Source organism: Gordionus sp. m RMFG-2023, chromosome 2 (genome assembly GCF_954871325.1).
Source record: "Gordionus sp. m RMFG-2023 chromosome 2, tfGorSpeb1-WG-v2, whole genome shotgun sequence".
In the NCBI taxonomy this organism is placed as follows: Eukaryota; Metazoa; Nematomorpha; class Gordioida; order Chordodea; family Parachordodidae; genus Gordionus; species Gordionus sp. m RMFG-2023.
This window is the reverse complement of record NC_088776.1, coordinates 19,733,319-19,796,051: the sequence shown is the minus strand read 5'-3', so window position 1 is coordinate 19,796,051 and position 62,733 is coordinate 19,733,319. Positions and strand designations below refer to the sequence as shown.

Below are 62,733 nucleotides of genomic sequence, written 5' to 3'. Positions count from 1 at the left end.
AAAAAAAAATTATCATAAAATTTTGAACTAACGTGAACGCGTTCCTCTTTTTTGAAAGTGAACACGAACGTGAAGGCGTTCGATTTTTGCCAGTGAACGATGTTTACAGTACTAATTACTGGTTTAGAGTGACTACTTACTAGTTACTATTGTTGTTACATTTTAAAAAAATGTAAGTAGTTAGAGTTTTATTTGACAAAAATGTAACTAGCTACTTTAACAAAAAGAACATCAAGTATTTTTACAACTATATAAAGGCAGCAAACTAAATAAAAGACTCCTCACCTATGACCTGATATTGGTAAGAGAGGAAAGAGTTAGGGTAGTTTTGTTCACCATAAAAAATTTTACTGATTATTTTTAGGTCCCCTCTTTAAAGATCTTTGGCTAGATTACATTGATTAGAAACATAATTTTGGTATAAAAAAACTTTGTTTTATAAAAAATTACAATTATAGTCAATATTTCTGACTTTTTTTTTAAAGAAAATATTGTTTAAAATTACTTATTTTACTCATATTGAGGGAAGAGCGATGGAGAGATTAGGTGGGGGGGGGGGTATGATATTTATAAATGATACATTTTAATGGGGAATTCTTGCCCCTTCTCCTTAGGCCAATAACTGAGGATTGAACATACCATATAACAACTTCCCAGTGTTAATATTTATTAATATAAATAATATTATGTATTTAAACACTAATGGTGAATCCTATTTTATTAAAAATCGGTTCTATTCGAGACAAAATATGCCATCAAATTTGAAACTCATATGGGCGCAATATTTTTTTAGTCCTTTTTTTTAAAGAGAACTTTAACATTTTTATTAGATAATTTTAAATCAGCAAAAACGAAAATATAAATTTACCTGATTTTTTCCAATCAGTTACCCATTAGGGATAAATGGATAATATGCTAGAGGGAAGAAAATATACCTCGAATTTTAGGTAAAAAAATTATTTCTTTTCTTTTAGCCAACAATTTTAAAAAGAAATTTTACAAATAGTTATCGATGAAAATCAATTAAATTATTTTTGAAAAACAAATATTAATAAAAAAAATAATTTAATCACATTAAAAAGATAATTACTTTTTTTTGCGTGTAATAATTCTGCACAATTTTTTTCTTCTTAAATCATTTTTATCAACACTGCAAAATTAAAATCTAAAAACTTATTTATACATCTGGATTATTAAAAAAAAATTTAAAAATAATAATATTTTTTTGCAATATTTATTAAATATTCAATTATAAAGGGATTAGTGTATATCGTTTAGACGCAAATTTCTTTACGCGAGGACTGAAGAGCAAAGGAAAAATACTGAGCAATTGCAAATCATTGTTCTATCATTTATTTATTTTATATGTCTTAAAATATTTATTTTTATAATAACCAATTCAACTTAAAACATCTTTAACTTCAAATTCAAACTAACTTTAACTTCAAATTCAAACTAACTTTAAAATTTTATATTTTTTGTTAACTTTTAAGCGAAAAAAATTGAGTTAAGAAATATAGATAATAAAATTTTAAATATGCAAAATTTATATTTTTGTTCCAAATTTAGGAATAGGATATAGATTAGAATCTTAGTTTTGGTTTTTTTATTAGGAGAAATTTGAATCAAAACTTATTTATATGATTTATAAACGAGATTTATATTTATAAAATATTATTTCAGGCCGATGGATGTGGGCATTCATAAAATTAGGATTCGATTTAACTTTATTTATTAAAAAATAATCTAAAAATCTATTTTTTTAAAACTTTGCTTAACGCAAAAATAGAAAATATAATCATTTAATTATTAGATGTTATTATTTTATCCTTCTTATCTAACACATTCCTATTCGAAAATATTTCATAATTAAAAATACTAAAAATGAAGAATCTTTACCAATCTTCTCCTCCATTATATTTTTGGTCCTCTACCGTTTCCTGGTTTCTCTCTTTCATGGTCATAAGCACGAAGGAGATATTTTGGGGCTAGTTTTTTTAGCCTGGAAAAATTTACTTCCTTTTCTCCCCTCTACCACATAAAAATACGAAATTTAGCAAATATTACATAATTAGTCATTCTTAAACCTGTTTGCTGGCCAGTCATTTGATCACGCCGAACATAGTGTAATAAATTAGCCAAAAATAATATCTGGAGCTAATAAAAATTATATTTAATAATAAAGGAATTGGCAATCTCAATATTTTTACACTATGAATAGGATCTCGCAGAGGAACTACTAATTTTTCTTTGATAATTTAAAGAAACAGTTTAATTTCTAACTTCACAAAAAGGACCTACATTGAACTTGACATTAGTGATCTGCATCGGGCCTAATTCTTCAAGCCCGGCCCGGCCCGAAATTTTTTTAAAAGTTTTGCCCGGCCCGAACCCGAAATTTTTTTAAAAAAATTTTGTCGGCCCGGCCCCAATTTATTTAAATATAGAAATTACTTTTTATAATTACTCAAAATAAACGATATAGGTTATATGGCGTCTACTTTCTATAAATAAAACCACAAATTTTTATTTTACATAAAAAATTCAACATAAAATTAATAAATTTAGATATATTTTAAAAAATTTCCAATATTTTTGCAGATCTCTACTTGACAATATACTTTTCAGAAGTGAAATAGAAATGCATTTAATAGTAAATGATAATAGCTCGGAAATTATTTCACTTAAGTAAAATTGTTTAAGATACATTCTTACGATTATTTGTTTACGATTTGAAAGTAATTTTAATTATTTACTCTTTATTTCAAAAATTATCTAAGTGTTAAGACCTAAGATTTCAAAAATCAAATATTTTAACTAATAGAACAGAATTGTATATCGCTATAATATATTATTAAACTTATATAGTGTAAAGATACTATTAGTTAATATAGAGATTGAAAACCTAGAGAAAATATCAAATATAAGTTAAAATAAACATTCTACAACAAGCACAAATTATGTTTCCACTTTAAATGACAGAACAATAATGCCATATTCTCAAAAAGAGCCATTTATAGGATATGGATGTTCTATTTTTGGAGAGAAGCGAGGTTCATACTTCCTTAATCTTTCTACATCCGCCAAAATAAATTTTGTGTTCCGCTAATATGGGCATATAGTAAAAAAGTTTTCTTCTTTATCGCTGGGTTTGACGTTGAATTCAAGGAGATTATCCTTATGGTAAAATAAAATTATTTTTATACATGATGATAACTATAAAATTACAAAATTGCTCTTGAATCTTATTTTGTGTGTAGACTTACACTGCCTCTGTTGACGTCGGCTAAAAAACGGCACGCCGCTGGTGGCCGATTAGATTTTAAAACTCGCACCGCTGACCGATAGTTGGCCTAAAACTACAATTGGACCTAAAAATTTTAAAATATGTTGAACAGGGCTCAGAATATTTTTCAAAAAATCTGGCTAGACTTAAAAAATATAAAAAGATTCTAAAAGATCAAAGGAAATAATGTTTTTTCTTGTTTTATCATAATGTAATGATAATTAGAATTTATCCGTAAACAAATAAACTAATGATTTTTACTTAATTTATAGCGATCTTTGCGATTAATTCTTCGAACGAAGACACTCAATTTATATTTTATAACTAAAAATTTCGAACTTAGCTTGGACTTAAGAATTGATAAATCAATAATTGAATGTGCAGGACTCTATCTTAGAGGGTCAGGCCTTTAATTTTTTTTTAGCATAACAGTTTTATAAGGGTATTGAGATTAAATGAAAGCTAATAAAAAATTGAGCGATATTAATTATCACTTTAAACCCTGGGTGTCATAAAGGAGGGGGGGGGGTATTAAATGATAGCTATAAAATATCGAAAATCTTTATAAAGATTTAAAAATTAGAAATGAATAGCACTGGCTCATGCCGGCGCCGTTGGTAATTTTAGTCACACCGTAACAGCCGCCGATTGAGATCATCGGCCCGAGCCAGCTCGCCGTGGCGGCAGCGCGATGTGTATAATTTTTAGAATGCTGTTTAATTATATTTATATATTGGATTATTATTATTTAAATTTGGATATTATCATTAATAAAATTAAAATATGAATTGTATTCTATGCTATATATATTAGAATAGTGTATATCATTTACATTCATTCATACATCATATTTCATTTGCACACAATACATTTTTATGGACTTGCACGTTTTAAACCACCCTATAAATAATAATGAAATACAGTGGCGAAGCCAGGATTTATCCATGGGGGGGGGGGGGGTTTAAATTTTTTTGGGGGCTTCGCCCCCAAACCCTATTTTTAAATTTTGCTAATATTATGTGCTTCACTATTAGTATTGTTAAACGGCTCTTTTTGAGCCGATTTTAAAAACAACTAACTCAATATTTCATCTTGAATAATATTAAGCAAGCCTGAAGATTTTGTTTGTAGAAGGAACAAAGGTTTGAACATCTATTAGAAAAATCTCAAGGCTTAGGCAATATTTTTCTGGCTAAAATATTGAGTTAGCCGTTTTTAAAAATCGGTTCAAAACGAGCTGTTTAACAACACTACACTATATTCGCCAGCATAAATAAAAGAATATTAGTAACAAAATTTTGGCCAAATTTATGATTAATAAGCGGCTGGAAACATTATTCCAAAAATTTTAATGTTTAATAAATTGTAAATTAATCCATCCAGTGTTGAAAGAAGAAAAAATTTGCCCCCCAAACCTTCTATTTTTTATGATCACTCAATATATCTTATTGAATGTTAAAAATAATTATTTTAATTAAATTTTAGAGAATTTCATTATAGATTTTATTTATTGTTAAAATACTTATTTATTTTAATGATAAAATACAATAAAATAAATTTCAAAATGTAGAAATTTTATACAGATTATTATATTTAAAATTTATTGTACATAACTATATTTAAAAAAATATAATTCAATAAAATATAAGTAATTCTTGTACCCTATTTAAAAAAATTATAATTTAACAATTTTAAATAATACAAATGAATCAAAATATTAAAAATTCATATTGCAAATGCAATACTTTTATTAAAAATAGGCAGAGAATCTAAAGTGCAATTACATATGGAAAGGGCCTGCAAAGCATTTTTTGATCTCAAAGAGTATTCAATTTTATTAAGATTTTTATACCAAAATACGACATCACAAAGTAACTTTCCGATATCTCACAAGAATTGAGATGGTAAATATTTTAGTTCATATAATTTTTAATATATATTTTTAAACCATGTTATCATTTAAAATTAAAAATTCTTATTTGTTTTTTTTAAATATATTTCATTTTGATATCGTATATAAATTTATATATAAATTGAAACCGTTTTTTAAATAAAATTATTCGCAATAAGAAAAAAATTTAAAAAAAAATTTTCTAAATAATTTTCAAGAAAAAATTTCAAAATTTTTTTTTCGGAGGTTACGGGGGGGGGGGGTTCAGCCCTAAAACTCCCCCTTGTCTACGCCACTGATGAAATAGAAATAATAAATCAAATTATGTCTGGAGGTACTTTGGAATCTTATTTTGAAAGCACAATAATGCCTGGTTATATTTATTGTAAACCTTGCTTAAAATTGGGAAACAAAGATGAGGAAGATTTGGATAAACATAATTTATTTTCACAGTAATTTATTTTAATTTTAAACTTATATTTATATAATTTATATTTTAGTTATGAAATAAAATGCTTTAGTAAAAATATAAGTACAAGTAACCTTTCTCTGCACTTAGTTAATGTTCATAAAATATCAGAAATAATTAATAATAAAAAATCCATTCAAAGTCTAAAAATGTTTTAAAAGCAACACCAAAATGTAGCAACAATATATAAGATAAAAAATGGCTCTTAGGATAGTATTTTTGTTTATTATTATTCATTAAAAATTTTTGACTGGTTTGCTAAATTAATTTTATTAAGCTTTATTTTGAGAGTTCAAAACAACTTTATTTTTAGTTTATTTATTGTCAGCTCTATTTTGAGAACTTTTTAATGTATAAACTTAATATATAATTTAAATTATGTAAAACTTTATTTTGAAAGTTCAAAACTAAATCAAATTTTTTATTTGTTTTCATTCCAGCTCTAATTATTTTGATGTTTATTAAACTTTTTAATGTATAAAATAAATATGAAATCTAACAGGGTGAACTTATGTTTTGATGTGCTGCTTAGATTTAATGCCATTTGATTCTATAAACAATAAAGGAATGACAGATTTTCTACAGGTTTAAAATTTAAATAAAATGATTATTAAAAAATAAATTGTCTAAAAAAATAAAAATATAAGATAATTAATTCCTCGTCTCTGAATTGCCTAATACAACGATGTTTATCTATCTATAATATAAAGGTGCATTTTTTCAATTTGATTGGTACCAAAATTATGCTCTATCACTTGGATTGATCATTTCAAGCATATATCATATTTAGTCTTGATCATTTAGATGAAAATTTTGATTTAAAATATTTTACCCTGGCAACTAGAAATGTGACACAAAAGCATACTGGGGAAACCATATTATCTGAGATTGATAGTATTGAAGAGGAGTTCCATTTATAAGTCAAAATAATACAAATAATAACTGATGCTGGGGCCAATCTCAAAAGAAGCGTCAGATTGATTATGAGCATCATTATGCTTCGTGGACTTCATAATTTGGATATAGTTGATAGCATAAAAAAAGTAGCCAGAATTGATATTCTCATTAAAAAAAAATTAGAAAATATTTTCGGCCCTCAGATATCGAGTAGCTGATTTGGAATGTAAAATTGAGGCAGAGCATCGTAAATTTCTGCACTTCTACAGGTCATATCTTGGATATTGATGATTCTGATCCATACTTTGATGACCATTTTCATATGCCTGATTAGGCCGATAATAGAAACGGCATTGTACCAACCAATTTAATTAATACAAAAACTTTAAAATTAATTTGCCCTACCCGCTGGCACAGAATATTAATTATGCTAGAAAGTGTTAGCAGTGTAAACAAAATTCCTATAAATAATGTTCTAAATAAAATAGAAACAATCTTTAAAACTCTTTAATAATGACTGGAATATGATAGCTTTACGCAGTATTAAATCCATTACGAGAGTTGGTGGAATTTCTTTCCTCCCAAACCGAACGCCGATAAAAAAATTAAAAAATACCGCCAAAATATGAATAATTAAATATTTATTTAAAATTTATTATCAGATTATTTTAATAATTACATAAAAAAAATCGTTATATAAAAATCAATCCTTGTTTTTTTTAAGCGGCATGGTAGATCGAGATTTACATCCAGATTGAGACACAGAAAGATAGTTCTATTTCCAGCCTTTTCCTCAACCAAATTCTTGCTAGCTAGGCGTGTTCAAAGTGTTGCCAATGGTGTTGTCAAATTAACTAGTTACCGGTTACAGTTCAATGCAACTATTTATAAAATAGAATCAAAATATATTAGGAATTTTACAAAATTAGGGTCATTATTCATCTGCACCAGCTATTAAAAATCGGAAAGGTGGGGGTCAGATATCCATAAAATTTAATAATGTTCAAAATCGATATTTCCAATGATTAGATCTGTACAATCATTCTAAATTTAAAGATTACTTAAACCTAATTCAAATTGCAAAACTATTCACACCTTGTTATGGAACTACGATAACTTTACAGTTATCCGCCATACCTTAATTTGAAATGACAATAATGGCGCCTAAAATAAAGATATATACTCTCAAACCATAAATTTTATTTTTTGCATTTTGCTAACTAGCTCTAATGAACCCAATGATTAACAAATATTTATAAGCTTAATTCCTTCCTATTGCATGATTTATAAGCTTAATACATAATATTCCTATAATAAATTTTATAAACCAATTACTCCTGTTTAATTAATTTAAGAATATTAAGAAAATTAAAAGCTAAACCATTAAATATATCTTTCAACCTATTTTTATAATCTTTATTTAATTAGTCTGGTTTGAAAAAATAAATATTTCAAATTAAAAATTTATTATGATTCACTAAATAGTTTTCGGTACATATACATTTGACATTTGGGTTTCACGTTAATGACTTCACTATAAAATTCGATATTATTGATTTGCAATAAAAGTTTCGATGCCACGTATTCCCTCTAAAAAGTTTGCTGTTGGGTTTATAAAAATTCGCTATAATTAATTCGTAATATAATCTTCGGAATGTGGATTGCGATAAAAGTTTCGTTATAAAATCCTAATAAACATTAACAGTAAAACTTTTCGCGAACTTCTCTTTATTCAAAATTTCATTACTTTGACATGTTTTTGTCAAAAATATATCAGAAATCATAAGAGAACACTAATAAAAATAAGTCTTTAAAGGGAACCTGGTCAAATGGCGGGCAAAAGCTAGCCGAAGACCCTATAAATGGAATGGGGAAGCCCCAAATGAGAATAAGTTCATTGATAAAATATGAAGATGAGACCGCAGCATCGCCAAACCCCTGGGACATAGATAACAATGAACATATATATGACATATTCTAGAATGCTCTATTTTGGGGGTGAAGATTAAATATAGTTTTTAGAATTATAATATTTCTTCTATATTAAATTTCAAACTATAATATATTTTTATAATCATGTTATTATATTTTTTTTTGTCTTTATGAGATAACGATTTTTTTTTACGAAAATATTCTTAAGCCAAATTTAAGATTTCATATATAAATAAAAAACTTTACATAATAGATGACATGATAATCTTATATGTTTTCTTAAATCCTTATTGAGTGTCATAAAAAAAAATAAAATTCGTAAATGTTGACCAAAAGCAAGTGATTTAATTGGAAAAATAAATCAGGGAGAGAAATTTTTTCCCCTTAAATGGGCCATTTAACAGTGAAGTCGGGCAGAATGTATAATACTTTAGAGGTTTTAACTTTAACTCTTCAAAACAATTTATATAACCTGAATAGCGAATATTTCTATATATTCATGTACACTTCAACATCATGAAAAGAAAAATGTGTTAACAAAAACAATCTTGCAGTTCATTGCAAAGCATTGAATAATTAAAATAATGCGCAATTAAATAGTCATTAAAAAATTTATATATCATTATAGTTAATAGTAAAATTTATTATAATTACATAAATTAATAATTATCAGACATCTACTCAGTTGGCCAGAATTATTGAAAAATTTTTTGGCCCTAGTTTTATATTTTCAGGCCCGGCCTGGCCCGTATTATTTTTTATAAAATTCTAAGTGTTGAAATTTTTATTTGGCGAAATTTATCTTATTTTGTAATATAGTATGTTTGAACCGACTAAAAATAAAAATGATTATTAGTCTTCTAAATTAATAACATTTTATTTATCTAGTATACTAGAGTATATAAGAACAATTAAAATTATTTAACTAAAAATAAAAATTATCATAGTGAATAACTTACAAATAATTTTACTTTTCTTTTATTAACTAGTTAAGTATTTTCTAACGAGATATTGGTTTTGTAATGGAATATAAGTGAATGAATTTGATATATAATTCTATAATACAATTTTTAAATATATTATATTTAAAATATCCGGCCCGGGTTTATAAATAAACCGGACCGGGTATAATAGAAGAAAAATTTTTCCCCGTCAAGGTTTATTAAAAAAATTTATTATTTTACACCCTTTAGCCCGGGTGCTGGTCTCTGATAATTATACAATATATTTTTTTACCAAAATATTTCTGGGTACTGAATTAAGGTTAGGCTTCTAAAGACATTTGAGATTTGTTTCAAATTTAAAATGAATGTGAAAAAAATATTTTTTTTTATTGAAATGTATATACTAAAAATTCATCCATTTTGTTATTATCTTCATGATTATTAAAATATCATTTCAAGTATTTTCAAATAATTTTATTCTTAGCGATGATATAACAAGAACCACATTTTTTGGGTATTGGTTCTAGGCCTAGTTCTTAATTTTTAGGTTCTACCTGGTATTTCGATTATTTGAGAACCCTATCACTGATAAGAGAATTTTTATTTCTTACTTTTTTTTGTACATATAAATCAGACACACAGATGTGGAATTTTCATATTCCGCCTAAATTTGAAATCCCATCTCCGGCCCAGCCAGCCAGGTTTTTAATTTTTATTTAGAATCGAATTTTTAAAATTTTGTTAATCATAAATAATTTCGAAAATAAATTGAAAATTTGACGAATGAATGTTAAATTATATTTACACATCATTTTTTTCAATTGAAATAATTTAAATTTATTTTTAAAAATTTGGTCCAACACGGGTGTACATTATTTTTAATTTCGTGCAATCTGATATAAATAATGGTATTGTCTGTAAAATATTTTTAAAGGAAATTGATCATAAGCGGTCAAAATGATAGATTAGGAACTAAACACGAGAATCAAGAATTTGAGCATCATTATGTTACATACAAGTTATTTTTTGTGAATCAAAAATTTTAACTTTTTATAAATGATCAATCAATAAAATAAAATCAGAACCAATAAAAAAATGTAAAATATATCTCTCAAATGTTAATTTTTTGTTAATAAAATCATAATTAACTATTTTTTCCTCATTAGTTATTATGATCTTAATCATAAAAATTTAACCATTATTAAGAAGGCCAAACATTTGTTTTCAAATTCATTCATAATTTCATATCCATTTTTTTTTAATAATCATACATTACAGATTTTATTAGAATGATAGTATGTAATTTTATTAATTAAGGTAATTATTTTTTTATTATAATTATTCATCTTAATATCATATACAAAATGAATGTTTACAATGAAATATTTATTAATTAAGATATGTAGAAATGATATAGGAGAGGTAGTCTGATATAAAATTGATGTTGGAATCCATTCATTAATGAAAGTTTTATCAATCAGAGAATATATAAAGTTGTTATAAATAAGATTCAACTAGGCATAAATACGATGCGATGATGTTTAATTATCAAAAGGTTATTAAAAATCAATATAAATTAAATAAATTTTTACAGATAATTATTCTTTTTATTACAGTAATTTAATTAGCTATTATTTTTCCGAATTTAAAAAAAAATAATTTCATAGATATCAGCAAAACGATGTGTTTATTACAGTCATATCCACCAATCTAACAACTTTGAAAATGTTACTCAATCATTCTTTAAGAAATTAGGCTCGCACATTTGTAAATGCACATAAGAACCCCATAAAAAATGTTTTGAGGGAGAGGTTTGCTATAATTCTACTAATTACATAAGTTTCAACGTTGGCCTCCTTGCGAAAAAAACCATAATAGATTTTTTTTTATATATAACTATTATATTTTATAATCTCTTATCTCTTTTCATTAATTATTTTAACTAAATATATTATAATACTAATAATTCTGGGAAAAATATTAAGATTGTTTTTGACAATTGTTACATATCATATTTACAATTTTTATTTAATAATTATAAAGATAATTTACGCATTGTAATAATTATACCATAATATAAATTAGATAATAATAAAATTTATAAATTAATTACAATCATCATTTTTGTATAGTGAATATATTTGATTTAAAGTTAAATTAAAGCCTTCCTTGCCTTTATAATCAAATCTATCTTTTATGTGATTGGCCAAATTTATAATTTTTTCTTCGATTGTTCCTTTTATTATGAATTTGTGAACGTAGGTTATCCTTTTTTTAAAAAAAAAATGTTCAATGTTGATAAATCAATATAGAAGTGTACAAGTTTTTGTAATATTTACAAAAATGTTTATTTATAAATGGAATGACAACTCAGGCCAAAATTAAGAAAATGTCTTACCCTTTCATTCACTATGCCAAAATATTCCGTTTTGGGGCAACCTTTTGTATGATAATATAATTAATCTAACCCAACTTAAAGCTTTTTAAAATATTAAAATTTTTTGATATAAAATGAAAAATTGGTTATTATCCATCTTTAAAAAAATACGTCATAACAAATAAATATGATCCATTTTTTCTGTGCGTGTAAGGGTAAATGGAAATCAAAAATGGGGGAACATCAAGTAAATCCTAATTTTAGATTAGGCAGGGTGAGGTTAGAGTCAAGTAAAATTATATATAACATCAATTATATAATAATCATTTTCGGTATGAGCTCTAGTCACGAACATTTATGAAACATATTTAAAATTTTTATTTGAGAGTAAACTTATTTTGCCCGATCCTATGGACCCTATTAACAGCTTGAGCCTCGATAGATTGATTTAAAACGGGTTCCATCAAAAACACATGAGTTGCTTCCGTTATATTTAAACCTTTGGCCCCATGATTAAAGGGAATTAATAGAATATTCGTGTCGTTGCTCTCTTTAAATCTGGCTAAGTTAGTCTTAGTGGTAAAATATGATATAGACATGCATATTAATATATCAAATTTTAAAGGCGTTGAGTGTAAAAATATTATTCAAAAATCTTGCACTACCCCCATCCCATCTTTAAAGCATTTTCTTCAAAAATAAGTATAATTGACAAATTATAATTTTGTTATAATTTGATATTTAATTTTAAGGCTTCAGTGACAAGGATTATAGGTAATTTTTAATAATTTTTTTTTGAAATTAAAACCTCAAAATCTTTCTTGGTAAAAAGGTGTGTGTGTTTCAATTCATTGTTATCCAAGGCATGTTCTAGTATGATCAAAATTTCTTTCCAAGACGAAAATATGAGACTTTTGACTGCGGACTCGACCCTTTGAATTTGTTTGAGCTTGGCTACAATGCTGGTAATTTTAGTTGAATAACTTCCCTTATATTTTATATAATTAAATTAGCAATTAAAAGCTCATCTTTTAAATTCATCTGGCTCAGATTGCAAACAACTATATATTTTATTTGCTTAATATTATTAAAAATTTATGTAAAATTAACGTATTATAGGTAGAACTAATGTAGCTGCATCTTTACTTTTTTGAGAGCGAATATGATATAATATATAAACTATTTCATTAATAAAATGCAACAAAAAATGATAAAGTGCACATTATAATTTTTGTTTTATAAATCAGAATATTTTTAAAAAGTAACTCGCTAAATATAATGAATTTTTTTGACATCACTGCACAACTCATAATATGATATCTAAAAACAAACTTTAATTTCTTCATTGCTTCCGGATTTATCGGTGTTGGCTTTCGAATCGTTCACCCAAGCTATTTCGTTAACCAGTGTGCATTCCCTACAAATTGGGCACTTTAATTTCTTGGCGCTGACTAAATTGTGTTTTTGTTTCGTGAAAGAATTGACGCATTCAATGCACAGGCTATGGCCACATATTAAGACGTTCCATTCGAAATCAAGCGATTTTAAGCATACTGGGCAAATCATTTGATGATCTGATTCGAGATTGTTGGAGGTTTTTGATGTGGATGTAGTTTTTTCTTCAGTATTCACTAATAATTCATTGTTGAGGGGAATATGTTGCATAGACTGTTTGGAAATATTGCGCTATGATAGAAGTATCAAAATTATTTATATTCAAACATGAGCCTTATTTCAAACTAATTTTTTCTCTTAAATTAGCAAATTATTAAGTTTATATAATTATCAAGAATATAATCCTTGCACAAATTTAATAAAATTGACAGATAAAGAACTCAAATTAGACAAGTGGAGATTATTTAATATAATGAACTTCTATGCTATCGAAAATTATTGGAGATTTGATTCGAATTACTTTTAAGAAATTGACAATTAATAATATCAAATTATTATTATTCCAAAATTTTTGAAAATCGAAAATTTTCGTAAATAATCGAATTATTCGTTTAATTTTAGAATTATTAGCAAATATCCTATAAAATGTTTAAAAAATTCGTTTTTAAAAAAAAAATCGAATTATTTAATACAAAATTGAATACTAAATTATTCGATTAAAAATTTATGAATTGAATTGGAATATTTCATTATTCGATTCGATTTTTTTGGAGACCTATAATGAACTATATAAGTTCTTCATAATGACCGGAGACTATTATATTAAGCAATTATCTTAATTGGCAAACAACTAATTGCTATTTTATTAATAAAAATGTGATGAGGTCAGTTAATGTATTTTATTTATTGTTATTAATAAAATACATGACCAATTTAACGCGTTTGTCGTTACTAAAATTTATTGATTATTAAATATTTAAAAAATCTTCAAATTATGATGACTAATTTATGATAATTTTTTTAAAATAAACTATTGAAACCCTTATCAATTATAAAATATTCTAATAAGATTTAGTTGTTTTTATTTAACGATAATGTTAATTTATAGCATCAGAATATTAATGTAAAAATTAGTATTAATCAAAATAATCCCATTTTCAATTGCCAGTTAATCCTATTAATAATTTTATAAAAGATATTTTGTTGCATATTTATATATCGATAAAAAACAATTAAATTTGAATTATCACAAAAAACCTTCTGCAAATTTTCGAGATAATAAAGATGACCTAATTTCTTCTTTAAAGCATTTTCTCCGCTCCCCAATGAAGCTTGTAATTCCTCCATCAATACATCGAGTTCGTATGGACTTACAACATTTAAAGGCTTCTTGCTATCTTTAAACAATGTTTTATCATTCAGTAATGTTTCATCTAATTGAAAACGAGTAATAGCTATTTCAAGTTCATCTAGAGCTGCTATTCTATGTCTTAGTGCTATCAAAAGTTCGTGCAGAATCTTCAAAAATATAATTAAGTATGATGAAAATAGTAATGATATCAATGGAGATTTAATTTTTTCTTTCTTATATTTTTAGTTAGAAAACCTTATAATTTCTACCATTTTAATGTTGCTCATCTCTCAAAAAATAAAGAACACTTTATCGTCACCCTTCAAAAGGTAATAAAAAAAACTGATAATAATAATTGGGCACTCAATAAACCTTATATTCTCTCTTCACTAGTTCGAACCATTTTAAATGAGAAGAAGAAATTTTATCGCGGCCCCCTTCTTCATTGCCGCCGAGCTTCGCGTGATATGGGGCCATTATTTTTAGAGCTCTTTCAAGGTGGCTCTCTTTCCATACTCCCTTGCTAAGCTTTTTTTGCCGGTCATCTTCATTTTCTGAACTGCTGGTATTATCAATTTCTGTCGTGCCAGAAAAGGATGATGTGGATAAAAATAATTGGGATTCGTATTGTGAAAAATTTTCTTCTAAAAGGCAATACTCGCAACTATTTTTTATTTTTTTAAATAAAGAATATAATAGAGAATATCGTATGTAATTGGAAAATTTTTTTGGAAGATTTGGAAGTATAAGTGGTAATACTGTATTGTATGGATAAATCATCAACAAAAAATAATACTATATCATACTGACCAGCAGAGTTGTTAAAAGATTTTTAAATGGATCTAGATACAGGTACAAATACATTATAGTCTAAAAATTATCTAGATACAGCTTCTAAAAAGTTATCTAGATACAGATACAATTTAAAATGTATCTAGGTACAGATACATTTTTTATTATACTCTTAGATAAGGTTTGAATAAACCTAAATTAGGATTCTATTGTGAAATGATCTAAAAAATTTATTGACTCGATATCACATTTATCAAAATATAACTAAAATAATGATTTTTAGATATTAATATAATATATGAATAATATAAATAATTATTATATATCATTAATAAAATAATATAATATATGATTATAAATAATTATTAGATTTCAGTAATAAAATATTTTCAAAATTTTGGTCATTAAGACATCCTCGTTTATCTGTAAAGACATTTTTAGTTATACTAAAAAGTCTTTCAACAGGGGCGCTGGAAGGGATTGTGGTGTTATATTTAATGAATAACATTTTTATATCAGGATATTGTTTAAAAATACTAAAATCTCGGCATTCATTTTTGAAAAAACTATTTAAAATTTGTTGATTATCAGAATTTAAATCATTAACAATCATATCTACTGCTGTGGGATACTGAAAAAAATAGGATATTAAATTATTAGTTTTTTTTTCACAGGTTAATTTGCACTCATTTGAAGACTTTGATAATTCCTCAACTAATCTTTGTATTAATTGTTTTTTTTATTAAAATTTTCATCCATTTGCAACCATGTCTAATCTAGTTTAAAAAAAGGATGAAGCATAGTTGCCAAAATATTTTCATCTTCAAAAATTGTCCCAATAAACCTAGAATTATTAAATATTGATTAATTTATTATTAGTTTACCTATCTTCAATCCCTTTAAGTAAGGCATTTAAGAGTGGTAAACAAAATTTCAGGTTCATTTGTTTAAAATTTTTCAATTTAATAATGAGCTGGGAAATAGTTGCACAGTAACAAGCTGTGAACATATATTTATCTCCCTGCAGGATATCAAGTGAACTTGCTACCGGCTTCATTAGCTAATTTAAAATAATGCTGTATATACAAATTTTATTTATAACTAAACAATATTCATGAATAAAATCACATTCATTAAATAAAAATCTAGGTAATTTTATTCCATCGCAAATCTTGTCCAATTTTTTAAATTTAGTCTTAATAATTTCTGACATTAATTGTAAAGCATTATAAGTGGAGTTCCATCTATTTATATTGGGACATATAAAATATCGGCCAATATTGTTTTTTATAATCTCAGCTGAATTTTGAGATTTATTTTGTCTATTCCATATATTTTGGCATTTAGACAATGTTGTGCTATATATCTAAGGAATAAAATATTAAATATTATAATTAAAATTATAGTTTTACCCTCTGATATTGTTTACACTGTAAGGCTCTACAGTGGCAACAAGATTCAATGTGTGACTGACACAACATTGATGATTAGGTAAAATATATGATTCTGATATTTCAAAATCCTGAGCAGTAGTATAAAGACCTGATATTGATATTGGTGCAACTGTTTCTTCATCTTCCAGATCATCAATGGATTCACTAATATTTTCAATTGGCTTATAAAATATACCTAAATTATTTGATAAAGTTTTTGGCATTATCAGTAATGGTCTTTGAGATTTTATTTTGTATGCAATAATCCTTTGCTATATCTTATAAATTTTTTGCTATTTTATCATATGAATGACTACCAGTCATTCTTTTACAAGCCAACGCTACATTTTTTCTTTCCAAACTTTTTGGATCTATATAGTGTGCAGTGACTCCTATGTATGAACTAAAAATTAACATTAATTAAAACTGCTCAAATAATTTGTTTGTAATTAAATTATTATACAAATTTAAATGTTTACCTGCGATAGGCACTCCAACAATCTGCTGTTGTGCATATTAACGATGGTTCTATTAGACTTTTAATAATTTCTTTCTTTTCATTCTCCCATTTTTGGGAAATTCTAGCAACCACTGTCTGTCTGCAAATTATATTTTTTTGTGGTGCTAATGTTTTGATCATTTTTATAAATGATGGATTTTCAACAACTGAAAATGGCTGAATGCTATTAATAATAAAATCGGTTATTAAATCATCTAAAATGGCTTGGGTTAAAATCTTAGGTCTCTTGGAAAAGAAATCAATGGACGATGAGCCTAGTCCAATATTTTCCTTAATACATTTTTTCTCCTTCCCCTTTTTTATTTGGATTAGGAGTGTTTGATGTTTTCTCTTAAAATTTAAAATTGTAAACATATATTTAGTATTTATACCCTTAAATGCTTTACAATGTTACAAGTTGAGCTAATGCTAACAGAAATTTGTATATTTTTTGGTAAACATGGCAAACATTTTACTAACATAGATTTGTTTTCTTTATTATGAGATATTATTTTAAAATATGGTCTATAAATTGGCCATGGAATGTCATCATATTCGTCGTTCAATGTTAATCTGAAAAATTAATATAATAGAATAAAATACCAATTCCATTGCAATTAAAAATGGCAAATTCCTTGAGATGGATTGTAATATCAGAATTTTCTTGTTATTGATAACTCGGACATAATATTTAATTAATATTTATATATTCTTTTTTATATACAAGTTTTAATATTTTACATATATATATAATTTTTTAATATATATTAATATTAAGTTATATGCTCATATGAAATAAAATAATTTTTACATTCAAGTATATTTATTTATAATATAAAAAAGCGTTAAATAAAAGTATATCAAAATGTATCTTAAAAGTATCTAAAAATAGATACAGATACCTCTAAAATATTATCTAGATACAGATATTTAATCAAAAATCTATCTAGATACAGATACCATATTTTTATATCTAGATACTTTAACAACTCTGCTGACCAGGCAAATTTTTTTTTATTTAATCATCTTTATTTCAGATTCTATGAACCTTAAATCTCAATATTGATAGCAATCATAAAGACTTACACTAAAGAATTTAAACTTAAAATCAGCTACCACCCACCTTTACAGTAATTAACTTATACTGCAGTTCTTGGCATAGGCTCTTTTTCTGCTCCGCTCTTTTTCTTAAAGCCTATGGAAATCTGTAACATTTTTCGAAATGTTGCGCGTACAAGTACGTGCGGCTTGCCCAAAAACGTGTAGAGGACTCTTCATATTTTTTAACTTTACACCCCAATTAACTTATGTTACAATTAGATGAAAATGAGGAAAACCTAGCGTAGCTCTGTTGCTTATTCAACGTCAGAGGGCATATGCGCTATATATCATGGATCACGGAAATAATATAATATATTTTTTTGAGGGGATATTGAGGTTAAATCATTTAGCAGCCCATATTATAAATCATTCCACAAAATAAATTTAAATATAAAACAATAAAAGCCATGAAATAAAAAATATGTAATCAATTAAATAATTTTGCCATAACAGATTGGTATAATTTAGAGATCTGCAAATCACGGCCTGGCCCCCCAAACGGATTTCGGACCAGCTCTATTTTAAAATATAATTTTGGTTCAGGCTAGGTCGGGCCAAATTTAATTTCAGGCCGTTAGCTTAAATTTTTATAAATTCTTGCAAGAAACAAGGCGCGAATATTTTTTATTTGTGAATATTTTTATATAATCAAAAAAAAATTAAATCTTTCTCTTAGATAAATTCGGGCCGGTGTAGGATTGTAAAATCAATACCCATTGTAGCTTCAATACGGTATTGATATTATCACAGTAGAATCAATACCGTATTGATTTTTAAGAGATGTTTTCATCGCTTCAAATTGGCGGCCATTAAAATTGTAAAATATTTATTCATTATATATTTTTTCTTTGTTTCAAATATATTGGCGGCCATTAAAATTGTAAAATATTTATTATTATATATTTTTTCATAGCTTCAAAAATATTGGCGGCCATTTTCAATATGTAAAAAAATTATTTAAATAAATATAAAAATGATTTTCTATTCTTTTATATAATTTTTTCAGGGAATTTATTTATTTTACAATTCTTGATATCCAATATAATTTTTATTTGTAATAATTTTCTTCTTATGGTTAAAATTATATTGTTTATTCAACTTCATCCTGCAAAATTTTTTAAATAAATACAAATGTATATAAGTTTTCTTCTTTTATCATAGTATTATTGAGATCTCAAGCCTTAAAATTTAGACAAAAGCTTAAGCTAATAACAGACAAAAAGGTTTCTATTACATCAAAGGATCCCAATCAATATCTATCTCTGATTATGTTTTAATCATTTCCTGTTAACTTCTTAAAATCGTCATTTTATTTTTTAGATATCTATAAAATTTTGTATGGTTAATCTATAAAATTTTGTGATGTGCTCTAGAAACATAGCAAGACACCAATAGCAATATTAACACGTCCAGATCTTTATACATAAGTGTTGATTTAAAGTTTTATAAATGATATTATGAATTCAAATAAATTGAATGTACCTTTTTGATTGAATGAGAATCAATAAAATTTTGAGATGTGCTAATATTTAAATGTCGATTCAAGATTTGTAAATTATATTTTAGATTTTATTCGTAAAAGTTGAGGTTCGGTCATAAATTATCAATATGGTATTGATTTTAGATGGTATTGATTTTACAATACTACACCGGGTCGCCGTCGCCAAATAATTCTTATTTTGGGTTTGGCTTTTCGAGACAAATAAAAAATTTCTTTGTCCGGGATGGCGGGCTAGACAATTTTTTAAAAAAATTTAAGGCGGGGCTTGAAAAATTAGGCCCGATGCCAATCACTAGTATAAATAGGATATTTTATTTTAAAAAAGCCCTCAATGAAAAATTGTAATACAAATAAAATGATATAACAAAAAATACATTAATTTTTTTTACATTTTAAATTTTTTGCGTTTTTTAATACCACCACTCAGCTCAAAAGAACTCATTTTCGATTTAGTTCCAGTTGTTTCGATCGAATCGATATCTTCCGCAGGCAATCGGAGATGGCATTCCGTTGCAGTATTAATATCACATTTGTTTGGATATCTATCTTTGAGTGATAATAATCTAGTCAATAAATGCTGGCGAGTAGAGCATAGTTTCTGGAGAGCGTGTAACATTATGTACCGATAAGTTTTCAATGAAAGTTGATTTTCGCTACAAGTTTTCAAAAACAAATATAAACATTATGTAAGAAAATGGTTTAAGTAGATGATTTAAGAAAGCTATGCCCAAAACTATAATTTTGATAATTTTGAACTTTCACAATCTAAAAATTTAAACAAAAATCTAATGTTAAATTTTTGAAATTTTCTAGAAAATTTGTTTTGTAAATGTTTTTTATTTTTCGATTTAAATTTTATGCACTCTAACTCAATAATCAGATAAATGAAATGTGAATTTATGGTGTAAGATTGTGTCCAAACTTTGTTTCAAAAATTTAAAACTCAAAGAAAGACTAACTTTAAGGTTATGAAAAATTATATTAAAAAAGATTTTTTGAATTAAATCATTTTTTTAATGTTAATTATTTTTTAAAAAATAACTTTTTTAAAGGAATAAGGATGCACATGTAATATTTCGAAAATCTTGATTAAAATTTATGAAATAAATAACTACTCTTCATAAATAAGATCCAAGCAGTAGGAACGATTCTGAAACAACTTTTCAGTCTTAAATTTGTAGGCTATCTCTTCGTTAAAACTTGAATTGTTTTCATCCACCATAAATTCAAGAAACCAATGAAAAAATTTATCATATCCAGAATTTGTAGTATCAAAAGCTTTGCGATAATCGAACTTAAAATATTGATTCGCGTTTAAACTAAGATGGATGTTATCGAGTCTTGAACTCTTTGCTTTTATCTCGGTTTCAAACTTTTGAAGGTATTCTTCTCTTAATCTATGGTACTGGTTGGTTAAATTTAACAGAAAATAATATACATTAAAATCCAAAAGGGAGAGGGGTCGTTATCGTAGAAAACCTATTTTGAGGAGTGGGACAAAAATAAATTATCAGCTTATTGGGAAAGTCGAATAAGCTATACTATACATAATATCTAGAATATTCTACATGGCCCATATTGGGATGAACAATAAAAAGAATTACTAATACTAACCTCGGAATCCAAAAATTTAACATCCAACAATGGGTCAGGTTTATCAGCCCCTTCTTTTCCTTCATCTGCCAAATTATTTGATATATCCAATTTAGGTTTATCATCATTATCTGTGAAATCATCCCTATCCAGGTTAACAGGTCCATTCAAGCTGTTCAACATATTAAGAGCCTCCTTCAAATTAACGCAAGCATGTATCCTTTGCAAGGCATCGGTTTTTAATTTATCTCCGTATAAGCGACAGGAAGTAAAAACTTTGGAATACGTCGTAACGGCTGAGTCGTAATTGCCTTTGATCATTTCTATGCCGCTAAAACCTATGAAATTAAGGAATAATTAAGACATACAATATATATATATATTGAATTTAGATATTTTATGTATATTTTTTTAAATTAATTTTTTTGTATAAATAACAATTTAAAAAATAAACAATTATAACACTAAATATTTAAAGCTACAAATGCAGATTGACGGATAAAACTATTTGTGTAAAAATATTAAGTTTATTATATTATGTTTATTTTCTATTTTATTTTTGTAACGAACAGAGCTATGTAAAATGTTACACGGTACCAATACTTTGACAAATTAAAGCGTCATTTATTTTAAAATATTGTAAAAAATTTAATTTTTATTATCAAATTCAAGAGATATATAAATACATGTTAAAAAAAACTTATATGCCTATAAAAAATCTAAATAAATATACAGGTACCGTTTAAAGATGATATGATGGATCTGTGAATTTCTTGGCATTCTACTCTAGACTTCTTAATCAGCGATTCCAAGATATTTCCCATTGTCATAATTCTGTATCGATTTTTAATATTTATTTTTCTTTAACATTAATTTTAAAGGAAAGACAATTCCGAAGATATCTAGATGTCTAACACAGTTTTGTTAGATATCATTTTGAATAAACACTATATAGCCCTAGAAATTCTAATCATTATTCGTATATAGTACTTAATCTTATCTAATCTAGGGCTGGCGAAAGTGGTCATTTTTAAAAAAAGATATCAATTTTTTTGATCCAATCCCGATTTTTTTATAAATTCTATTTTATAAAATGTGCTATAGATAAAAATATATCATCAAGGTCAGTCATTAATCAAACCAGAGTTGTTAAAGTATACTTTTAAATGGATCTAGATACAGATACATCGTCTAAAATGTTCTAGATCCAGATACATCGTCTAAAAATTTATCTTGATAGATACAATTTTTATTATACTCTTATATAAGCTTTGAATAAACCTAATAGGATTTTATCGTGAAAATGCATGAAATGAGCTTAAAATTTATTGACTCGATATCACATTTAACAAAATATAACTAAAATAATGATTTTTAGTTTTTAATATAATCACATAATATATGATTAAATGATTATAAATAATTATTAGATTTCAGTAATAAAATATTTTCAAAATTTTGGTCATTAAGGCATCCTCATTTATCTGAAAAGACATTTTTAGCTATATTAAGTCTTTCTACCAGGGCCCTTGAAAGGATTGGGGTGTTATATTTTATGAATAACAATTTTATATCATGATATTCTCTTAAAATACTGGTTACGGTTCAGTATATAAAAAATTATAATGGTTTATTTTTCTGGATGTAATATTGAGTTAGTCGTTTTTAAAAATCAATAAGTAAAAATACTATGTATCTTTAGGTTGAGCCAAATAAAGTCAGACTCATTTAGAGATTGTTAAAACTAAATTATTTATAACAACGAACAAATTTTAAGTTGAGATTATCCAAATGTTTTTTAAAAAAAAGGCTAAGGACCAATATATATTTTTATTTAATAATTTTATATATTTTTACATATTTTTATATAGTTAATATTTTAGTGTTTTATCATTTTTTTGTAAATTATACCAATATCAATATTATCAAAATAAAATTTTAAAAAATAAAACAAATAACAATGGCAATATTTTGAAGTTTTGGAAGCAGGAAAATTTATTTCCTTTTTTGAGAAAATTAGAGAGTAAAATTTTGTCAGCCCTGGCAAATTCGGCTTCTAGTGAAAGGTTATTTTCTGTAGCCAATTGCCTATTAGAGGAAAGGCGTACACAATTGAAATAAAAAAAATAGACATTCTTCTTTTTCTAAGTAAAAATTTGGATTTATATTATGTATTTATTTTTTGTTATTATGGATTATGGAATTAAAGAAATAAATTCAAAAAAGTGTAAAAAATTATAGCATTAAAATTTTGAAAAATATAAAAACACCGTGAATTTTCGGGCGTAAAACAAAATATTGCCTTCGAGTATTTAATGATATAAAGCATAAAAGTAATACATATTAAATATCTCTAAAAAATAAAATTTTCTGGTGCCAGCCAGGCGGCAAAAAACTATAATTTAATTGTTTTTTTAAAAAAAAAGATTCCGAATCCCCTTAAATATTCTTTTAAAATTTTTTTATTTTTGTTATAAATATCTGAACCGTTACAGAACCGATAAAATTATTTTTTGAAGGAGTAAAAAGAACCTTTACAAAAAAGGGTTAAACCGGTTCAGTTTTTATATTTTAGAAATAAAAAATAATTTGAATATCCAGAATTATATAAACGTGCTCTTATAATACTGGCGGTTCCCGCAACACAAGTTTCTGTAGAAAGGGCTTTTTGTGTTATCGTCACAACGAACAAAAAGGAATCCATTTATACTTGAAAATATATTACTTATAAGTTCAAATAATATATTTAAAAATGAGTTATTTTGAATCTTATATATTTTTTTTATATATAATTCATAGATGCTTATAATAAAAATAAATTAGAAGATGGTGTTGCTTCAATAAAAAAAAATTTCTAACCGTAATAAATGTTTATAATTAGATAAACCGAACGGAACCTTTATATAAATTTCTTCTCAAGAACCGTAACCAAACTAAACCGTTATAAATAACAATTCGGGTCCCTGCTTAAATGTTCAACGAAATGCCATATTGCATTGAATATATTCATTTAATATTTTTCATATAAATTAGAATTAATTTTTATAAACTACTTCAGAATTGATCTAAGTATTAACTAAATATTAAATTAAATGATCAGTAATACAAAATCATTTATAAAGAATATAAATTTAGCAATTAATTAAAACTTATAAGCAAAATAAGGTGTAATAAAAATGATTATAATTTTAAAAAAGAACAACTAAAAATTATCAATTATTTAAATCAACGCAAAAAAGAGAATTGATTAAAATCGTGATTTTTTTTTAAAAAAATCAGATTTAATCATGCTAACCTTAATCAATTTACCGATTTATACCATATATTTCCAATTTTAAAAGTTTAGCTCCAAAAAAGAGATCGAATAGAATTTGTTCTTGTTAAAAAAAAGAAGCAAATTTAGTTTCGCATATCAACCTTAGATATGTGACATTACTAATTAATCATTAACTAAAAAGTCAAATCTCTTGATTTATGCGTACGCTTTGCCCATTAGATAATATTTTAGTAAGCGCACTCATATTATAGACGTTCTAAAAGCGTGCTAACAGTGACAACCAGGGCCAAGTCAAATTTTAATGATATATATATTTAAATCAATAAAAATTAGATGGAAAATAATATTATGACCAATAAACATTTATTGTAACTCATATTTTCAATTTGCCTCTGAAATAATTTAGAAAAATAGGATCTAAAAAAGGGGGTATTATTTAAAAAATTTGGGTTGGGCTTAATTTTAAAATCCCGATAAGTTTGGACTTAAAAATTTAAAAATCTTAGCCAGGCCGATTATTATTTTTTAAAAACTGAAATTATACCAATTAATCAGTTGAAAAATCATATAATGAAGCGTTTAATATTTAATTTACTGCTCATATCTTCAATTTCCCGTTTAAATAATTTGCAAAATACAACCTAATTTAAAATAACAATTTTAAAAATTTCAGGTCGAGCTGAAAAAGATTTTTAAAAAAATCCGGGTCGAACCAAAATTTTTTTTAAAAAAGAGGCCGGTCCATGTTGAAAAGTTAATTTTTTTTAACCAGACATGGAATTTCAATCCGCAGTTCTCTAGTATAAAGTATTAAAATGATAATATTCAAAAAGGAATGAAACCAACTTTTTGTATTGATAACTATCGTCTTCCATTACTATGCTGTGAGTGTTATCACTTTTCCGACCAATTCTCCTGGATCTTTTTCCAATGCGTTTCATCCTGGTTTGACGGTTGCTTTTGTTTATTACAATTTGGGGATGACAACATGATTGTCTTAACTTAATCAAGGGATCCATAATCTTACTAATTATCGAATGATCTAACTTTCCCAGCATAAAGTTTTCTGGCAATTTATCATGGGTTATTATATCGTTTCTAACTTCGAAAATGTCGTTCACCGTGTTAACTTGTATTAAGTTATAAATATTAAAAAAATTTTACTCTAAAATTTAAATTGAATAGAATATACTTCTTTTATTTTGTATTTGAATTGTACCTTTACTTTTTTGGTTCATTTAAATCAGAGACGCGCAAAAATGGTACGAATTTTTTAAAAAATTCAAATATGGACAGGCCGATTTTTAAATGCTAATATAATGGAGCATTTAATATTTATTTACTGTTCATATTTTAAATTACCCTTGAAACAATAAGCTAAATACAGCCAAAATTATTCAAAATTTTAATAAAATCTGGGCTTTCTGTAAAATTATCAAAAATAATAATTTGGGCTGGGCCAACAAATTTAAAAAATCTGATCTGGGCCTAAAATTTTGACCTTTGCAGGAAACGAGTCAGCACTATATTTGGTGATTTACGTCATTCTGCCAATCATAAGGAGCTAATATAATACACATGCCCAAATTTACTTAGGATAGCAAAATTTTTCTACTTAAATTAAAAAACAATGGCATTGGTTAAATTTTATTCAAAATTTATTATTATATAACTAGGAATTATTTCAATATGAATTAAATTATAAATAATAGATTGTTGTAATATTTAGATGAAAACGAGAAATGTCTTATTCAAATTAGACGATTTATGATGGGCGTATATTAATTTTTTAAATGTACACACTGTGCCTGGCCTGAAAATTTTTTTTAAAAAAATATCCAGGCCGGGCCGTTTATTTTAAAACCAAATATTTGAAATCGCCATTATAGCTATAAAAATCAAAAATAAATAAAATATATTTTGAAAAAATCCGGGCCGGGCCTGGTCTGAAATTTTTTTAAAAAAACCCGGGCCAGGTTGAAAAAAAATTTTGAAAAAAAATTTTGAAAAAAAATCCCGGCTGGGCCGTTCAAATGATACCTCTGCAGGTCTCGGATAAATAATGTATTTTAAAGAACTCAACCGCTCTTTTGAAATATTATCTATATAATAAGCAAGATTGAGGTAACAATTGGAGAATAGATTGAAATAGAAAGAACTGAAAATAATAAACACATAAAAATATGAATAAATAATTTTACTATCACTTTATATATGCTCCAACATAATTATAAGGCAAAAAAATTAAAAGGCAAAAGGTTAAAGCTAAAATAAAAATTAAAAATGATTTACAAAAGCTGAAAGTATTATTTTCACAAAATCTCAATTATATATCTTCCCTTTAATCCTCATTTACATAGTCAATAATATTAACCCATGTACCCAGGTCGGGCTTAGGGCCGGGTCTGCTGGTCTCTAATATTTATATTTAAATAAAAAGCGTCTGTTTTTTTTTAAAAAAGAAATGATAATATCTCAATTTGAATCGGATAATTCATATCATATATGAAAATAAGCAGATTCATTATCACATTTAATATATAAATCAATTAAGAGGACCAAAGAAAAATAAACCTAGTAGATAGAATGCTTAAAACTGTAAAAAAAATATACAAGTTTTGGATATCAATGTTTACAAGGTAAATATATAAATTCATATGTTTTTCAACGCTTGGCGCCAGGCCAAAGAGAAACCTTTCCTCACAACAAAAAATAAAATTTACATGGGGACCGATCAAACATTGGAAATTGAAACAATGGCAGATTGTCATTTGGGACCATGAAAATACTTTAAGTCAAGTAGCAAGGAGAAGGCGTTTCCTTGATTTCCAAAAAAGCATGTTAAATATCCTATACCTATAATGATCTGATGGTGCAGCACTCACAGAGAATTGGGAATATCGAAATGTTTAGATATTAAATTATATTCCTTTAGCCATTTCTAAAAATAACTTCAAAGCGGGTTGTGAGGCATGTTTCCAGTAATTCCAGAAGCCATTTAATCATTAATAAAAATCAAAGAAAGAAAGAAGTTTTTTAACAATTAAATGCCGATTTTTTATTAATTCTACAAATTTGTTTGTAAATAAAAAAAATTATTGAAAACATGCCTCAAAAAACATTTATTTTGGAAATGGCATTAGAAACCTATAGTAATTTTATATTTCAAAGCGAAAACGACTAAAAAAATGAGTTAAAAATCATATAATTAATGTTTTAGTGATAATCGTCAAGTCCGGACAAAAATCATAATATTGAATATGAAGACATATGGTAAATTGTGAAATGAAAAAGAAGTATGGAAAAAGAAAGTTTGAAAGAAATTTGGGAGAAAATGGTAGTTGAGTATTTTTATCAATTCCAGAGAGAATAGAAATTCTTCGGAAATGAATGTTAAAAGTTATTAAAAAAGAAGGTAAAAAAAATTGATTCAAAAGCGTGGTTAATAAACTAATAAGAACTCAACTGCGTTTTCTAAATATCATTTTTTAAATTAAAACTTAATTTAAATATTTTATATTGAAATAATTTCTAGATGCAATTACAATATATAATACATTTTAAATAAAGTTGAACCTATTCACTTATTCTTTAATTTAAAAATTTAATTAGTAGAAAAATCTCGCTATAAAAAATAAATTTGACTCTAGCTAATTTAAAATCGCCAAAAAATTTAGTTAGGCAATGATATTTTTTTTGAGGTTTGTTCATTTAATTTAATTTTATACCATTTTTTTCGTAGTAATCTTTAAGCGTTTTAAGCGTGGTGCCGCTGCATTCTAAATATTGTCTGTGGTAAAAGTGCTGTTCAACTGGAGAAAATGTCAACAATTCTACATCTTCATGTTGAGGTGGCAAACCAATCTGTCATTATTAATTTGATTTCTTAAAATGAGTCTTTAAAAATAGTTAACGAGAAAACAAATGTAGGAAAAATTAGTCCATCCCTGTAAAAAAAACTTTTTTTGGCATAATATTAACTATAAAACAAGTTTTTTTAAAAAAAGAATATAAAATTTATATACAACGCGCAATAAAAATTGAAAATATAGTGACAATTTCTTGCCAAACCTGGTCCATAACATCGGATTTAAAAGTTCGCCATAAGATACGAGAAAATAACTTTAAAAAAGTATCCTGCCCATCAGGAGTTCCATCCCAAAATCTTTTTATCACACCCTCTTCCCAAATAGTTCTATCACTGTATGGCTGAATATCCAAGAACGTTATCAGTCCGTAAAGATCTTAATTGAATATAAATGTTTTTTGTAAATCCTAAATTGTTAAAATTAAAGGAAATATACTAAGCGAATATGATTAGACAATCAGACAGCAATGCCAAGATTCAAAATGAGTAGTATATTGGGGCATAGCAATCAATATTCTAGAGATTTTCAAATTGTTACTAGTCGGTGTGTGGCCTGGTTCGCGGGCAGGGCTAAATAATTTTTGTGCCGGGCCGGAAAAATGAAGTTTTTAAAATTGGTAATTAAGAAAATTTTTGTCATTTTTCTTCATAAAAATTTTTATGGCCTGGCCGGACAATTTGTTTAAAATTATCTTCGTCGAGTAAAACTAATTATAAATATGTCAATATTTAAACTAGATTCTGAAAAGTTTCCTACCTTTTTATTGCATTTTTTGGAGGCAGTTAACTCCCATAATTTTTTAAAAAATGCAATATTATTTGAAAAGAAGTTCACACTAATATTTAATTTTTTTATAATTATTGTATATTTTTAAATATATCTTTATTATAAAAATATGAAATTTAAGGCAATTGGCGCTATATATATAAATCATATACCATAATAAATGTCGAAAATATCAAAGCTTAATATAGGAATTTGAGTGTTATAACAGTTTAAAAATGGGGGTAAGCTATGACCTCAACCAGTCACGTTATTTTTCCCACCATATCAGTCAGGGGTTAAAATACTATGGAGACTGCAATATATCCGTAATTATTTGGCGTTAATAAAAAAAAGAGGCGTGTCACAAAATTTATAACATATTTAAAGTCAATTTTTTTATATGTTAGCTAAAAAGTGTAATTAATTATATCCTATTAGATTTTTAAAAAAACCTTCGATATCTTTTTGAATTGGCGTTCCAGTTATACACCATTTGTGCCAAGCTTTCAATTGGCTGACCATCTTTGCTGTTTTGGAAACCTTATTTTCAATCATTTGGGCTTCATCCAGACATATACGCCACCAATAAATGCATGTTAATGGGCTAGGGGCTGGGAAAAATTTCTTGGGAGAGCGGAATTTGGTGTAACACGATCTAAATAAAATGTAAATGATTATTATTTCGAATATTACCCAAATATATTAATTAAATTGATCAAGTGAGTATGTCTGTCATAGGTCAACCAAACCATTTTTTTAAAGGCTTTTCCGATTAGAGGTTTGCAATAGGAAGTATTTTAAACCAGCCAAACCTAGCCCATTTAACGGCGAGTTAATAAATTAAACGGATGGGCATTATTAAGATTTAAATGAAAACCGTAAATTGTTTCATTTTATAATGACTCAAGTTCATGTCTGCTTTGTATTTCTAAATTAAATTGAATAAGCCAAAAAAATATTATATAGAATAAATATATTATTCAGCAATGGCTAAAAAATTATGCGCGCATCATTTAAGTTTTGAATTTTTTTTTTTCTATAGTCAAAAGGATTTAGTCACATATATTATTAAATAATCTATTTTTGACTGCATAAGTCCATTTTTAATATTCGTTTCCTATAAGGCTACGTGCCAACCTGAATACATATATTTTTTTAATTAGTAAATAGAGGTGGGCGCGGGCGTAATTTTTTATTTGCAATCCGCCCACTCACTAAAGGCAAAATTTTTATCACGCCCAAAAAAATTAATAATTATTTTTAAAAATATTATATATTACTATTACAAGAAATAAAATCGTCCTTATATATCTTTGCAGTAATTAAGAATCAACTTATCAAGTCACATTTATAAATTAAAATCTTTATTTTAAAGATGAAAAATGCCAATAATCGTTATATTTTAGTTACGGTCGTCTTTCCACTAGAAAACGATTATTAGCTAATGGCTATAGAAAATAATCGTTCACAGGAAATCGAATTAACTAGGGGCTGATAAAATTTTACCGGCAAAAGATTCAAAATTGACAAAATTAAAAAACTTTAATAAAAATAATGAAATAAGTTTTTCTATAAAATAAAAAGATGTCAGAAATTTTAAAAAATTCCAATAGTTTATTCTATTTTTTTTTGTTAAATTGAAAATTATTGAATTTTTTTTAAAAAAATCTCGTTTTGAATATAGCTTCTTAACTTGTTATAGAATATGTAAGTAAGGAGCTAGGGATTTTAAGATAATACTTTTAAAATTTTTTAATCACGCCCGATAAAGCTTATTACCGATCTTCAAAATTTATTCACTCTCAGCGTGACATACCATGATCCGATGGACGAAGATTTTCACGGACTGCGCCTACCCCTATTAGTAAATTACCTAAACTTTTGATCGAATAAAATAATGTATGTTAACAACTTTATTTTGATAGGAGTAAAAATGAAAGCTTCCCATTACATCTAAATTTTAATGTAGTAAATGGCAAACAGGTAATTAAGCCAAAGCATTTGTTTCAAATCAAGTTTAGGCTTAGCTTAAAATTAAAATAAATGAAAATTAAAGTGAATTTACAATAATTAACAAATTTTTAAAAAAAATTAACGATTTTGAACGGCTTAAAGATATTCCCTTTTAAATAATTGTTCTGTTGCTATTCAGGAAATTATAATTTTTAAACGGTTGGGTTGGAGGCTAACTCCCTAATATTAATAATAAACGATTACTACTTATATCAAGGCTTGAAATTTTTCAAATCGCGCAAGGCAACTTAATTTAGACCTTTGCAGATTTCTGACTTATGTGTAAATAGATTCAAACGCCAAAATGTAAAAAAATAAATTAAGGTCATAATCATAAGAAATGCTGACGCATTTATATGAATTTGGTCATCTTTCATGTATTTAACATAGTAGGACATCTAGCAATAAAATCCTTTCTTTCTTTTTGGACGTTAAAATAATTAATAAATTGTTTTAAATGAATTTATCGTTTAATTATTAGTTACGAGTTAGCATGAGGCAGATTAGCGTGAGATAACTCTTTCATCAGGATTTCATAAGTCGTAATAATTATATCTTGTTTGGCTAAAATTTCCGGATAAGTAAAACCACTTTGAACCCCCTTATAAAACTATAAATAATTTGTATAAAAAAGAAATAATTAAAAATACTAGTATCTATTAATATTATTGTTATAATAAACTTTGCCTTTTGCCTCTTAAAAAAAATTTTTTTCCAACATTTATTTGTTAAAGGGCTAAATTTTTAATATAATCCTCACAGATAAGGTTAAATTATTATTTTTTAATTTTCTATCGCTTTAATAATATTGGGTGTACAGTATGTCCCATTTGCAAAAATCAAAAACATTTGACTCAAATATCTTAAAAAAATTTGTAAATATTTTATAACAGGTTCCATCATATTATATTAGAAACCTGCAGGCTTGATCGGGTTTTCCATAAACCAAAGCTCGAGTCAAAAAATAAAAGGAAGGGGGATAGAGAGGGCGTGAATGTGTAATAGAGTTAGCAAAAAATAATTATTCTATTTTAAAAAATTGAATCTTTACAAATTTAATTTGCGATTTTTAATTAAATAACTTATATGGATTTCGATTGCAAAATATCACCATTTTTATAATTCAGAATAATATTTACCTAAAAAGGTTTAATGTAATGGAGACTTGATAAAAGAAATTGTTGAAAAAATAGACATTGAATAAAAATCATGATCAAATTTGATATTTTGTAAAAAGACTAAACAATGGCACATCATTTACTTCTAAACAAGAAATGTTTTAAATATATTAATCAATCAAAATTCCAAATTAGATCTGACCTATTTGGTAAAATTTTATGTTTTCAGATGAAATAAAATATAAAATTAAATTTATTTAATGGTTCAGAATAGGAACATTTATTCCTGGGATAAAAATAGTTAATTTTCTTTATTATTTACATACTAATCATCATAAGCTTCAATAGAAGGAGTATTTCCATTAGAAATGTGCAAATTTTTTGGCCCAACACATTCTTTCAAATCTGTATCAGGCCCGTGGCCCATTTCTGCCTCAATTTTTAAAAAAATCTTGTAAGAAACACATAATATTTATGTTATTCCCTAATTTTAATGTTTCTACATTTAAGTATTCTGAAAATGAACAGTATTTCCCAACTAAAGGCGAGTATGAATCAAATCATGCATTATAACAAATGTTTAATAATAACCTCAGATAAATTTTAGAATTTTTAAAAAAATCCTTACTAAAATAAACTCCTGGCCACATGCCTGAGGTCAGCCCTACAGGACATAATTCTCTTCATAAATAGTTTTATTATTAAAAACAATTAAATTCAAATAACAATGTCGAGGCCATAGATGTTGATTGTGATTTTTATCTATTATTATCGAAATGCTATTTTTTAATTTTTTAATTTTACAAATTGATAATTTTTTAATGGCTAAAGAAATATAACTATCAGCCATTACATTAACAATAAATAAAAAATTAGAAAAAAATTCTTACTATTACATGAACTTAAAATTAACAATTATTTTTATATATTTTGTCAAAAATTAATCGATTTGGGCTTGATTTTTAAAAGGCTATAATGACATATTTCTAGTTTTAAACATATTTAATATTAAAGGTTTCAATTTTGCAAGTTTAGAACCTCAGTGATATGTTCATTTGATGTGATAGAGCTAGCAAAAAATAACTTTAGTTTGGGGACTTAATTATTGTTTTAGAATTTAAAATGGCAGATGTAGAAAACATTTTTTTTAAAAAAATTAATTTTTAAATATTCTGATTTTAACGTTGTGACTAGAAGTATTCCTTTTTTTAAGTTTAAACTTGGCTTTGATATTTTTCATCTTTAAATTATGACAATTATTCTCACTCTAAAAAATACTAAATGTTAAATTGTTATTTAAAAATGTACTAGGGCTTAGCCAAAAAATTATTTTTACTTTTAAATAAATTTAAGCTTGTGAGTTATGGCAAGGATATTTAATTTAGTCAAATAGGATATTTATATAGTTAATTCTTTTTTCATTTCAATTAAATTTTTTTTACCATAATTTGTAAAGTAGGGTCATTGACATGTTTTTCAAATTCTTTGATCCATTGACCAGATATGGAATTTGGGGTTATAATAAGAGTAGCACCTGACTCATATGTGAAATAATTAACACTACAATGGCAACATAAAACTGGGTTTGGGAAAAGAGTATTACTAGTATTATAACTTAGGCATCTAAATATATAAAATAAATTAGAAATGATTCCAAAATATAATATATTACTTTGAATGTTGAAGTATTCCACATTCTTGACACTTAAAAGTTGAATATTTTGATGACCATTTAGATTTAGTAACACCACAAATGCAAGATACATAAGAACAGTTTTCATATTTTTCTAATCCTATTTTATCATCTTCATTTTCATTGTTAGAAGGTTTTTTGGATAGCAATGTTACTTTATCAATGTACATACTCAAAAATTTTTCATATTCTTTTGAATTCATTATAGTACTATATATCTTATCAAAAATCAAGTTTACATTGTAATTGCCATTTTTATTTAGTTTTCTATGCCCATTATTATTATTTTTCAAATCCATCAAATAAGTTATATAATTCATTTTGCTATTTAACAAAATCAAGGCCAATAATTCTAAAGTTTTCCCTAACCCCATTTCATCAGCTAAAATACCACCATTTAAATTTTCTATAACTACTGGGGCTTTACTCAAGACACTAAAATTATTTTAAATATTTTTATATTATAAAATAATAATCATATACTTTCCATTTTTAGGATTATAATATAGGAACTGATTTTGAGGTAGAACTAGAGATTTATATAGAGGATTAATAGGTAAAGTTCCCTGCTTATCAAAATATGTAAATATATAAGAGTCCAAGTTATCCAATTCCCTATTCAACATCCATAAAGTACTTTCAACTTGATAATTTCTCAAAGTAGATATAAAGGTATTCAAATTTATTAATCTTAATTCCCAGTCTTTCATTTTTTCAAGGCAGTTCTTATATGTACACTGATATTCTTTAATTAATGAGTATATTTTATCAACATTTATTTTATACATTTATTAGATGATATGGCTAAACTTAGTTAATATAATATTTAAAATATTAAATATATAATTACTATTATTTTTAATATATCTAAAAATAGTTAAAATTTTTAGCATAATCAAATTTGTTTAATAATTAATGACTATCTCGAGAGTCATAATATAATTCAATATTCTTTAGGCTCTTGTCCTCCTTTATACCTATCTATAAGGATGTTTACTTAGTAATTAGTATTTACCTTATAATTATCATTCCTAAAAAAACATCATATACATCATTTAGAATATAATCTATAGAAGATAACAATATATTATAAGATTCTGAGTTATATATAGACCCTAACCTATACCCGAGTAATTTGGATTATCATCAGATCATATCAATTTTCTTTTCATGTGGGAGAGATGTCAATAATTAATGCCAATTATAAGTAGAGAAACATATTATTCATTAAGGTTAGTTTGGTTTTTTGGGTGCGGTTTCATCCGGTGGAAAATTTGAAGTGATAGAACGGTAAATATTATTTTATTTTAATCATATTTATTTACAGATTCTATGAACATTATATCTCAATATTGATAGTATTTATAACTTACACTAAATAAATAATGCTTAAAATCAGCAATTACCCACCTTTAAAGTAATTAAATTATACTGTAGTTCTCAGGTATAGGCTCTTTTTTTTGCCCCACTCCTTTTTAATAAGCCTATAGAGGTTTTGTGCCTACAAGTACGTGCGGCTTGCCCACAAACGTGTAGAGGGCTCCTCATATTTTTACTTTTATACCCAAATTAAATTTTTCCAATTAGATGGAAATGAGGAAAACCTAGCGTAGCTCTGTTGAACCTTCAACGCTAGAGGGCAGAAGCGCCTTATATCACGTATTAAGGTTAGTGCTATAAACGTTACTACAAAAATGATACATGTTATTGTTACTCGTAATCTTTTTAAAAAAGAAACGCGCGTTACTGACTATTCAAAAAATTATTAGTTATTTAAAAAATTAAATACTATATACAAAAAAAAATTTTTCTTTTTCTACAATATATAATATTATAAAATTATACAAAAATAATTAATATATTATTCATAACATCTTTTTTTTATCAACTGATTTTCAAAATCTTGATCAGACAAACAAGAGCGTTTAGTGCTCAACACAGCTTTCGCCGTGCTATTGTGCTAAACACACGTTCAATTGGCGCAAATGATAGATAGTTGAATTATATTTAATAAATAAAAATTTTAATACGGGCAATTTATTAAAAATATTTAAAGAATTATCTTTATTTTGAAAAAAGCTTAATAGATTATCTTCACAAGGATCTTCATTCATTTTCTCATCAATAAATATTTATCTTTATCAGAAAATATTCTGGTATGTGTGGATAAAGGAATTAAGTCTGCTCTTTCTTTATCGAGATCTTTTCTCAACTGGAAATAGGTTCTAACATAACATTCTTCCTTTGTTGACCTCTAATTTTAGATGGGTCAATCCAATTCAAATAGTGGGTGACTCATTGCGGATATAAATATATTCATTATATATATGTTTGAATCTATTGAAAATAAAAGATAATCATAATATAAATTGTAAGCAATATTTGAACTATAAACATTTTATTTATGCCTTCCAGGATTGAATTAATACGCGGCTTACAAACTTGAAATTACTAAAAGCCATTTTTTAAAGTTTTAATATTACAAGGCATAAAATCTGGTAATTTTTTTGAGTGGAGTGCTTTTCCCAGGAATTTTTCGTTTCCTTTATCCATTTCGTTGACCTTATTATCATTTTTGTATTCGTGTTTTATTTTAATAATTAAACTATCTTCAAATTTTTGAGAATAAATTTCATGGTCATCGCGAGAATATAACATACTTCCTTCCCCTTTAAAATATTTAACATATCATAATACTTTAGATCCATCATATTTTTCGGCGCAGCTTTTTGGGCTAGAATATATATATCGCTGGATTGTAATGAGAGAATAATTATCGCTTTTTTCTTTTTTTCATCTGTAATATTGTTTGCCGCAAAATGCGCTTCAAGTCTTAGAATATAATTGGTAAAATTTTCTCCGAATTGTTTTGTTAATGTCATCGTTAATAAATATTTTTTTTAGAAGTTTCACAATTATTCACATATTTTTTAAAATATTATTTAGCGAAAGAATCTCTATTATTTTAATAACTTATTGCGGCTACTTTTTTTCAATCCGTTTACCTGGGTTCTTATCATGTCGCCACTGTTAAATTTATTATGTTTAATTTCTAAGTCGCCAAATTTCTAAGTCGAGATTTACTTAATCTTAAATAATGTTATCTTTCCATAATGCTGAATGGATTTTCTTTTTTCAATTTTATTCATATAACATTTTTATTTTTCATTTTCTAAGAAAAAAACAAAATCTTTTTCAAAAAATACAAATTCCAAGAATTGGTCAAAAAAAAATTAATAACAATTCAAAAAAATCGATAAAAGAAAATAAAAAATAATAACAATCTAAAAAATCGATAAAAGAAATAAAAATAATAATATCTCCCTAAGATTTCATAACAGTAATAATCGTTAAAAATAATAAAAAATATTATCTATTTAAAAATAAATTAAGACTGTTGATAGCATCATCTGTTTGTATAAAATAAACAAATAAAATAAACAAACAAAATAAACAAATAAAATAAACAAATAAAATAACGAATAAACACGTATGAGTCATGACGTAGCGATGACATGAAGTAGCGATGACATGAAGTAGCGATGACATGACGTAGCGATGACATGACGTCACGATGACGTAGTGAGGACATCGGAAAATTATAATATAGATAATAGTTATGGTGGGAGTGAGATATCCCAAATGCCTTTTTCTTCCCTCTCTAAAATTGAAAGAGTCGTAGCAATCGGTCCATAACCTATAAAATCTTATATATATACATATCATATTTCTTAATTAGCACTAACCATAAAATATTCATCCATGAACGACTTATCTTTATCTGAAAATCTCTATAATTCAGATTTATCACAAGATTCGTCAAATTTTCAATTCTCCTTAATAAGACTATTAATTTCATGAAGTTATAAAAAAAAGTTCCATCTTGTTATAATCGGTATAATCAGATATCTTATTCTGCACAGTTTTATGATTGCCCTTGTTTATTCTACAATAGCTTTGAAAATATTTTAAAATGGAATCATTACTATCAACACTTGCATTGAGATTTAAAGTGAGTGCTGAACACGAATAATGTGTAGGTAAGTATACATTACTAATTCCTTGTTCATATACTCTAATAAATTTTTAATAAATATAATATAATTTTTTTTTTGAAAACTTTTATATAATTTCTAGCATTTCGGTAATACATTTAGTCACTTTATTCTGTATCTTAATGGTAAAAATTTCAAAGATTATTTTTGCTATATAATCAAATGTGTGTTTTTGGTTTAGTCTTTTACAAGCTAAGCTGGTCTGGTTGTAACTCTCTCAAAAGTGTCTGGGTGTAGCCAGTATACCATCATCCCTAATTAATAACTTTTTTAAAAAACAATATTATTAATCTATAAATTATATATTTTATATATCTATGATATGCTAACAAAGAATCTATAGTTTACAGACAATTTTTGGGTTACATAATAAATCCACTAATTTCTTTGCCATGGTATCATATGCTTTGTTAATTTTTAATACGAGGGTATAATACCTAGATTTAGTGTTGTTAAACGGCTCGATTTGAGTCGATTTTTAAAAACGGCTAACTCAATATTTTATCCAGTAAAATATAAGTCAAGCCTGAAGATTTTGCTCATAGGTGGCACAAATGTCTAGATATCTATTAGCGAGATATAGAGCCTTAGGCAATATTTCTTTGGCTAAAATAGTGAGTTAGCCGTTTTTAAAAATCACATTTTTAGTTGGCTGCAATTTTTTGATAATATTAAAAATTGCAGTGCTTTCTAGTTTCTACAATTGAAAATGGTTGTAATTCTTCAATTATAAAAATTATTTATTCATCAACAGCTGATTGTGGTATTTTTATCCTTGATATAGAAGTATTCTGTATCGTGTTAATTGATTGGCTCCAATTTTTTTTATTACTATTCAAATGTTCAATAATCTCTTTCATTTTTAAAGAATATACAATCTATATTTTTTTAATTAAAATACTATAAATTCCTTAATTTTTTTAAAATAACTTAACTTTTTCAATAATTGAAGATAAATCTTTTAAAAATTCAATTGCATTTTTTAATCCCTCACTAAACTTATTGTAAAACTTTAAAAATTGAAATTATGATAGCGAAACATCATTTTTCAATTTTTTATCTTATCAGAATTCAGAATTATTATTTAAGAAGGAATCAGGAAAAATATCTAAATTCAGTTCTCTAAAACAATAACTTCATAGTTTTTTTATAATATATTTATATTTTAAAAATACAAATTTATTTAAACAAGGTTTTTTAAAATCACATTTTATTTTTTAAAGAAATTAAACCAATAGCAATACTAAAACAAAGAATAGAAGATATATTTTAAACTCAATATATTATTTTGAACCAATAACAATATTTTGTTAATCTTGGGTTTTTAATGTTGGTTCCCACTCCTATACGATAATATAATTTAATTGCTTATATTTTAATTTCAATATTAAGATTTTCAAAATATTATGAAAGAATACTTCTTTTTAATGGTTATTTTATCATACCTATGATTTAATATTCTATTATTAAAGTAATGTTTAAAATAATAATATATTATTCACCTTTTTACCATCAGGCGCTTTTTTAAGTTTGAACTGCTGGACATTGAGGTTGAAATATTTGCTGAAATGAATTCGAAATAAATAATATAAAAGTGATTTATTTAATATAATAAAATATATTTATATGTTTTTCTATTTTGTTTATTATAATAAATTGTAGCTTAAAAGCAAATTAACAAAATCAATTTATATTTATATTATTACATTACAGTTCTCCTCACTATAAATTGAATTCATCATAATAAGGTAATGGAGGTTTCGAAACTCTTTTTTTCTAGAGTTATTTCCATTATGTTCTGCAATGTCCAAATCCTCAGTCATTGTTATGGGTAATCTCTCAGTTGGTCGGCATGCTTATTTTTTACAATGCCCTCAGACTCAACATAATACAATATTGCACTTTTCCGTTGAACCACTATCCCTTCTGCCATTCTACCCAAACCTTTAGTTTATCTTCAAATTCACGGGGCTCAACGTTCCGATCTTTATAATATTTTTGTTTCCATAACACGTTTTTAGTCCTTTCTCTCGTAGATAATTTCCATTGGTCTAACATTGTCTTGAGGGGCCTTCCAAACATCATTGCAGGGGATTTACCGGTAGTTGCATTTAGAGTATTTCGGTGAGTAATTAAAACATTCGCTAAATTTAACTGGTCCGGAGTTCCACCTCTCCTTCCAGCATAGAAACGCGTCTTTATCGTACGTATATAATGCTCAGCAAAACCTTCGATTTTGGGCTATAAGGGGCCGATCTAAAATGTTATATATTGTTTTTAAAAAGAAACGTTTTGAATTCAGATCCAGTAAACTGAGTTTATCTGAGACAATGTAACGAGGTAAACCAAATCTAGCGAAATAATTACGCATATTATTAATACACTCGTCGAATTAATATGTGTCAAAAATGTAACTTCAACCCATTTGGTGTAAGCGTCTACGTAAATTATCCAATACTTTCCAGATACGGGGCCTGTCAAATCAATGTGTATTCGTTCCCGAGTTCGGGTAGGAATGTTTCAATTGTATAACGGCACTTCTCTGGCTCCCGCTCTTCCTTCCTGACAACTCTTGCAGCTTTTAACGAACTCTTCAACATCATGATCAAGATTTGTCCAAAAGACATAGTATCTGCATAAAGATTTCATCCCCACTATCCCAGAATGTCCTTGATAGATAATATTCAAAATCTCCTTTTTTAGGTTATCATGATTCTATCATTATAAAATAATATTCCTTCTTCGAAAGAAATATTATCTTTAATTGAGATGAATTTTTTTAAACTTTCCGAATAATTATTCATATTATCAATATGCCATTGATTTTTAATTAATTTAATGATCTCTTTTAGATTGCTATCATTGATCGTTTCTGTTAAATTTCTAAGTCGCCGAATTTCTAAGTCGAGATTTACGTAATCTTAAATAATGTTATATTTCCTTAATGCTGAATGGATTTTCTTTTTTCAATTTTATTATTTTTCATACAACTTTTTTATTTTTCATTTTCCAAGAAAAAAAACAAAATCTTTTTCAAAAAAATACAATTTTTTTTTCATTTTCTAAGAAAAAAAACAAAAAACAAATCTTTTTCCAAAAAATACAAATTCCAAGAATTGGTCAAAAAAAATACTAGTCACAACTCAAAAAAATCGATAAAAGAAAATAAAAAATAATAACAATCCAAAAAATCGATAAAGGAAATAAAAATAATAATATCTCCCTAAGATTTCATAACATCTCCTTTTTAAAAAAGATTTTCTAATTTGATCCTTATGTCTCTTCCACTGGCCCTTAGCGGTATCCACAGTATATATGAACTTCCCCGATTGGCCCACTATAGTCCCCTTGATTTACTTTACTTTGTCACTATAAGTTTTCGTCCATACTGATTGTCCTATCTTGAAAAATGTACCTCTTTGATCTGCGTGCGTATCGTCTTGTTTGCTCTCATGGGTTTCTTTAATCATTTCAAGATGATTCCGAGCATTCCGTCCAAACATCATCTGTGCTGGGGTTTGTCCCTTAGTTGTATGCTGGGTGTTTCTATAAGCTAATAAGAATTCGTTTAAATTATCGTACTTGTTATTGGTTGCATTTTTCTCCATGGCAGTTTTAACTGTTCTCACCATCCGTTCCGCCTCTCCGTTGGAGCTCAGGTGGTAAGGAGGGGTCAGTATGTGGTTTATTCTATGTCTCTTGCAATATTCTTTGAATGAATTACTAGAAAATTGCGATCCGTTATCCGATACTAACGATTCCGGATATCCCCATCTAGAAAATATTTCACCTAATACCCCCATGGTTCTCTTTGATGTGGTGGTCTTCATTCCTTTTACCTCAACCCATTTGGTGAAAGCGTCTACCAATATTAGCCACATGGTGATTTTGAACGGTCCTGCGAAATCTATATGAACTCTTTGCCACGGTCTTGGCGGTTTCTCTCAATGGTGATCAAGTACTTTTGGAGGATTGTTTGCCCATGTATTACACGATTCGCATTTACGGCATAGTTCTTCTATTTCACGGTCGATTCCGGGCCACCATACATATCGCCTGGCTAAGCTTTTCATTCTGACGATTTCTTGATGACCACTAGTATTTTTTTCCACAATTCTGTTGGAATTATTATTCTTTCCCCTTTATATAAACATCCATCTTTTTCCCATAAATTGTTTTTGCACATTTCATATTGTTTTAATATATTGTCATCTTTTAACTTGAATTGAGTTTTTATACTCTCCTTTACCTTTTTTAACGTATCGTCGTTTTCTAGTTTTTTTCGAATTTAATCTGCTGATATTGGATACTCGTTTATAAAATATATTTCTTCATTATGATCTCTGGTATTATCTTCCATTGGGCATCTTGAGAGTCCGTCTGCCACTTTGTTTTCCTTACCAGCCTTGTATTTTATCTCGCAACTGTACCCTCCTAGCATTAGAGCCCATTTGAGCAATCGTGGTAACGTTATATTTGCCGAACTTTTGTTACCGAATATATATACAAGTGCTTTATGGTCGGTCCATATTGTAAAGGTTTGACCTACTAAATATTCATAAAATTTCTTTACTCGGAATACGAGCCCTAATGCTTCCCTTTCGATAGTTGAGTAGTTTTTTTCTGCCATTGATAGTGTCCGTGAAGCAAAAGGGATTCTCGGATCCATCTTTTTCGGTATGAGATGGTACGGCTCCTACACCTTTCATAGATGCATCCGTAGTGAGTTGGATCTCTTTATCTTGATCAAAATGAACGATTATTGGAGGATTGGTCAAGCATTTCTTTAAAATTTCCATACTTGATCTGCATTCTTCCGTCCATAGGAAAGTATTACCTTTCTTTAATAAATCATAGAGGGGTGCCGCGATCGTTGAAAATTTTTTTATGAATCGATGGTAATAATTCATGAGGCCAAATAACGACTGCAATTCATTAACTGACTCCGGAGTTGGAGCATACTTTATGGCTTCTAGCTTCTCCTCTGAGGGCATAAGACCTCTACTGGATATGACGTGACCTATATATTTTACTTTTTCTTTAAGAAATATACTCTTTTCATAATTTGCTTTAAGACCGAATTCCGCCATTCGTTGGAATATTTTTTCTAGATTATTTAGATGCTCTTCATCCGAAGAACCTGTGATTATTAGATCGTCAATATAGTATGCTACTCCCGTCATTTTCCCGAAAATTAGGTCCATAGTCCTTTGGAATATTGCTGACGCCGGAGTTATTCCGAATGGCATTCTTTTGAATTGAAACAAACCTTTATGAGTGTTAATAGCTAAATACTTCCTCGAATCAGAATCTATTACTATTTGGTGGTATGCATTTGAAAAGTCAATGGTTGAAAACTTCTCCCCTTTTCTTAATTTATTAAATATTTTCTGAATTCTAGGGATAGGGTATATATCAGCTATCATACATGGATTTATAGTTATTTTGTAGTCTACGCAAAGCCTTATACTCCCGTTGGGCTTAATTATGGGCACCAGAGGACTGGCCCATTCCGAATACTTTATAGGTTCTATTACGTCGTTTTCGATCCATTTTGTTAGTTCCTCATCAACCTTTTCTTCTAAAGCATATGCAATTTTTCGAGGGGCTCAAAATTTTGGGGTCGCATTGTCTTTTATATTCAGATGGACTTCCATATTGTTCAATTTTCCTAACTTTTTATCGAATATTGTTATGTATTTTTCCGTTACCGCTTTCAATTCTTGTCCCATGTAATATATATTATTATTATTATTATCGTATGCATCTTCGGTCCCTCCTAATATTGATTCTTTCCGTATTAATTCTCTAAATTCCTTCAGCCAGTTAATGCCTACCAATGATGGTCCATCAGATTTCACTATAACCAAAGTTAGATTTTTTATGATATCTTTTATTTGAACTTTCACGTCCACGCTACCTATAATGGCTATTTCGTTACCTTTGTACGTCCTTAATTTTGTGCCCGAATCATTTTATCGAAGTTGATTGTATTCCAAGTCTTTAACGAAATAATTGATACTGATGCTCCTGTATCTAGGATCATGTTTATTTCCTTATCCTCTATACTTATATTGACTTTGAATTTTTCTTTACAAGATTCGATATCCATCGAGTATATATACGATATATCTTCCTCGTTGCCTTTTTGATCGCAAGATTTAATCAGATGTTTCACTACCGCATTTGAAGCAAGTTTTTTTTGTCTGGAAATATTGATTGTCATTGTATTTATAGTTATTATTGTTAGTGCTCTACTTTGCCCTTATCTTATCAGAATATTGATATTTGTTTTTATGATAATATTCATTGTTATCGTACCAATTATATCGATAGTATTTGTTATCATTAATACTATATTTGTTAACATTATTATTATATTTGTTATCATTATTATTATAATTGTACTGCGGGTTATCATTATTATGCCTTCCATACTTCGAGTTAATATAATAATTATATCTAGTAAATCTATTATCTAATCTTGTCTGGTAAGGATAATTGTCCCTATAGCGTTCCTGGCTATTATTATTACTATTGCGCTTTTGATTGTCTTGTATATAATTTATTTTATTACTTTCTATTTTATCTTCGCATCGATCCTTTCCATCTTGACAATAAAATGTATCTTTCGCTTTTTCTTTTTCCTCTATCAAATCCATAGTTCGGAGGAGTTTTTCGATTTCCTCTACTCTATGTCCTCTTCTAATAATAACTTTGTTTTGATCTCTTTACTCTCCAATCCGTTGATTATCTGCATTTTTAGATTTTTTTCATATTTCTCTTTGAAGTTGCATTTCAATGCTAAAGCCTTTAACGAATTTAAAAATTCTAAATTAGTTTCTCCCTCTCTTTGGGTACGTTTAACAAATTGGAAACTTTCCAATGGTGCTATTTTTTTTTCGTTAGCTATCAAAGAATCTAACATATCGTCATATTTAATTTTATTAATAGATTTCGGAGCGAATTTTAAAATTACTTATTTAAGTCATAGGTGGACAATGCAGATACGAGTGCTGCCCTTTTTCTAATTTAATACGATATGTTGAGAAAGAATCACTGTTATCTTTAATGGGAATCGATGGTGTCATCTTAGATACTTTTATATCGAATTTTAATTCCTCTGTTCGTCGCCCGTGTCGTCGCCAGTGTTAAATTTCTTATGTTGAATTTCTAAGTCGCCGAATTTCTAAGTCGCCGAATTTCTAAGTCGAGATATACGTAATCTTAAATAATGTTATATTTCCTTTATGCTGAATGGATTTTCTTTTTTCAATTTTATTATTTTTCATACAACTTTTTTATTTTTCATTTTCCAAGAAAAAAACAAAATCTTTTTCAAAAAAATACAATTTTTTTTTTCATTTTCTAAGAAAAAAAACAAAAAACAAATCTTTTTGCAAAAAATACAAATTCCAAGAATTGGTCAAAAAAAATTTAGTCACAATTCAAAAAAATCGATAAAAGAAAATAAAAAATAATAACAATCCAAAAAAGAGATAAAAGAAATAAAAATAATAATATCTCCCTAAGATTTCATAACAATTTCACTTATAATTTTACTTCGAGTGAACTATAAAATCTTCTATTAAATTGATTTTTACTTTTCTAATTTCATCTTCAAATTTTTTTTAACTTCATTAATTTCTTCTCTCTTTACCCCCAAACGGGACAGAGCATCGGCACATCTCTTTTGATTACCCGGCCTATGAATTATCTCATAGTCGTAATTTAAAAGCTTCGTCACCCACCGTATTAAACGGTTATTTGTTATTTTACTTAGGTCTCTTTTATCACCTAAGATATATTTTAAAGGTTTATAATCTATAACCAAAATAAAATGTCTTCCATAAATATATTGATGAAACTTCTCGATAGCGAACATGATCGCTGAAGCCTCCCAATCAATGGTCGCGTAATTCTTTTCAGCCGCCCGAAAGTGTCCTCGATGCGTAAGCAATCGGTTTCTCCTCGCCAGTAAGAAATTGGTGTAACAGCTCCTGGACCATCTTCGGAAGCGTCACAAGAAATCAAGACAGGAATATCGGCTGAATAAGGAATTATTGTATCTTCTTTTGATAATATTTTTTTAACTCTATTAAATATTTCATTTTCTTTAGCTGACCAAAACCAACTCACATTTTTACTCGTTAGTCGGTGTAAAGGCGCACAAATAGAATGTAAATTATTTATAAACGATTCATGGTAATTTACCATTCCCAAAAACGAACGTAATTCTTTAACATTAGACAGTGTTTTACAATTTTTTATAGCATTAATCTTATCTTCTGTCGGGTGAATTCCGAATTCGTCAATAACATGACCTAAATAGGTAAATGACATTTCTCCAATTTTAATTTTATCGGTCGTCGTTGTTAGTCCAGCCTTATCAAATCTTCTTAATACTTCTTCTAGATTAACTATATGATCAAAATTATTCTCGCCTGTAATAATTACATCGAATACACTAATCATAGGAATTCCCTTTAATAGGTTTTGCATAAAGCGTTGAAATATTATCGGAGCGCTAGTCAACCCAAATGGGATTCTTTGGTATCGGTAATAATAACCGACATGAGTCGAAATTACTAAAAGGTCCCTACATTCTAACTCCGAATTGTAAAAGCATCTCTTGAATCATCGCGAAACATTGTTGATTGTTAAACAAAAATCTCCGCATATCCGCTCGGCAACGGATTTCATTAAAATATTAACCCTGTAGCCCAAGTAATTGGAGTTATTGTTGGATCCACCCTCTCGATAACGCCTTCGTCTAAAAGTCTGTCTAACTCAGCTTCAACAGTTTGACGCAACGGAAATGAAATTCTTCTAGACGGTAGCGCAATTGGCACTGTGTTTGGTTGTATCTTGATGACGGTTTCGCGTAATTTTATTTTTCCTAATTTTTTTTTAAAAAAACTTTGCTGAAATTTTGAAACAATAGTATTTAAACTGGAATCTTTCATATTTATATTATTAATTCGAACTTCTTCAGGAAGTTTTATATCAAATTCTTTAAGAAAGGGCATTCCAAAAATAAGGGAATTCTCACCCTTAACTACCCAAATAGGTAAAAATTTTGAAATATTCTTTACTTCGACTTCTACTAAACATTTACCTAATACCTCGATCTTGATATGGTTATATCCTACTAGTTTAAGGTGACAATGGTGGTTTGCCTATGCGACACCAGGTAACCTCATCTATCACACTACACGCAGCACCAGTATCAAATTCCATAGTAAGCTGCAGCCCATTTATCCGTATAGATTGTAGCTTTTAGCAAACGACAGTCGAGGTGTCCGTGGTAAAATCATTTGTATAGCATGCGTTCTACACACTTTCGCTATGTGGTTTGCTTTTCCGCACCTAAAGCATATTACTTTTTTTTTGGCTGAAATTAGGTTTAAAACTTGATTTATAATTATTAGGGTTGAATTTGTTAGCATTATTATTATTGAATTTATTAACGTTATTATAATTATTCCTAAAATAAGTATTTTTGGAACCTTGCATAAGCTTATGTTTTTATTTTATTAAGTTCTGCCCGGGTTTCGATTTCCAATTAAGAAAGCGCGATAGCTAGACGCACAGTATCTTCAAAAGTAATATTTTCTTCGGCTATGACCGAAGATCTTTGTCCAGCTTATGTAACCCTACTCCTAAGATGAAAATTTCTCTTAAGAGTTCATCAACCGGCGATTTAAAATTACATAAAGAGTAAATGCTTTCTAATTTGATTGAAAATCAATAATAGTTTCACTGCCTCTTTTTAAAGTATAAAAATTATTGCGATGTAAAAAATACTCGAAAAATTTTTAAATATTTTTTCTAAATTGTCAGTAAAATTGGGTAATTTATGTTATTTAGGTTATTAGGGAAGTAAAATTTTTTATTAACACTATATAGGCTAATAATAAATCTCTTTTTTTAAAATTTTGATCTACAATATTTTTTATTTTTCAAATAAGTTCTATATTATATAGATAATTCTGATTGTTAAAGTTTTTCTTTCACGAATTATGGAATATAAAATTGAGTAGGTGTTGATGTTTCTTCGTTTTTCTTCAGAAATCTCCTTTGAGTCTTCTGTTAGGCATAGTATAATTTTAACCTTTTTATTTAATACGTCTCTAAAAGAAAATACTTCGTCGCCAAGTGAAATGAATTCGAAATAATAATATAAAGTGATATATTAATATAATAAAATATATTTTTATGTTTTTCTATTTTATCTATTATATTAAATTGTAGCTTAAAAGCAAATTAACAAAATCAATTTATATTTATATTAATACATTAAATGTTAGGACATAATTTACATTTACAAAGTGTAGACTTTGTATCCTTAATATCTTTATTGATATAAAATATGTTTCTAATTGGGGCCAGAAAAGGGCTAATCTTCACCTGAAGAAGTAAGTATTATGGACATAATATTCTTGAAATAAATTATAAAATAGAATTATATTTTTATTATTAACATTAACTTTGAATTTTGATTGAATATTAATTAAATTAACATTCGACTGTAAATTTAACAAAGAGAATTTAAAATTAAAATAAAGGAATTGTGGTTGATATGAATTAAAAACTCGGTGTAAATTATTTATATTAAAAAATATAAAAGTAATTCTATAGTATAATAAAATATGTTTTTCTTTTTTTAATATTTTTTAGGAAAAAATTTAAAGTAACGAGTAACCTTTTTTGTTACCGTTGTTCAAAAAAAGAAACGCGTTACCGTTACTCGATACCTCTAGAAGAAGGCAACGAATAGCGTTCCTTTACTTCAAAAAAGGTAATTATTTTTTTGACGCAGTACTAATTAATATAGAATTATATTATTAATTATATAGATAAATTTGAATTAATCGTTTCATATAATATGGAATAAAGTAAAATAAATACTCGTAATTTTATACCATAAATAAAACAATGCAACTTTTCAATAATTTACTTTGTTTTTTTACAAATTTTTGAAGAATATTACAACGTAAAATTATGAATGTTGACTCTTCTGCACTTTTATCTTACTAAGATCTTCTACCCCTGCTTCATTACGTTGCTATGATATCCCCCCGATCTTGTAATTGTGCATCCAAGCTTTCTACAATTTATTAATATTAGAATACATAGGATCCTTTAGAATAGATATAGAATCTTATTATTAAAAAACAGCATACCATGTAATTGTAACGTCCCTTTTTTAGTTATGCAAAATAATAGGAATGAAATAAGAATAGCAGCAAATATTGTTCAGGGAGATTAATTGACAGGGTACAAAAATAGTAGATTACTTTAAGAATAGATATAAAATTTTATTTTACAATAAAATTAGCTTATTTTTTATTACCCTCTCGTCAGTTTTTGCAAAGGTGAATCACAAATAGTGAATATAATTCGGAGGTGATTGAGAAGTTTAAAAATAGAGCTTAGGATAAAAATAATATAAAATCTTAATTTAAATAAAAAAAGTATTGTGAGGTAACACCGATCAAGTAGCATCCATATTAATGGTGTTACCTTTTGATAAAGGAACGCCATTCGCTGCTCTTCCCAAAAGTTCCAAAGTAATGAGCAACGCGTTAATTTTTTTAAGTAACAGTAAAGCAACACGTTACTCCTCTTTACTTTAAATATTCTTAAATAAGAAAAAAATATTTTTTTAATTAATAATATATTATATTCCCTTAAAATTTTATAAATAATATAAGCCCCGTTTTAATTCAGATAAACTTCCAAAGTTCTTCATTTTTATTTTATTTGTTAAATTTTTGTTGTTGAATTTTATGCAATTCAGATTGTTAATCTAATTAATATTGGATCAATCAAATAAGGTTTTATAAAGCCCGATTTGGATCGATTTTTTAAAATCCTAATAGATTTAAAAAATAATATTATCTAAGCCTTGAGATTTGACATATAGAAGCAATAACCTTTCTGTCATCTATGAGCAAAATCTTCAGGTTTACTTGATATTATTTTAGCTAAAACTTTAATCAGGCCGTTTTTAAAAATCGATTTAAATTGAACTTTTTAATAAAACTACAATCAAGGTATCTTAATTTATATTCTTTAATATTATATTTTATAAAGAATATATGTCAATAATACTTATTTCTTCAGTTGAGGATGATTTAACTCTGCCTAAAAAAATTAGGGGCACTAAGCTTACACTTTGTAAGTGTAGACAGTGCAATTTTTCAAATATTTCAACCTAGAAATCTAAGAAAACATATGAAGGTAAAAATATGAATTCAGATTAAATTCTGATAAAAATAATTATTTTAAATGAGGATTTGCATGAAAATTCTTTTCTAATGAAGATGATCAAATAAGTTTTTTTTGAATATAAAGATCATTCTTTAAATATTTTTAATAAATTCCCTCAATTAAAAATTTTAATTATATATAATGCAACCCTATCATCCTCCATGCCATTTGAAAATATGTTTGTCATAGGGAGAGCTGTGTTGATCACTAACCGCTTATTTATCTGATCAAAGTTTTGAAAATCAATTGTTAAATAAATATTATTAGTTAAAAATAAATAAAAAATTCTTACAGAAATAACTTGGAATATATTATTTTTTTTATAATCTCATATTCATTATATATGGAAAATAAATAAAAAGAAAATATAATATATAATGTTTCTAATTTTAAAGTAACGAAAAACGCGTTACTTTATTTTAAGGGCGAGTGCTCCTTTTTCCGCAAGGCTAAGTTTAACGATATTGCGTTACTTTTTTGAAAAGAATAATTTTTTCTAAGTAATAAAAATGCGTTTCTTTTTTGAAGTAAGCTTTTTAAGCATTATTATCTATCGGCCTTTCGTCAATCTTAATTGAATGAACAATGTCACCCGTTACACCTATAATTTGGGATTTCCTCAGATCCGATCAATGATATATATATTGGATCCGATACACCAAGGTTTGTAGTACTTGTTTTATCATTGGTCATTTAAATTATGAAGAGAACAAATTCAAGATATATTTATGTCATAGGCGATAATCGTAATTTTAAAACTAAAAATTTTTTTTGGGCAAAAATAGTTTATAATAGATATTTTTATATATTTTGGTATAATTTTAATAATAATGCAATTTAGAAAAATGTCTATTGTCATAATCTATATTTTACAACATTTTTTTTTCATAATAGTTAAAAATGGATATTTCAAATATACTCTAGTTTTCATCAATAACTTAATCTTCAATAGCGACAAGTGTCACGATGGTTTAACTCTATTGGGGGCTTCTGAAAAAATTATCATTGTAAGAATATCCTATAATTTCAAATAATCTAAAGATTCATGGCCATCACTTGTAGAGGATGCCGATTATGCATTTTAATTTATTAATTTATTTCAATATACAGAATTGCCGTGTATGGAAGTGTTATATTTGCATTTTAATCATACAAAGAGGCAAACTGGCCATAAGACCAAATGAGCATTTTGCCCACTAGGCGTGAGAGTGTCAATTTTTGCAGTAGCGGCATTAGAGGGATCGCAGGGACTCGAGCCCCCTAAAAAATTTGAAGAACCCCCTCAAAATTTTGTTTTTTTACTAGGTAAGTTAACTAAAAAAAGGAGGTAATTTTTGATAAAGTTAACTAAAAATAAAAAAGATAATTTTGGAAATAATTTTTAAAAAATTTTTTGAGCCCCCTGAGAATGAAAAGGCTAGTCTGGATTTTTGATGTCGGCAGAAAAAATGAAATAAATAGGTCGATCAGAAAATTTTTTATTTATTTTATCATATAAGTTATGACTTTTCACTTATTATAAAGTCTTGTGATGATTTAATGAATCAAATTAAAACTCATCCATATAAAATTATTTTCTTTGCAAAAATAATTAAAATAACAAAAGGAGTAATAAAAGAATTTTCAATAAAGCTTTGTCTATATTTTAATTATTTTTGCAAATAAAATAATTTTATATGGATGGGTTTTAATTTAATCATCAATATGTTTCATTAAATTACATATTATAATATATTAAAAGTTATCTATAATTATATTTCATTTTGTAGTATTTAGAATATCATATCAATACCTTGAGGATTATCGTTTAGACATTGCTATTTAATGGATTTTTTCATTTAAAAAAAGGTTACAGTTTAAATCAAAGTTAAATTTTTATAAATTCACATTTTTACACATTATTTTATAATTTATTATTGGAATAGAAATCAGATAATATAGATGTAACAAGACAAATATTTGAGATAATACAGTTTTAAAACTTATCCTACAGAGGATCAGACACCACAATGAAATACTTAACATTCAGAATATTTAAATTTGAATCATAGGATGATAAGAATTATATCAAAAAATAATAGAACACTCATAGATCATTTAGAGAAGACTATTTACAATAGAAAATCTATAAAAGAAAAGATCAACCTTCTCGCTTAATTACAAGGAAGTCTCTAATAAGTTTGTTGTCAAATACAACCGCTAATAAAATTATTGCTATTGGAACAAAAATTAGAAATGTAATAAAGTAATATCTCACCAAAAATAGCAAACGATTTAATTTATATTTTCAGTGATAATGCAATTCATAAAGATGCCAATTGCCATAATCTCCATTTAAAATAATTTAAAATAGATATTTTAAGTATGAAGATAGTGTAATTCACGTGCCAATTGACAGAAATGATTTAGAACACTTTTGGCTAAAATAGTTAATAATGATAATTTCAATGATAATAATTCAGAAAGATAATTTCCCCCTGAAATCATAGAATAATTATTAAAAATTCAATCTAAAAATATTACGCTTTTATTTAAATCGAGACATAATGTTATAAAATAAGTTATAAAAAATCCCTCTCTAGGATCTGAACAAAACTTAAGAAAATAGAAAACAATAATGAACTTTTTACATGATTCCCTGCTTTCAGTTAATACCCATATATTGTACATGCACAACCACATTTTTTCATCTATTTTAAAACGTTGAGTGTATTCTATTTGTCCACCCGTTCAAATACCGTTTTAGTAAATAATATCTCTGCTGGATTTTGCTCATTTTCATTTTTTTGTTCATGTTTCGTTGTATAGGAAAGTAGCTATGGTTTAACTCCTAGTTTTTTTTAAATTTATGCTATGTTATTAGGTTTAGGTTCTAATCTAGTTCAGAAATATTATGTAAATTTTTATTATGCTAATAAAAATTTCTAAAAATTAAATCTAAATTATTAAATTACAATTAAAAATTATTATATTATCATTTAATTTAATTTATTTTAATTTGAAATAAAATAAAAAAAGGTATTTTCTAAAAGATAAATATCATATTCAAAATTATACTAAAGTAAAATATATTTAATGTTGTAAATATTGATACATGATTAAATATTATTTATTATATTATATTCATCAATAAAAAATTTTTTAATCAATCGGGCAATCAGAACATCTTCCAAAATTATTAAATATAAAATTTTAAACCCGAACCGAACCCATTTTTTTCCGTTCAAATATGTATTTGGTTCGGGTTCACAAATATTTTGAAAACGATAACCCTGGTTACACCTCCGGTTCAAATTGAAAAAAATATAAAAATTTAAAATTCACTAACTTTTTTGTAATTTAATAGTTGGGCATTACACTCAAAAACAAACATAAATTATTTATAAATCTTTATATTTTAAATATTTGGCTAATAAAAAATTAATTCATTATCCATAGCAGTATAATCTTGGCGATATTCCTTATGAAGTACATAAACAAAAAATGAAAAGGAAATAGTAAACATACAAGACATATCTTATTAGACGTTAGTTCTCAAGCATAATAAGCACTGTTTGACTAAGAAGCACAGTGAAGATCAAGTGTTCTGCAAATTAGTTAACTTGTTGGAACAAATGCAAATAGAACATCGTCTTTGATGAATCCATTCATAAAACAAATGTTAAAATATGATGAATGGCTTAGAATAAATATTTTGCATAGTCAATGGAGCAAAGGAGTGGATCTTCTATTTTAATACAAGACTATAAAATATATTAATCAATCAAACATTTTATATAATTTAAAAATAAATTGATTACTGTGAGATGGTTATGCAAAACAAATCTCCAATAAACAATGTAACTTATTAGGAAACAAAATCATGATGCTTTAAAAATCACTATTCGGTAAAGCCTACCAAAATATAATTTGTTAATGTAAAGGATCTCATATTCTCATAAGACCATTTCAAACTAGGGTTCACCAACCGAAAAAGATGAATACTTAAATTATAGTGTGGCTTATTAAACTCCCATCTATATAAACGGAGGGTTAGGAGCCATTTGTCTCGATATATCCTTTAGATTATGCATTTAAGGGCATAGGGATTAATAATTATATATAGGAGGTAAATTAAGACATGATCCTCATAAAATAATTTCTAATGAAGACGCTTATTTTAAATGTCTATTTTTATTAGTTTTTGCTATGGCTACTTTCTTTACTTAACTTTTTTAATCGCATTTATATTTTTAATACTTAATCTAAATACATTTGTTATTTTTCCCCTTATTTGTTTATTTAAAAAGATTTGAATTATATCAGTTGCATAGCAACCATTGCAGCATTAGCGTAACGAAATCCATAAAATCAGGGGGCGGGGTAAAAGTGGACAAGCCTATAAATGGTTTTAAGTAAAAACATAAACTTGCTTACCTAAAATTGCACCAGAATATAATTTAAACGCTTTATATAAAATAAATTAACTAGGGTATGAAATAGAATTTTATTTAAATAAAATGGCACAAAATGGTTTTAAAAATACTATACAGCAGAATATAATTTGTATAAATATTTATTTTTTAATATAAAAGGTGCAAATTCGCAAATATATTTTGAAAAAATAACATTCAATCATAGATCTTGAATATTAATTACAAAAACAAAGCTAAGCCTTGGACTAAGGGAGATGTTTTTATATATGATAAATTTTTAAATATACATGATTAAGAAATGCTAACTGCGATTAATAAATAACAGAGAAATCCTTTATGGATTATTAATGAAAATGTATTTTCAATAGTTTCAAGAAACAAACAGTCCTTTCTTTAATCATGCTAAAAGAAAATATTAGTAAAATCCGAAATTTTTATGAACCTAACTAAACCACACGGTTACCATTATTGTGCTATATATTTTATAAACTCTAAAATGAAAATGTTTTATGTAGCATTAAACTTATTGCGACCAGCACTGAGTAGTAAAAATTTTAAACGATTTTAAATTTTTCACCAAAAAGTTAATATTAAAAATGATATTACAACTTCACTTGGCCATTTACCTTATAATTTATTTGACTTCCAAATTTATTAATTTTATATAAAGCGCTATGATACCGGAACAAAAGTTAATTAAAAACTATCCGTCTATAAAATTATTAAAAATTTTGAATTCAAATTTCTGGGATATATATATATATTCAATAATGGTGGTATTATATGATATTGATAATGCTTTATGAAAATTTTAAAAGCTTGATGTCTTTAAAATTTTTAAAAATTTACACAACTTTTTTAGGGGGGGGGATAATAGCTTCATAGGGTATCGCGCCATTAACTGGAGGTAGAGAGCGCTGAGCAGAAATAAGATGTTATTCACATCTAACCCCTAAAAATTCCGTGCGTAGGGGTTAGCATATTTTTTTAAATATTAATCTAAGCTAATAAAATTATCACCCTGCAATCTCACCACTCTTCACACTTTCGTAAAAATTTATACAATAGAAGTTTGCGTGGTCCAGCAAGATCTGAACCGATTTATGGAAACTTTCCATCCAATTATACGCCTGGCCTAAAATTATTTTATTCCGGTTGGGCTTGGTCCGTAAAAAATATTTTATACATGTTGTCCGGTCTAACGCATATAAAAAAAACGATATGAATTTGACTAATTATCATCTTTAAAAACATTTTTAAAAATTCGGCCTGGTTCGTAAAAATATATTGAACGGTTTATCCGGGCCAGCCCTAAAATCTTCTCAGATCTAGTCTGCGGGTTGTAATTTTGGGCTTTCAAGCTTCGGGCAGGTAGGCCGGTCTACATCTAGTAATGTGACTATAAGCTATAATTATAATAAATTATTTATTTGTTTCATATATATTAACTCTAATTATTCGATCCCCATTAAAAAAAACAACTATATAGAATAGGAATCGGATAAAATCCTAAAAATAATAATTTTTTTTTATCTTTCTTAACCAATATTGTTCATTGCTAAAAAGGGCCCTCTATTCCAACTATTTCAATATATATAATTTTTTATTATATAAAATAATTTTCCGATTTGGAAATTGTAATCAAAGGAAAGGAATTCAAATAAATACAATACAATTTGAATAATAAAATTGCCCTAAAAAAATATACTACCATTTAATCTGCGCAAAAATGATTACTATATAATATTTATTATAAGCAAAATTACTTTCAAAAAAAATTGGGCTTAATAAATTGTTATTTAACTTTGACAATAAACTTTTCAAAATTGGTGTCTAGGTAATAGTTTTGCTCCAAGAATGAGCAGCTCTAGGCTAAACCAAAGTTCTAAAGGAGCGCGTGATGTTAATGAGAATATTTTTAATGATGTAGTTTAAATTCAGGAATCATCCTATATAAAGATAACATATGAGGTAATATATATTTGATATTTATAAAAGACAACTCGAAGAATTATTAATTACCTTTTGTCAGTACATTCCTAAAAATATAATTAGTCAACAGATAAAAGTAACTATAGTCAAACCTGAATTCGGGCTGTTAATAATTTGGGTTCTCCCTATTTTGGCCAAAATTTAGAGTCCCAATCAAATTTCTATTTATTATTATTCGAATATGCTTTGATAAATTGGGAAACTGTCTACTTAAAAAAGTGGGCAAATTATAAATTTGTTGTGAGATCCTAAGTCCTAGAAAAAGGATAATGCTAGCTTACCAATTTAAGGCTGTGGTTATTATTGATCTTCTGAAATTTCTAAATATTTAGAAATTTTAAGCTATGTTTTTGCTCGAGCACGTTTGAAGTTTGGTTAGATAGGGTTAATGGATCTACACAAGAGTAGTTACAAACAAGAAATTGGCCCCTTTTCCATGGGATCAAGGTGATCCCGTCTGGCCGCTTTCTATTAGATTTAAAAAGTTGTGGTGGTTCAAATATTGCAGGTATTTAGGTGAATTTTAATTCCTTGGTTCAAGAAATTGAATTTTTATGCTTCAGGATTTGTTCTTTACACTATCTGTAGTGTAAACTGTGTCTTCCTTAGCTGTTTATAGGTGTTCTGCAGCTAGTGCAGAAAGGTTATTGTAAAATTAAGGCGGATTTCAATAGTGCGGCTAAGCTCATCGTTAGTGAGTTGGGGCTGAAGATTGTTAAAAGGAATAATTTCCAAAAATTTGTGCCCGGAAACATTAATTAATATGTTAAATTAAAATTTCAGATGTACTATAGATAAGTGATAATTGTCATAATCGTTATTTTTAAAGTTTTTGATTTTTTTAACGCAAATGTGTAAAAATATATATTGTAAACATATTAAATTAAAATTTCATGAAGATGTAGCATATAAAAGTGACAATTGCCATAATTGTCATTTTTAAAGTTTTTGTAAATTTTTTTGACTTATGCGTTAAAAATAGATTAAATTAAAATTTCACGAAGATGTACCATGGAAAATTAACAATTGTAATAATCGTTATTTAAGTTTTTTGAATTTTTTTGACGCAAATGGGCAAAAATATAGATTGCGTACAAGTTAAAATAAAAGTGCAGTGAAGATGTATAGATAAGAAGCAATTGTCATAATCGTTATTTTTAAAGTTTTTTGATTTTTTTTTGACCCAAATAGGTTAAAATATATTGTAAAAATGTCAAATTTAAATTTAATGAAGATGTAAGAAAGTGACAATTTACAACCAATATTTATACCCATTTATGTCAAAAAAATTGAATAAACTTCAAAAATAATGATTATGACAATTGTCAAAAATCTAGAGTACATCTTCACTAATATTTTATTTAAACATGTTAGGAATATTTATTTTAGCCCATTTACATCAAAAAAAATTTAAAAACTTTAAAAATAACGATTATGACAATTGCCACTTTTATATGTTACATCTTAATTGAAATTTTAATTTAACATGTTAAAAATACATATTTTTGTCCATTAGCGTCAAAAAAAATCTAATATGTTTAAAAATATTGATTATGATAATTGCCAATTTCCCAATGAACTTCTTCATTGAATTTATGATTTAACATCTTTATCATATAAATATTATTTTTACCCTTTTGTGTCAAAAAATTTCAAAAATGTTAAAAAATAACGATTATGACAAATGTCACTTTCCTACATCTTTATGAAATTTAAATTTGACATTTTTACAATATATTTTAACCCATTTGGAAAAAATTCAAAAACTTTAAAAATAACAATTATGACAATTGCTACTTATCTATACATTTCACTGAAGTTTTATTTTAACATTTACGCAATCTATATTTTTGCCCATTTGGGTCAAAAATATTCAAAAAACTTAAAATAACGATTATGAAAAATATCACTTTTCCATGGTATATCTTCATGAAATTTTAATTTAATATGTTTACAATCTAAATTTTAACCCATTCGTCAAAAAAATTTTTAAAAATAATAATTTTGACAATTGTCACTTTTATATGCTACCTCTTCATGAAATTTTAATTTAACATGTTATAACCTATATTTATATCCATTTGCTTCAAAAAAAATTCTGTAAACTTTAAAAATAACGATTATGACAATTGTCACATATCTAGGGTACATCTTCACTAAAGTTTTATTTAAACATTTTAGCAATATTTACTTTAGCCCATTTATATCAAATAAATTTTAAAAACTTTAAAAACAACGATTATGACAATTGTCACTTTTATATGTTACATCTTAATTGAAATTTTAATTTATACATATTTTTGTCCATTAGCATCAAAAAAAATCTAATATTTTTAAAAATATTGATTATGATAATTGCCAGTTTTCCAAGGAACATCTTCATTGAATTTATAATTTAACATCTTTAGAATATAAATATTATTTTACCCTTTATATCAAAAAGTTTCAAAAATGTTCAAAAATAACGAATATGACAATTGTCACATTAAAATATTTTTGTTAAAAAGATTATATAAAATAACATAAAATAGATATAAATATTTTTAAAAAATTTATTTAGAAAAAACCACATCTTTTAATATACTAAAAAATAGATAATTTTACAAAGATGATTAAAAAAAATTATAAAAGATTTAGCTAAAAGATTGTTTATTTATAATAAATTCCTCAAAAATGATTTATTTACAAAGAAAATATAAAATTCTTATCAAATCAAAATATATTCAACAAAATGTATATATATATACATTATAAGGTAAAATCTTTGTTGATATTGAAGATAGATATATCAATAACAACTTAAGCGATTGAAAGATGGTGGTTAGACCAAAAATAACATTCCCTGAGTATATAAATCACGGACTATGTCTAAATATTTTAATAAAAATCCTTGCCAGGCCTTATTTTTTTTTGAAAATACAATCCTGGACGAAGTTTTTATTTTTTGCAGCTATCTGATATTAATATTAAAAAAAACACATTTAAAAATTCATAAATAATACTTAATATTAATATAAACCACCTTTAATAAAAATAAATAATTAATATTTACATCAAATTCTATGAAAAAATAAAGTAATAAAATGTTGAGTTAATGAAAGATTATTTATTTTATCTAAATATTTTTAGCTTAAAAGAAAAAAATGATTTATATTTAAATATCTATAAAATAAAATGATATGCACAAATAAAATTTAAAAACAAAAAAAAATTATTAAAAAATATATATGAAGGGTATAATTAATTTATAAATTCTAAATTTGTTTTTTTTTCCATTTATAGCATGGGTATATAAGCATAAATAATATAAAATAATAATTTATAAAATTACATTAAACAAATTCAATATAATAATAAAAAATAAATAAAAAATATAAAAAATGAATCAATCCTTTTTTTATATTATTTTTTTATAGCTGATTTCGATTATTTAATATCCATAGTCTTTTTTTTAAAATGAATATTTTTAAAATAGGTGTTATACTCAAAATGATTAAGCAACTTGTGAATGAGTTTTGCCTTAATAACAATTATTATCGTCAGAAATACAATATACTTTTTGCATTTTCATAATGCGGGTAGAAAAAAAGATAAGAGTCTGCCATACCGTTGCAATATATGTCGTAATCTCATTTAATTATGAGATCTTCCTTTTGGCTTGAGCTTCAGTCAATTTTTGACTCAAAAACAACTGAATTTAGGGCTAAGCCGGCTTGGCTCAGACGTTTAAAAATAAATTTCGACTCAAAAGTCAGCTTGAGCCCAACGATTGCTTGAGCCAAATCATGAGCCGACTCGAGCCAGCCGACAAATTTGGCTCATAGAGCCGGCTTGAGTCAATTTTCGACTCAAAAACTGAATGAGTTTAGGGCTAAGCCGGTATGGCTTAGCCGTTTAACAACACTAATCTCAAATAAATAAATTTTGGCTTAAAAGACGGCTTGAGGCAACTCCTTAGCCGGCTTGAGCCGACTCGAACCAGCCAACTAAAATGGCTCAATGAGGAGGCTTGAACTTTAGTCAATTTTCGACTCAAAAACTGGCTGAGTTTATATTTAAGCCTGCTTTGCTCAGCCGTTTAACAACACTAAAATTTCCTATAATAGACTGGAATATATAAATGTTTTATTTGATAGACAATTAAATTTAAGTATATAATATCAAACAATTAAAATAAATCTAGACAAAGAAAAAATCAAAGTTATATTTAATATTGAGCATCACATTTTTGCTATGCGTTTTTCTTGTTACTTATATATGATATTTATTTATGTTAATATAAAATAATAAGAAAATAATTTATCAAAGTTATCATTTTTAAGTTAATCGATCAAAGCATTAATAAAATAATAAAATAAACTATTAAGTTAATAGATAATATTATAATTTTCGAACAGGTCCTTTGAGGAAAATCCCAATAATTTGGTACTAAATGCAAACTCTAGCTACGAATGGTTGGAAGCCATCCCCAGCGCCAATCTTGGCCTCCTCATGCCTGGCGAACAGCTACGTATATCTATAGCCCTCCGCCTAGGCTGTAATGTCGTCGGCTGTAATGTCGTAGTTCCCTCCATCTGCATCGACTACCATCCCTTGCACTGCAAGTTCTCCCGTGGACGACAACCTAGTCATAAATCTATCAATAACATTTTACTAGCCGTCCTCAAAAAAGTTAATATCCCATCTACCCTCGAACCAGTGGGTCTTTCAAGCGAATACGTCATACGCCCGGATGATATTTCTCTCATACCCTGGTCTAATGGTCTTCCGCTAACATGGGATTACACTTGCGTTGATTTTGCAGCCAAGTCTAACATCTCATTTTCTGCTATCGAAAAGGCAGAAATCCTTAAAAAAAACAAATACGCTGTCGCCAAATGTTCATTCCTATCGTTACTAATACCCTAGGCATATTTGGAAACGAGGCCCTCAATTTCATTAAAATCATAGAAAAAAAATGAGACAGATCTCAGGGGACCCCAATGAACGATTTTACCTTCGCCAGCAGATTTCCCTGGAAATTTGCCGGTCTAATTTTTTAAGTATTCACTCTTCTCTTGGATGATATATACCCCCCTTTTTTTAAAATATATATATTTTTTTTATAGTCCTTTTTAATGTCTTCATAGATTATATATATATTATATATTTATTAATTTTTTTTATATTTAATTTTTAATATATCCATTTTAATATATATTTTTTAATCCTCTGTAATTTAATGATTATAAATAAATAATAAAGTCTATCTACAAAGTAAAAGGTTACTTTAGGGTAAAAATTAATTTTAAAAACACCATACATAATTAAATTTTCCTTTCAGCATTAAAATCAAAACTTTCTATTATATTGCAATTAGGATTGTAAAATATTTGATGGGAGGCGAGGGGGGGGGGTGATGTTAAAGCACTGTATTGTATACAATACATATATATTGAATAGTGTATTTAAGAGATAATTCAAGTTAAATATATTAATAAAGAGTATGAAATTTATTTATAGATGTAAAATTAAACATTATATATACTTGCAAAGTTAAAATAATACCAATTATATTTTATTATCATTTAATTCAACAAATGCTTAAAATGCATATTAAATATTTAAAAAGATCTTGATAATCCTCTTATTAATTTCAGCAATATTTAATTATGCGTAAATATTTATAAATATGAATAGAGGTGTCTTTTCTTGAAATCAATGAAGATATTAAAATATAAAAAAATATACATATATGAAAATTATAATATTATAAATATATTTCCCTACTGGATTTTAAATTATTTTATAACAGTTGAT

The 62,733-nt window shown here is 26.4% G+C and overlaps 2 protein-coding genes across 2 annotated transcripts in view; one reads left to right on the top strand and one right to left on the bottom strand.

Moving 5' to 3' along the window:
* Positions 1-11,465: 11,465 nt before the first annotated feature.
* Positions 11,466-34,399, bottom strand: LOC135924161 (E3 ubiquitin-protein ligase SHPRH-like). The gene is made up of 17 exons (XM_065459210.1): positions 34,176-34,399; positions 33,946-34,126; positions 31,871-31,995; positions 29,825-30,027; positions 28,810-28,982; positions 28,467-28,602; positions 25,585-25,867; positions 22,201-22,295; positions 21,483-21,799; positions 20,984-21,273; positions 20,258-20,521; positions 14,915-15,206; positions 14,449-14,709; positions 13,129-13,482; positions 12,605-12,784; positions 12,190-12,368; positions 11,466-11,687 (listed from the first exon to the last, which is right to left on the bottom strand). The coding sequence occupies exons 1-17, from the start codon at positions 34,397-34,399 to the stop codon at positions 11,525-11,527; spliced, it is 3,720 nt and encodes a 1,239-aa protein (XP_065315282.1). The 3' UTR covers positions 11,466-11,524.
* A 28,315-nt stretch (positions 34,400-62,714) lies between these two features.
* Positions 62,715-62,733, top strand: part of LOC135923641 (chromodomain-helicase-DNA-binding protein 5-like) — a 12,921-nt gene continuing 12,902 nt past the window's right edge. Inside the window, exon 1 of the mRNA XM_065458501.1 lies at positions 62,715-62,733. This exon is cut by the window's right edge and continues 24 nt beyond it. The gene's annotated coding sequence lies outside the window, so the exon portion shown is untranslated.

Coding starts and splice junctions, on each gene's coding strand:
- LOC135924161 (XM_065459210.1), bottom strand. CDS start 34,399: ATGAATTCAAAAGAATATGAAAAATTTTTGAGTATGTACATTGATAAA. Junction 28,983..29,824: donor AATTCAAAAAGATATCGAAG/GTTTTTTTAAAA, acceptor TATTCAATTAAG/ATCTTTACGGACTGATAACG. Junction 14,710..14,914: donor TAGTGAAGAGAGAATATAAG/GTTTATTGAGTG, acceptor ATATTTTTGAAG/ATTCTGCACGAACTTTTGAT.